Source organism: Artibeus jamaicensis, unplaced genomic scaffold, assembly GCF_021234435.1.
Source record: "Artibeus jamaicensis isolate MK-2021 breed Jamaican fruit bat unplaced genomic scaffold, CSHL_Jam_final contig_373, whole genome shotgun sequence".
NCBI lineage: Eukaryota > Metazoa > Chordata > Mammalia > Chiroptera > Phyllostomidae > Artibeus > Artibeus jamaicensis.
In genome coordinates this window covers 10,392,897-10,464,985 of record NW_026521807.1, presented here as the reverse complement: position 1 = coordinate 10,464,985, position 72,089 = coordinate 10,392,897, and the positions used below count along the sequence as shown (strand labels likewise).

At 37.1% G+C, this 72,089-nt stretch overlaps 1 long non-coding RNA gene across 2 annotated transcripts; it reads right to left on the bottom strand.

The window, feature by feature from the left end:
• Positions 1-29,998: 29,998 nt before the first annotated feature.
• On the bottom strand, positions 29,999-67,147 carry LOC119059819 (uncharacterized). Of its 2 annotated transcripts, XR_005084462.2 has the most exons (5): positions 67,081-67,147; positions 38,976-39,097; positions 35,373-35,583; positions 33,619-33,822; positions 29,999-30,284 (listed from the first exon to the last, which is right to left on the bottom strand). It is a non-coding gene; the product is annotated as an uncharacterized LOC119059819 (long non-coding RNA). The 2 variants fall into 2 exon arrangements; XR_005084463.2 differs by lacking the exon at positions 33,619-33,822.
• Between the last annotated feature and the right edge of the window lie 4,942 nt (positions 67,148-72,089).

The window sequence follows — 72,089 nt, the reverse complement described above, 5'->3', positions numbered from 1 at the left end:
ATACACTTGTCAGGACCTCTACAACTACCACCTCAATTCAAACCACCATCATCTCTCATCTGAGTGATGATCAGAATCTCCTAACTGATCTACCTGCTTCCACCTTTGTCACTCTGTAGTCTATTCTCCACTCAGCAAATAACCTTTTAAAAATATAAATTGGAGTGTAGATTCACTAAATAAAACTCTCTGATAGCTTCTCACTGCTGTCTCCTTCCACAGCCTGCAATGTTGTGAGTGGCTTCAATCTTGCCTGTGTCCCAGACCACAGTTTGTTTTACTCTTCCCCTCACTCACTGTGTTCTAACTGGAGTCCAACAAACCAGAAGATCTAGTGGTGAACGTGCCAAGCTCATGCCTCCTTAAGCTAATTGGATCTGCTCTAATGCCCCAGATCTTCACATTTCACTGTGGGTTTTGGGGTGTGTGTGTGTGTGTGTGTGTGTGTGTGTGTGTGTGTGTGTGTGTTGGGGGAGGAGGATTGTCATTTGGTAGTAAAATCAAGTGTTACCTCCTCAGATGACCTTCATAAGCACCTAATCTAAATCTTAACCAGGAAAGTTTTTACCCATTACCTTATTGTTTTTCTTTCTTCTTAGCTGTTATCACAACTGATAATTTCTTTTCTAGTTTGCTGTCTAACTCTCCCAACTAGAAAATATCTTCCATGAAAATAGGCATTTGGTCTGCCACATTAACCACAGCATCCATATCAGCTAAAATTGTGTTGGTCCATTGTAAACACTTGCTAATGTGCACTGAATAAATAAATAAATAAATAAATAAATTCAACACCAGAAGTTTTCAATAAGAATAGTGAAAATTTAGCAATTAATAAGACTATAATAAAAGGCTGTGCTTTTGTGGAATAATTATTAATGTTTTAATTGCAAAGTGCCTGAGAAATCCAGAGGACAGTATTTCGGTGATCAAAATACATTGTACTAGCTCTGGGAAACAGGTTTTTGAAGTATCATGATACCCAAAATGAAACCTTATGAGGTTGTTGGTTGAGATAAATTCTTTGAATTAAAAAAAACCTGCAGTAAAAGAGGCTGACAAAGGAGCAAATGTACAGAGTGAGAGTTGTTTGAAATTTTGATGGGGAGTTATAACCAGGGAAGTAGAAACTCACCAGGTGAGAAGAGCAACCTTTAAGAGCATCTTTACCTAGCCTGGCCTGAACTGAGTTGAGATTACAATAAAGGTTTAGGGGGAGGTTAAAATTTATCCTTGTATGATAACATCTTGGAAAGATGGTAGTATTTTTAAAAATACTTTTTAAAAGGCTCTTTCACTTTTTGTCATGATAGGTAACTTTCACAGAAGAAGAGTAGATAATACTCATAGGAAGTATGAAAAACAAAGCTTCCAAAGGCAATACTCACAGTGTATCAAATTTACAAAAAGAGAGGTGAGATTCTGACAAGGTCCAGAAAAGGATATAAACAGTAGATGGTAACCTTGAGGCATAAGCATTAATACCAAATTTAGAGTTAAAGTCACACACAATCGATCCTAATTATCATAGCAATGTGACAAATGTTAACCCAGGGATGCTTCTTCTCATCACCCAGCAGACAAAATGTAATGTGTGAATTTGGAATAGAAACTCATTTCACGTTCACACAACATAATTATGAGGTAAATTTTCTGGAAAAACAACGCATGTAATAGATTCCAAAGTCAAGTGGAAGTGATTTTTAAATTATTTGCTATTTTAAGTTATTCAAAATAGCCAAATGTTGATTTTATAGCTATATCATCACATATTTGAAATGAATGAAAGAATAAATGAGTTTATATACAGTGAAACATTAGATTGGAGTGGTAATTGGCTGTAAATAGAAAGGTGGGGCAGTTCATTATATAAATTCTCATCACTAGTATAACTTTATGCTTGAAAATTTATAAATGTTATATGTAAACATAAACATGTATAAAAACCAAATGAATTTCAGGCTAGAATGCACCAGATATATTATCTCGTCCATTTTTTCATCATTATGGGCTTAAATATTCAGCTTTACCATTAAGCCAGTACTCATACATGTGATTAAAATTATTATGTGAAGTATAACTAAGGAAACTTAACCCACAGTTTCTGAGTTTTGTTCAAGGTCACAGTATTGGTTTAGGATGGAACTGGCGAAGCTCTTTCCTTCTAGGATAAGTCTCCTAAGAAAAACTCATCCCCATATCCATTATTCGATAATTCAAACCAATTTAGTTAAAACTATTGAATATATTATTTATCAGGCAATTATTTTCATTATATGAATTTCTTCTTCATTGTCCTTTTTTTAAATCCTCATCCAAGGATACGTTTTCATTGCTTTTAGAGGGAGAGAGAGAGATCCACGTGAAAGAGAAACACCGATAGGTTGCCTTCTCACACACTCCCGACCAGGAATCAAAGTAAAAACCCAGGTATGTGCCCTGCCTGGGAATAGAATTGGTGACAGTTTGGGCTACCGGTTATACTCTCACCAACTGAGCCACATCAAGCACAGTGTTATTCACTGGGTATGCGGGCCCTGGCACTTCCTGGGTGGTAAAGGCCAAGGTGAGACCCCACCTACGGTTTGCCTGGAGCCACTGAACTCTGAAGCAATCTGAAATGGCTGCTACTTGTGCTGGGCTTAGAGATTCCCAAGCAAAGTGAAGCTGTGAATCTAGACTGGCTATTGCTAGTGCCAGGCCTGGGGCTCACTGAGGCCAGCTGTTGCTTGTTTAAGGGGATTTAGAAAGTTGTGAAGCATGAGCCAAGACCAGCCATTCATTTGGAAAAGCAGTGTGAGTTGGCCTGTAAGTTGGGTGGGGCAGAGCCTCTGGGTATCTCCAAGGCAGGTCAAACAGTGTTAGCCAGGTTGATGGAGTCTCAGATATGGCACCAGCTTGCAGGCTCTTTGGGGGGAGGGTTTAGAGAAAGGACAATGGTGTCTGCTCACTTTGATTTTTGAATGAAAAATTTGTCTTTATTTCTTTTAGGAACTCTGGAACTCTGAGTGACAGTTGACAGCCGATTTCCCTATGGCAGATGACCAGATAGAATCAGCATTAACAATGTGCAGAAAATGCCACATGTGGGAGTAATGACAAGTGTGTCAGATGATTGAATACTAAGTAAAGCTGAAGGTTAATAGAAATGATTTCTCCTTCTTAGTTTGCAAAATAAGTTAAATGTGCTTTTTTGCCTATGCAAAAATACTATCTGAAGCATGGCTTTAAAATGAAGATAGTGGTTTTTATATATGCTCTGTAAAAGCACAATTTACACACCTGACAGTCACATAGCAGTTTTGATCAGTATATGTTTAATAAGTGGGGGGTATGTAAGCCCAACATTGGGGGGAAAACTAAATAATGACAATCAGATGATGAGTTTGTTCCATTAGAATGAACAATCATAATCAAGCATGAGAATGTTCAGGTACAGGCACATCCCCAGTCCTCTGTGCTTCGACTTGTCACCAACGGAGCTTGTCAACAGAAGAGCACAGATGAGCATGAACCCAGCATCATGCTGACGGAAAGAGCATACTGGCTCTTGCCTCTGCACACACCTTTCCTTCATTTCTTTAAAGAAGATCTTTTAATAGCTATCTCTTAATTTGAGAAGCAATAAACAGCCAATGCATATAATTCAAAAATACCAAAAAGCACAAAGAAGAAATGAAATTTAAAAAATAAAAATTATCTCCATGTTGATTACTCAAATATAATCCCTGTTAAGATTTTGGTATATCACTACCATTAAGTCATAAACTATAATTTGCTTGTACTTTTCTTATTTGTTACGTTAAACCAATTTCTCATTTCAAAAAATATCATTCTACCATATAGCTTAAATGCTTGCATACACTGTTCCATTACATGGATATACTCTAACTCACTGGACGAGTCCACAATAATTACAGATCTAGCCTTCCATTTTTATTATCAATAATTTCAGCTTCATATCAAACCATGTCTTTTAAAATATGATATGGAAATGTTTATTAAAAAAGAAGCATTTAGAAAGTTTTGACAGGAAAAGGAATGGAGACTGTTCAACTCTGACAGCCGTTAACAGTGCCTAAACGCAGGGATGCAGTAGTGCCCTCTTCCCATGTGGGTTTAGAGAAAAGTATAAAACCCATCTAAATACATATTCTGAACCATAGCGACACCAGTGAACTTATTTAAACCATGAAATAACTGAATTTGTTAGCAAACAAGATTCTTTCTAATGAGTTTATTATATGTAAAACTATGTCCTGTGCTTTTTTTTTTAATCCTAGAAAACAACTCACCTCTCCTTACTACCTGAGCTTTATGGACATTAAACTATATGAATGGAATGCACACACAAACACCTATGCACAGGATATCTGCAAATTTATAAAAACCTTTATTTACTACCTTGATGAGTTCAACTGTGGTCAATTATCTTTATAAATTAAAACATTATGAGTGGAGTTGCTCCCATATTAGAGTTTCAAAGCACTTTAATAATTTCATATCAGATGCTATTTCTTTTCTGGGCAGGTATATTTTATAACCAAAACACAAAATCAAGTAACACATCCAAACTAAGAATACATTTTGCTACTGTCTTTTAAGAAAGAAAATATTATTTTTTCTCTGGACTTAATTTCTTGACTCACAGCTATAGTGACTTCCATTTTTCTTTCCCCCAACCTAATACAAATTCCACACATATTATGGATCAGAACATAAGCTTTTTGAAAAATCCATATAAACCAGCTCTCTACAAGCTTCCTTTTTTGTTTTATTGGTTAGATGCAAATGTATTTTTACATAGACCCCCAGAATACAGAGAAAATTCTCTATAGCCACATCCAGCCACTGTGTGGTACAATATTGTAAGAATAGTACATATTGTCTTCAAGATCAGAATCTTTAAGCAGATGCACATTATGATAATCAGATAATAAATACCCAAATGAAGCTGTACATTATCACATCTTTGAACACTTTTTCCATTATACAGATCATAAAAATGAATTGTGGATTTTGAGATTAACATGACCAATAGATAGTGATGTCAGTGGCACTATAATATTGAAAATGCGAAAAGATATTCTTGTTGCATTTACTCTCAATTCGAAGCTACAATGCTAGCATTGATTTAAAAAATACTATGCTCTTTGTTACCAGAATGCATCTTCACAAGCCACCACTATTTAAGACACTAGAACACCAGATCAGCATATATATATATTCATATACATCATGATATAAGTTAAACTTATACTTACTGATTTTGCAAAGGAGTTTTAAATTATGATGAAAATCTCTTAGATTATATACATGGTGACTTTCACCCAGCCTGTTCCCAATCTTTGTGTTCTCTAATCATATAAATAGAATTACATGTGATACACAGTAAAATATTAGCCATAAAATCTGAAACAATTTTTACATCTTGATTAATACTGAAGTCTAACACAAAAGTAATGCGTTCTTCTTTCTCTATTTCCCCAAAACCACCAAAAACTATTAGCTGTCTCAGTATACCTACAGGAAGCAAAATTTGTAATTTTTAAGAAGTATTTCAAAATTATAACTGATGTAATTGGAAGAATTGTGTATAAAAAACAGTAAGAAACTTAATTTCTATTCTTGCATTCTCACTAAACCAAAGATTACATAATTTGAAAATGAGTAAATTAGTGAATCACTATAGCAGCCACGTAGTTTATAACTGCCAACATGGAGTCATGTAACCGAATGTGAGTTCTAGGTAGAGAACAGAGGAAAGGAGAGTTTGTGGATGTTGATTGTGCTCTGCTCTGTCCTCAGTGTTTGTGTATCTCATCTCAGTTCATCCTCACATCTGAATAAAGCAGATCGTATGTGTTTCACTGAACAAATGTGTGAACAGTGGCTTTGTGGTTTGCTCCGACTTGCCCTAAGTGACGGAGCTAGGTTGGGCACATGCATTTGCAGGTGATGCCCACCCTTGGCCCATTACTGCACACTCTGGCTCCTCACTTAAAATTGAGCTTTTTTGCACATTAGTTTTCTTATGTGTGAAGCAGGATAAAAATGCTGTGTTACCAATCTCTTAAGGTGTTTTAAGAATCAAATGCAATGTGAAACAACTTTTCAAACTATGTGGAGCTTTGCAAACATAAGAATTAACAGAATAAAAAGCTAGGTTTTATTAGCCATAAAAATCACTATGCATAATCTACCATGGTTCTGTCTCCCTTTCCTCTTTCCATTTGTTCTTCTAATCTCTCTCCTCTGATTCACTTCTTCCCTCACAGTGAAAATCCTTCTTTCTGTCAGTTTAAAGTTGTCCAACAGGAGTGCTGAGCTTGTACTCTAGGATGTATCCTCTCTCTGTCCTCCTGTTTAGTCTTCAGCTCACTCTAATATGGCTTTCCCACTCCACTCCACTCCACTGAAACCACCAGTTTCTTCACAAGCACATTTGGTGACTTTATCTCAGTTAGGAAAAAAATGCATCCCCTTCTCTCAGAAATTATTTCATGGGACAAATACAGGCTGATGTCCATGTTCAGTCAACTACTTGTACAACTATATTTGACCAATGAACAGTACTTTGGTGGCAAGGTCATTTATAAATGACTTCTGACAGGCAAAAGCCAATGGACATATTTAGACTGCATCTTCCTTGGAACATCTGACACTGCTGAGCATTCCCTCCTAGAATCAATCTCCCTTCCAAGGGAAGTTGATGCAGTGTCCCCTGATTCTCCTCCTAAAGCTCTGGCCATTGTTCATAGTCTCCTTCACAGGCTCTTCTTTTTCTAGCTGCTTCTTTTTCTAGGTTCCATATGTCTTAAGCCTCTCTTTTTCTCACTCTACCCAAATAATGAGCAACCCATAGGTGGCATATTATGTGCTTGGGCTAAGTTCTGTAGCAGGATGGAAGCCCTGCATGTAAGGAACCACCCAATCCAGCCTGGTGGAAGTGTTAAGAGTGCTCTGGGAGCAAAGCTCCCATTTGCAGTGAAATTATTGCTTTCATTTACGTGGTGCACCCTACCTCCCATGCAACACCCCACCCACTATTGCCCTAGAAAAGGTCCTATAGTTATATATATATGTATATAAAATGAGGGAAGCTGGTGATGACAAGAGGCACCTCATTCATTTCCACAACTAACACTTGTCACAACACCTGATACACAATAAGTACTGAGGGAATGTTTCATTGAATTGAATGAATGATTCTAGCCCTACAACCCTGAGGAGCTGAGTGACCTGAAAAATGTCACCTCAAACTCTCTGGACCTCAGATTTCTCGTGTATAAAGTGAAGAAAGTAATAACAATGCTTTTCTGGGGATGTGATTTTGAGAATGAACAAATATTTTTGAACTTTGAAGTATTATACAAATGTAAAGTTTAAAAGATTAGGAAATCGCCTCTGTGTTGTTCCTTAACAAATGTGCCTAGAGTGTAATAATTTAATGGTAAACAAAACTTTCAATTCTGAATTTTTTATTCAATAAAATAGAAAAACAAAATGGTAAGGATTCATATTATTTTTATGGACTTCAATTAACCCTTCCATCTTAAATCAAAAAATTATAATCTTTTAACAATTCTAAATTTCCGGAATTCATCCTGAAGTTAAAAAATGTGCTCCCCTCTGTCCTGTCGTTTTCCTCCATGGTCCGTGGAGCGCATGTCCTTCGCTTTCACCTTTGTGCTGCCAAGTGAAACTCTTGCCATCTGGCTTTTGTTGCCACCATTCCTCTAAATTGTTCTCATCAAGATGATCAAAACTTCTTTTCTGTTAAGTCCAGTAGGCACTTTTAGCCCTTATGTTACTTGACCAACTTAGCAGTGTTTGACACAGTTGACCACCCATCCTCATTGAAATGTTTGCTGAGCTTGGCATCCATGACATCACATTCTCCTAACTTATCCGTGTGCTTAAATTTCTCTCTAAGTCCTTTTCTGCATTACCTGTTCCTTGGGTTTATGTCCTGGGCTTTTTTATGCTACAAAGACAATCTCATGCACTCTTTAGTTCTCACTTTATGATCCATGTTGGTTGTTCTCAAATCTCCTTGCAGTCCAGACCATGCTTCAGTGTTTTACACCCAAGTAGTTATAACTGTCTACTTGACAAAATCAGTGGGATGTCCACAGAAAGTTTAAACTCAACATTATCAAAATTGAATTCGTTCTTTTCCCTTCCTCTTCATGTTGTATTCCTGCTTGATTGAATGGGCCCAACTAAAAGCTAGAGTCTGATGCAGGGAAAAGACACCAGCAGTGTAAGCATCTTAAGCAGAAGGAACATAATTTAGGGTCTCTACACATGATGTTCCTTCCACCTGGAATCGTTCCTGCACGCTCTAACCCCTGACACCCTGCCAATTTTTGTTTGGTTAAACCCCACTAATTCTAAAGTTTCTCATTTTAATGTAACCTAATGTGGAAAACTTTCTTGAACCCCAAAGTCTGAGTAAAGTACTTTTCCTATGTGTTTTGTCAAGAAGTGGCCATAGACATACAGAGAGCCCATAGACATATGAAAGGATAATCAGTATCACTAGCCATCAGAGAGATGCAAATTAAAGCCACAATGAGAAACCACTTCACACTGGTCAGAATGACCATCATTAACAAATCAACAAACAACAAGTGCTGGTGAGAATGTGAAGAAAACAGAACCCTGGTGTGCTGTTGGTGGGAATGCAGACTGGTGCCACCACTTTGGACAACACTGGAATTTCTTCAAAAAACTAAAAATGGAACTGTCTTTTGATCCAGTGATTCCCCTGCTGGGAATATACCTTAAGAATCCCAAAACATCAATTCAAAAGAAGTTATGCACTCCAATATTCATAGTAGCACAATTTACAATAGCCAAGTTCCAGAAACTACCCATCAGTAAATGAGTGGATCAAAAAACTGTGGTACATTTACACCATGGAATACTACACAGCAGAAACAAAGAAGGAACTTTTACCTTTCATGACAGCACGGATGGAAGTGGAGAATATTATGCTAAGTGAAATAAGCCGGTCAGTGAAAGACAAATACAATATATCTCACCTATAAGAGGAACATAATGGACAAAAAAACTAACAAACAAAATAAAAGCAGAGACATGGAAACATGGAACAGAAAGTGACCAGAGGGGAGGACAGGGGAGGGATAATGGTGGAAAGAAGGGGAAAGGACTAGTCAAAGAACGTGTACGAATGACCCATGGACATGGACAACAGTGCGGGAACTGACTGTGAGGTAGGGGCTGGGATCAGCAGAGGAGGACAAAGGGGGAAAATTGGAACAACTATAATAGAATAACAATAAAACATTTTGAAAAACAAAATGGTATAGATATTCTTCCTCCTACTTATTTTATTATTTTATTTCATCTGTATTGTATTTCTTCCATTACCATTTAGTTCCCTTATACTCCTTCCCCACTGTGGTCACCACACTGTTCTCCATGTCCATGAGTCCTTTTACCTTTTTACTCTGCCCCTCCACTCCCTAACCTCCCTGCTTACCTGGCTGCCCTCCTACTCTCCATCTGTGAGTCTGTACCTATTTTCCTTGTTAGTTCAGTTTGTTTACATTCCACATATGAAAGTGGTCATAGATATTTTTCTGTCATAGATACTTGTCACTCACACAATTGTAAGCATGTCTGTCTCCATCATGAGGCTTTAAGCTCCATGAAGCCTGGTACCATATCTGCTGTGTTTGTCTTTGTGTGCATAACTCCTAACACGATGGCTGGCCATTTCATGCATCTGTCCTTGTTCCTGCTACTTGAACTATACCCCTCATGTTCCCAATGGCACATACTTTTTCAACCCTCCTGACTCAGCTCAGGTGTTACATGCACTATAAACTTATCTTTAACTCCCAGATAGTATGCATTCCTTTCTTCTTTAAGATACCTCCCTTTCTTGGGGATTATTTGTTTATAAGCAATAAAAACTCATTTCAACTATTACCAGTGAAAAGTGAAGTTTTATTATAGATATTGAAGCAGCTATGCTCAAATATAGACATAGCATTGGCTAAAATTTTGAAATATTTCTATTGGAAATATTGCCAGAACAGTTGCCTGAGTCTTTATAGTGGCCACCCTGGCCACCCTGGCCACTCCTCCAGGACCAATTCATATGAATGGTAACTAAAGAATTCATGCCTGGCATACCAGCGAGTTTCTGGTATCCTGCTTCAACACCATGGATAGTGGTTACCAAGAACTAGAGCAGGAGAAACAGCACCCAGGGCCACATGGCCTCTTCCTCTCTCTGTGAATCTGCTTATAATTTTTGTTTTATTTCACACTGACTTTTCAGTATCTCTAAGCACAGGAGGGCAAACGTGCTAAGTTAGTTGAGGCTGCTATAATGAAATACCATAGAATGAGTAGCTTACAAAGAACAGAAATCTATTTCTCACGGTTCTGGAGAATGGGAAATCCCACATCAAGGCACTACCGTGGTCATGTTGTAGTGAGGGCTCTGTTCCTGGTTCATAGCCTGCCCTCCTCATGGTTTCCTCACATTCTATAAGGAGCAAGGGAGCTCTGTGGAGTCTCTTTTAGAAGGACATTAATCCCAGTCGTGAGGGCTCTTCCATTGTGACCTAATCACCCTCCCAAGGCCCTACCTTCTAATACTATCATCCTTGGCACTTAGAATTTCAACATACAAACTTAGGGTGGAGGGGACACACAAACATTCAGACTATAACATGTTTCTTTTCCAATTTTTTATTGCTTCCAGAAGACTGACTAACATCTGTAATGACTAATTTAATTCCTGGGATCAGGGGAAATGTCTGGCTAAGAATGGATGGTCAATCTTGGCCCAATAACCAGTGGTCACATGGCAGGGTCCAATAATACAGAAATTACTTTGTCCAACTCTGCCTAAAGTGGGAAGTTCTCAGGAAAGAGGCATAGACAAAGTGCTCACTCCAAAATGTGTCTTCTGTATGCCACTGAACCATATCAAGGCAGCTATTATACAGCCTCAAACACGATTTTGCACTTATTTTTTAAAGTATAGCTTCCTAAGGACTGTAAGTGGTGTGAGGGCAGAGGTTATGACTGATTCATATTTTTGTATCCCAGTGGCTAGGAGAGCACCTAACACAAATGGGTGCTCAGTAAATGTTCTTTTAATGCATGAATAAGATGATTGAGGGAGAAAGAAACTAAACTAACCATCAGCATTAATTATTTCCTTACATGTGTTCCAGGAAACATTAATCCTATAAGACATTCTACATTAGGGTTTGGAAAAATCTTTTTTGTAAAAGCCAGATAAATAGACATTTGAGGCACATGCAAGGCCCTACTGTGACATATTTCCCTTTGTGTTTTTTTACATAACTCCTTTAAAACATCAAAAATATTCTTAGTTCAGGAACTGTATAAAAACAGGCAATAGGTTAAATCTGGTCCATAGGTCACAGTTTTGGGACTTCTTATTTTACATGATCAAATAAGTTTGTAGTGGTAGACAGAACAATGACCCTTAAAGATATCCATGTCCTAATGCTGAGAACTTGTGTAAGTGCTACCTTACATGGCAAAAGGAACTTTGCAGATGTGATTAAGTGTATGAGGCTTGGATGGAGAGGTTATCTAGATGCAGTTAATGTAATAACAAAGGTGCTTATGAGAGTGAGACAGAAGGTTAGAGTCACAGAGAGTAAAAGAGATTTGAAAATACTAAATTTATAGCTTTGAAGATGGAGGAAGAGTCTACTAGCCAAAGAATGCAGGCAACTTCTAGAAGCTCAAAAAAGCAAGAATTTTGCCCAGAGCCTCCAGAAAAATTATGGTTACGCCAACCCATTTTGGACATTTGACTTCCACAACAATAACATAATAAATTGGTATTGTTTTAAGCCACTAAATACATAGTAACTTTTTATTACAATAATGTGAAATTAACACATTTGGAAAACATAGAAGAGTATATTCTTCTTACTGGAATACATACTCATTATGTATATTACAGTTTCTAAGAAATCTTGGTGGGTAAAACTTTTTACATTTGCTTAACAGAAAGCTTTTTGAACCAGTGAACACTTGTTTTGAGGCTGTCGAGCATCAATTCTGCTATCGGTACCCTAGTTACTTTTACGGAAATCACCCCTTCCCTATCTTACTGCATACAGTTGGAAAGGTGCTGATCTGACCCTAACACTAATCTATTTCACAAATAGACATATGATTTAAGTCAGTTAGTGAATTTACTCTCAGCCACAGTGACTGCTCAAAGATAGGCATGTGAGCCACTTCTAGTAAATGGAAGTCAGGCCAAGAACTTTTCTAATATCTATTTGGTAAGAGGGCCTTTCTTTTCATATTTGTTGTTAACATAAGGGGAAGAAGGCTGAAAGTGCTGGAACCACTTGGCTCAGGAAAGAAGCCAATAAAGCAGAAAGAGAGGTATATTAATTTTCTGTTGCTATTATAACAAAAATTACCAGAAATTTAGAGGTTTAAAACAACTCAAATTTGTCTTAGAGTTCTCCGTTCTGGAAGTCAGAAGTATGCTGGGGTCAACAGGGCTGTGCCTCTTTCTGAAAGCTCTGAGAATCCATTTTCTGATCAATTGTGTTGTTGGCAGAATTTGGTTCCTTTGGTTGTAAGACCAAGGTCCTCACTTTATTTTTGGCTGTTGAGTAAAGTGCATTCGAAACTTCTGGGGGCCACTACAATCCTTGGCTTGTGGCTCCCTTGTCCATTTTCAAAGCTAACAACAGCAGGTAACACTTTTTGTGTTACCATTCTCCTCTTACATTACTTTTTACTCTGAAAATACTGACTTTTAATTTTTTTAGCATAACCATGGTTTTATTGTATATCTCTAAAAAATTACCAATTTTTTAATAGCAAGTATCTAGTATATATTCAAATGTCCTTGATTTAAGCCACAATCATTAACATGGCATGACCTTTTTTAAAATATATTTTATTGATTATGCTATTACAATTGTCCCATCTCCCCCCTTCATTCCCCTCTACCCTGCACACCCCCTCCCACCACATTCTCCTGCTTTGGTTCCTGTCCACGTGTCACAAGTTTTTTAGCTTCTACATTTCCCATACTATTCTTGCCATCCCCCTGTCTATTTTCTACCTACCATCCATGATACTTATTCTCTGTACCTTTTCCCCCTCTCTCCTCCTCCCACTCCCCTGTTGCTAACCCTCCATGTGATCTCCATTTCTGTGGTTCTGTTCCTGTTGTTGTTTTTGCTTAGCTTTTGTTTTTGTTTTAGGTGTGGTTGTTAATAATTGTCAGTTTGTTGTCAATTTACTGTACATGTTTTTATCTTCTTTTTCTTAGATAAGTCTCTTTAACATTTCCTGTAATAAGAGCTTGGTGATGAGGAACTCCTTGGACTTGACCTTATCTGAGAGGCACTTTATCTGCCCTTCCATTCTAAATGAAAGCTTTGCTGAATAGAGCAATCTTGGATGTAGGTCTTTGCCTTTCATGACTGGGAATACTTCTTTCCAGCCCCTTCTTGCCTGTAAGGTCTCTTTTGAGAAATCACTTGAGAGTCTGATGGGAACTCCTTTGTAGGTGACTGTCCCCTTATCTCTTGCTGCTCCTAGAATTCTCTCTTTCATTTTAATCCTGACTAATATAATTATGATGTGCCTTGGTGTGTTCCTCCTCGGGCCCAACTTCTATGGAACTCTCTGAGCTTCCTGGATTTCCTGGAAGTCTATTTCCTTCACCAGATGGGAGAAGTTCTCCTTTATTATTTGTTCAAATAAGTTATCTACCTGTTGCTCTTCCTCTTCCCCTTCTGGTACCCCTATAATTAGGGTGTTGGAACATTCAAAGATATCCTGGAGGTTCCTAAGTCTCTCCTCATTTTTTTGAATTCTTGTTTCTTCATATTTTTCTGTTTGGATGTTTTTTTCTTCCTTCTGGTCCACTCCATTGATTTGAGTTCCACTTTTCTTCCCATCACTATTGGTTCCCTGTACATTTTCCTTCGTTGCACTTAGCATAGCCTTCATTTTTTCATCTAATTAGTGACCAAATTCAACCAATTCTGTGATCATCCTGATCACCAGTGCTTTGAAATGTGCATCTGATAGGTTGGCTACCTCTTCATCACTTAGTTGTATTTGCTGTGGAGCTTTGATCTGTTCTTCCATTTGAGCCATTTTTTTGTGTTGTCGCACCTGTTATGTATAAGGAGTGGAGCCTTAGGTGTTCAACAGGACAGGGCAAGCCATTTGCTGGGTTGTGATGCTTTATTTGAGTGTGAGGTCTAAGAAGGAACAATGGCACTTGCTCTGCTCTCTGCTAGATTTCAGTCACTTCCCCCACTTCCCATCAGCAGACTGGGCCCTTCTGGTGCTAATTCCCGTGTGGGTGGGCTTGTGTAAGTTCTAGGACCCTGTGGGTCTTTTCAAAAACTCTCTTGTGAGACTGAGAGTCTCTCCTGGCACCTCAACCTCCACAAGTGTTTTCAATCGGTGTTTCAAGACTTTATTTCCTTGTGCTGGGATCCTAGGTTTCATGGTCTGTCTCCCTCCCCAGTTTCACCTGGTTTGTCTACGTGAGAATGTGGGACCACTCAGTCAGCCAGGCGCCTTGTGCGCTGTGTCCTGCTTCACAACTGCAGGCTCGCAGGTTCTGCTGGCCGCCGCTGCCTGCGTGCCTGGGGTTTGTCAGCTGCTGCCTTGCACTCTGGGTGCCACCATTTTTTTTGCCATGACCTCTCTCTGCCTGGCTGCCCGACTCCGCCCTTTCTACTGGTCTGGATGAATGTGTCTCTTTTAACTCCTTGGTTGTCTGACTTCCATACAGTTCAATTTTTTGTCAGTTCTGGTTGTTATTTTGGTTCTAAATTGTTGCTGTTCTTATTTTGGTCATGTGAGGCAGTACAGTGTGTCTACCTACGCCTCCATCTTGGCCAGAAGTCCTCTCTGTTTTTTTTTTCTCATATGTTTTTAAGGACTGTGTACTCAGATTTGGCCCAAGATACTCCCCTTCTTCTCAAACATTAGTCACATCTGCAGAGTCTCTTTTGTCATGCAGCATATTCACAGTTTCCTGTGATTATGGGAAGGACATTTTGGGGGACCATTATTCTGCCTAATGATATTATTCAAACCAGGAAATCAGTCATGGCAAATACCAGTTCTACCCCTCAACTTTTAAGCTATTGAGAAGATAAGTCATTTTTTTCTATTAAGACAGCTTGAATCAGATATTTTGTCACTTGCAACTTAAAAAGCTCTAACAGAGTTACGGCCAAGATGGAGGCATAGGTGGAAATGCTTCACTTCCTCACACAACTGAAAGATGGATAGCAACCAACTTAAAAGCAATAAACAACCAAAACTGCAAGAAAGTCAATAAACAACCAAAACTGCATGAAACTCTGACAACCAAGGAGTTAAACAAATAGTCATCCAGAACAGTAGGAGGGGTGGAGATGCGGCAAGGCAGTAGACCATGCAGGTGAGGCAGGGGCTGGTTGACCGTGAAATTAAAGACTCAAAACCTCTGGATGTAGAATGCTATGGGCATTTTGAAAGAGGTAGAAATTCCCAGTCTCATAGGACAATTCCTTGGAGAGTGGGGCTAGAGCTGAGTGAGGGAGCAGCACTGTCCTCTCTGACCCCTCCCCCACAGACAGCACCAAAACCCCACTAAAAGGGTTGCACTGCTATGGTGTTTACTTAAGGCTCTGCCCTTACAACATAGCAGCTGCATTGAGACAAAGAAATGTGGCCCATATGAAACAATAGATAAAAACTCCAGAAAAAGAGCTAAAAGACAAGGAGATAGACAACCTATGTGATGCAGAGCTCAAAACACTGGTAATCAGGATGCTCACACAGTTGATATGAGCTTGGTCACAAAATGAAGGAAGAAATGAAGGCTACCCAAAGTAAAATAAAGCAAAATATACAGGGAACCAAGAGTGACGAGAAAGAAACCAGGACTCAAGTCAATGATTTGGAACAAAAGGAAGAAATAAGCACCCAAATGGAACAGAATAAAGAAACAAGAATGTCAATCAATAATAAAGAAATAAAAAAAATGAGAAGAGGCTTAGAAACTTCTGGGACAACTTTAAACATTCCAACATCCAAATCATGGGAGTGCCAGAGGGAAAAGAGGAAGAGTAAGATACCGAAAACTTATTTGAACAAATAATGAAGGAAAATTCCCCAATCTGGTAAAAGAAATAGACTTCCAGAAAGTCAAGAGAGCTCGGAGAGTCCCAAAGAAATTGGGCCCAAGGAGGAACGCACCAAGGTACATCATAATTAAGTTACCTAAGATTAAAGAGAAGAGAATCTTAAAAGCATCAAGAGAAAAGGAGACAGTTACCAATGAAGGAGTTCTCTTAAGACTCTCAGGTGATTTCTCAAAAGAGACCTTGCAGGCATGAAGTGGATGGAAAGAAGTATTCCCAGTCATGAAAGGCAAGGACCTACATCCAAGATTGCTCTATCCAGCAAAGCTTTCATTTAGAATGGAAGGGCAGATAAAGTGCTTCCCAGATAAGATCAAGTTAAAGGAGGACTTTGTCATCACTAAGCCCTTGTTGTATGAAATGTTAAACAGGCTTATCTAAGAAATAGAAGAAGATCAAAAACTATGAAAAGTAAAGTGATGAGAAACTCACAACTATCAACAACTGAACCAAAAAATGAAAACAAAAACTAAGCAAACAACTAGAACAGGAACAGAATTTCAGAAATAGAGCTCATGTGGAGGGTTATCAGTGGGGAGAGGGAGGGGAGAATAGGGGGAAGGTACATAAAATAAAAAACATAATTGGTAGACATAAAATAGACAGGGGGAGGTTAAGAATAGTAAAGGAAATAGAGAAGCCAAACGACTTATATATATAATCCATGGACATGAACTAAGGGAGGGCATGCTAAAGGGTAGGGGGATTCAGGGCAGAGGGAGGATAAAGGGAAGAAAAACCTGGGACAACTGTAATAGCACAATCAATAAAATATACTCAAAATAAATAAAATGAAAGGAGAAGGAATAAAAAGCTCTAAAAATAATTGGACTTGAAACTTCTGCTTTTTTATTGTGTATTGATATCCCCCAAAGCAGCTGTTCCAAAGCATACTCTTTGAGAAATGTTGATTTTTTAAAGTCTCTAATTTCCTAAGGGAAACCAAGACCCAAAGAAGAAAAATAATTTTCCAAAATCACAAAACTGTTCATGTCAAAATCAGCAGTGAGTTTCCAAATTCCAAACTCTCATTACAATTGTCTGTATAAAAACTCACCTGCATTGTAAAAGTTTAAATTCCCTTGCAATGAACAACTTTCATACCTCCTTCTATGAAGCTATGTCAATCCCTCCTTATGCCCCCATGGGCTAATTTTTTTCTAATTCCAACTACTGCTTTCCTGTCTAGCTAGAGGACATCAATTGACTACTTACCTGTTGGACTGATTATCTACTCATTCATTCATTCTTTCTTTCCTTAACAAAAATACTTAATGGCACTGATGAACCAAATTATTGTCTCATATTTTTTAAATATTCATTAAATCTTTACATATTACTGTGTTGTTTCTTTTTAAAGAAATGTTAGAAATCTTTAATAGTATATTGTATAATTTGTATATTGTCATCTTTCCATGGACAAGTATCTGTTACTGTTTTAGTTACTGACGACCTGGGCCAGGGTGACCTTGTTACGTTCCCAGTATGGAAAGGTACCTATTTTCCTGTTAAAGATGTAAGAATGTACAATGGAAAAGAATTTCTAATTTCTGGGACTGAGAACAGCTTATTCTCATAGATACTCACAACTTACTCAAGAGGTATCTGTGATGTTTGATTCTGTTCCCAGCTATCAGCAATGGATTAAAGAAATGAAGTAACATATTAGCATTAAATAACTTTAGGAATTCTCACAGATCTTCTCATGGAAGATCTTCTCTTTAAAGATATGTGACATAGAGTCAAACTGCTTAAGTTTGAACTCTTATCCTATCATATACTAACTACATGATTCTAAGCAGGTTATTCAGCTTCTACATTCTTCAGGCATATTATCTGTTAATAAAGGTAATGATAATGCTTTACATCTAGGGTTGTTGTGAGGTTTAAATAAAATAATACAACTCTAGCTATGTTGCTCAGTTGGTTGGAGCATTGTCCCATACACCAAAGGTAGCTGGTTCACCCCCCAGTCTGGTTGCATCTGTCAGGCAACTGATGGATGTTTCTCTCTCACATTGATGTCTCTCTCTCTCTCTCTCTCTCTCTCTCTCATATCAGTGAACATATTCTCAGCTGAGAAAAAAACACAGAATACTTGAACTAGCATCTAATCTGTAGCAGCATTCCAAAAGTGTTAGATATTTATTGTTATTACTTTATTACTATTTAAAAAGTAAGTTTTGTGTCTATTGTGAGCCAAGGAAGGAGATAAACTGTAAGCAAAAGCAAAGGGAACAGTAGTAGGAAGAAAAGTAGTTATATCTATGTCACCAGATAGAGAACAAAATGAGAAGCTTAAGAATACAATTTTGTTCTCCAATCAAAACACAAGAGGCTGTAGCGTAGTGTTCTGATAAGCCTCTTGGATTTTTCCACACAAAACACAAGATTCTGTGGCTGGAGAATAGTAAATTGAGGAATTCTCTGGTTATTTCTATGCACAAATACTTTCCAGATTGCAAACAAACCAAACTAGAAAAGAACTTTTTAAAATGAGACTCATCAATAAATTAGCACAGCCAAGAGAGTACATTCTGGTTGAGAAGAAGCAAGGTTGATTGAAGGTTGATTGAAGGCTGAGAATGATATTCATCAAATGTACTGGCTGACTGGCTATGAGTAAAAAATGTATATTTATATATTTATATTGTAATTGTATCTGTCCAGATAGGCTGGATTTTGCTATAATATAAACAATCCTCAAATTTCAGTCTATAAAACATAGATTATCTCGTGCTCCATGAGTAGACTTGGAATTTTGCTCCAAGTCACTCTCACTTCAGTCTAAAAGAAAAGTAGTTGGAACATTTCCAGTCACCATGGCAGAGAGAAGAAGTTACAGCAATTTACACTCACTTTTGCTTAAATTCCATTGGCCAAGAAGTCACATGGCCATGCTTCATTTCAAAGAGGAAGAGAAATACTTTTCCTGTGTGCACAAGGAGAATATTTGGTCAACAGCACATGCATTATAGCATGTATACAAATTAATATCAAACATTTCTGAAATGAATATACACTAATAAACCATCACTATATAGGAAGTGCCATATGACACAGGCTTATAATATGACTTTTTTAGACTAAGATGAGAGGGGGCAGGATGGAGATAAAGTGCAGTGGGGAGCACCCAGTCCCTCTAAAATCTCTGTGATTAACTGGTTATCCTCCATGGAATTCTCAGTTCTAGAAGTGACCTGGGTCAGTCTGTTATCCTTGAACTTGTAGAAAGTTGTTTTTATTTAAAACTGGACCATATTGAGTTTGTCATATAGTGAACTGGACCAATTTCCAACTCTTTGAAGGATCTTTCCTATAAGTTGTGGCATTTTTTCCAATGCAAAATTTGTGAGAGAGTAAGAACACAGGCCACAAATACATGAAATATATGCCATTAATTTGTAAACATGATTACAAGCAGAGGGTGTTTTCTTTGTGTATTCATTATACTGAGATATAATTCTTAGTTCATATTTTTCTCTTTTCATTTCTAATTTTGACTTGTTCAGCTTTCTAGATTATTTTTTCAACTTTATCCTTTCACCTTTCTGCTGAATTTTTTATTCTTTTTTTGTTTTTGTTTGGTATTTTTTTTGAAATTTTTTTTATTGATTATGCTGTTACAGTTGTTCTATTCCCCTCTTCATTCCCCTCCACCCTACCCCCCCATCCCCACCATTACCCTCCCTTTAGTTTATGACCATGTGTCTCAAGTCCTTTAGATTCTATATTTCCCATACTATTCTTGCCCCCCATCTATTTTCTATCTACTGTCTATGCTACTTATTTTCTGTACCTTCTCCCCCCCTCTCCTCCTCCCACTCCCCTGTTGCTAACCCTCCTTGAGATCTTCATTTCTATGTTTCCACTCCTGATCTAGCTGTCCTTTTAGTTTGCTTTCGTTTTAGGTGTGGTTGTTAGTAACTGTGAGTTTGCTGTCCTTTCCTGTTCATGTTTCTTTAACTTCTTTTTCTTAGATAAGTCCCTTTAACATTTCATATAATAAGGGCTTGGTGATGATGAACTCCTTGAATTTGATCTTATCTGAGAAGCACTTTATCTGTCCTTCCATTCTAAATGAAAGTTTTGCTGGATATAGCAATCTGCGTTGTAGGTCTTTGGATTTCATGACTTGGAATACCTCTTTCCAGCCCCTTCTTGCCTGTAAGGTCTCTTTTGAGAAATCCGCTGACAGTCTGATGGGGACTCCTTTGTAGGTGACTGTCCCCTTAGCTCTTGCTGCTTCTAGGATTCTCTCCTTCATTTTAATCTTGGCTAATGTAATTATGATGTGCCTTGGTGTGTTTCTTCTTCGGTCCAACTTCTTTGGGACTCTCTGAGCTTCCTGGATTTCCTGGAAGTCTATTTCCTTTGCCAGCTTGGGGAAATTCTCCTTTATTATTTGTTCAAATAAGTTTTCCACTGGTGGCTGTGCCTTTCCCCCTTCTGGTACCCCTATAATTCGGATGTTGGAGTGTTTAAAGATGTCCTGGAGGTTCCTAACTAAGACTCTCCTCATTTCTTTGAATTCTTGCTTCTTGACTCTTTTCTGTTTGGCCATTATTTGCTTTCTTCTGGTCTACTCCATTGATCTGAGTCCCAGTTTCCTTTTCATTGCTATTGGTGTCCTGTGCAATTCCATTCATTTCAATTAGTTTCACCTTCATATATTTGTCTAATTTGTGGTTATAATCAACCAGTTCTGTGAGGATCCTGACGACCAGTGTTTTAAACTGTGCGTCTGAGGGTTTTGCTATTTCTTCATCGCTTAGATCTATGGGCTCTGGGCTTTGAGATCTTGTGACATTTTTGGTCTGTTCTGGCCCTTTAAGTGTGAGAAGCGGTGCCTTGGACTCCCAGGTCGCTGGGTTGTGACGCTGTATGTGGGGGCGTGGTCAGAGCGGGGAAATGGCGGCGCCCTCTACTGCTGCTTGCCGTGGGGACCCGCCGGGCCCCGGTCCAACCACCCACTCCCTCGCCTGTCCGCTCGCGCACAAATGGGCGACCACAGTCAACACGCAGCACCGCTTCCCCACTGTCTCCTCCGAGGTCGCTCTCCTGGTGGCTCGCTTGGTCGCTCACTAGGTCCAACCCTGCGCCTGGATTCCGCGCGTCTGGATTCTGCGCCTGAGTCCGTCTGACCGAGTTTTCCTGTGCAACCCCTCACCAGCCACTGGTTTCGCCCCTTAGTGGTCAGGCTGAAGAATTTGTTGTTAACGGACTTCCGAAAAGTTCAATTTTCCGTGTTCTGGCTGTGTTTTCTGTTGCTAATATTTAATTGTCTCTAAACTTGGTTGTGTGAGAAGGCATCACACATCCACCTATGCCTCCATCTTGGCGGAAGTCCCTGTTTGGTATTTTTTAAATGTATTTTGATTATGCTATTACAGTTGTCCTATTCCCCCCCTTCATTCCCCTCCACCCTGCACACCCCCTCCCACTACATTCCCTGCTTTAGTTCATGTCCATGTGTCATAACTTCTTTAGATTCTATATTTCCCATACTATTCTTGCCATCCCCCTGTCTATTTTCTACCTACCATCTATGCTACTTATTCTCTGTACCTTTTCCCCTCTCCTCCCACTCCCCTGTTGCTAACCCTCCATGTGATCTCTATTTCTAATCATGTGATCTAATCAGATCTAATCAGATCTCCATGTGGTTCTGTTTCTGTTCTAGTTGTTTGCTTAGTTTGTTTTTGTTTTTGTTTTAGGTGTGGTTAATAATTGTCAGTTTGTTGTCAATTTACTGTACATGTTTTTATCTTCTTTTTCTTAGATAAGTTCCTTTAACGTTTCCTGTAATAAGAGCTTGGTGATGATGCACTCCTTGGACTTATCTGAGAGGCACTTTATCTGCCCTTCCATTCTAAATGAAAGCTTTGCTGGATAGAGCAATCTTGGATGTGGGTCTTTGCCTTTTATGACTGGGAATACTTCTTTCCAGCCCCTTCTTGCCTGTAAGGTCTCTTTTGAGAAATCACCTGAGAGTCTGATGGGAACTCCTTTGTAGGTGACTGTCCCCTTATCTCTCGCTGCTCCTAGAATTCTCTCTTTCATTTTAATCTTGGTTAATATAATTATGATGTGCTTTGGTGTATTCCTCCTCGGGCCCAACTTCTATGGAACTCTCTGAGCTTCCTGGACTTCCTGGAAGTCTATTTCCTTCACCAGATGGGAGAAGTTCTCCTTTATTATTTGTTCAAATAAGTTATCTACCTGTTGCTCTTCCTCTTCCCCCTTCTGGTACCCCTATAATTAGGGTGTTGGAACATTCAAAGATATCCTGGAGGTTCCTAAGTCTCTCCTCATTTTTTTGAATTCTTGTTTCTTCATATTTTTCTGTTTGGATGTTTTTTTCTTCCTTCTGGTCCACTCCATTGATTTGAGTTCCAGTTTTCTTCCCATCACTATTGGTTCCCTGTGCATTTTCCTTCATTGCACTTAGCATAACCTTCATTTTTTTCATCTAATTAGTGACCAAATTCAACCAATTCTGTGATCATCCTGATCACCAGTGCTTTGAAATGTGCATCTGATAGGTTGGCTACCTCTTCATCACTTAGTTGTATTTGCTGTGGAGCTTTGATCTGTTCTTCCATTTGGGCCATTTTTTTGTGTTGTCGCACCTGTTATGTATAAGGAGTGGAGCCTTAGGTGTTCACCAGGACAGGGCAAGCCATTTGCTGGCTTGTGATGCTTTATTTGAGTGTGAGGTCTAAGAAGGAACAATGGCACTTGCTCTGCTCTCTGCTGGATTTCAGTCACTTCCCTGCTTCCTACAAGCAAAGTGGGCCCTTCTGATGCAGATTTCCGTGTGTACGTTCCAGGACCCTGTGGGTGTCTCCAACAAACTCTCTCCCACTGCTACCTCAACCCCCCCAGGTGATTTCCATCAGTGTTTAGAGGCTTTATTTCTCTGTGCTGGGACCGTGGGTCTGTGTGCTCTGTCTCTCTCCCCAGTTTTGCCTGGTTTATCTGTACACAAATGTGGGACCACCCTGCCAGCCGCCTTGTGTGCTGCACCCCTCCACAATCCATAGCCTAGCTGGGTCCACCAGCCACTGCGTTGTGCACCTGGGGTCCACCAGTTGCTGCCTTGCTGCGAGCTCTCTCCACCCTGGCTGCCTGACTCTGCCCCTCCTACCTGTCTGGATGAATGTGTCTTCTTTAAATCCTTGGCTATCAGGCTTCCATACAGTTCAATTTTCTGTCTGTACTGATTGTTTTTTGTTTTTACATTGTTGTCCTTATTTTGGTTGTGCGAGGCAGCACAGTGTGTTTACCTAGGCTACCATCTTGGCCAGAAGTCAGCTGTTGAATTTTTAGGTAAGACTATAACAACATTTTTCACTTTCAAAAGTTATTTCTTTTATTGTTGCTTTTTTTTGTATAGCATTCTGTTCTAGAATTTTGGATACAATATTTTCTATTATATATCTAAAGATATTGATATTAATATTCAGATAACTTTGCATTTTTCACTGTTTTTTTTGGCCAGTAACTTTCCTTCTGTCTTTAGATTGTTTGTCTCTGTGGTTCGCGTTGAGGACTTTTCTTATGTGTCTGGTGACCCTTAGTTGTCTAATCATATTTAAGAATAGAACATTATAAAGCTGAGTGAAAACTCTGCATATATGGTCAGGGACTGATGGTTAGACTTCACTATAGCAGAGTGACTGGTAAACTAGTATTTTCTTAGGGAAAGCCCAAATTTCAGTTTGTATAGGTCTGGGGTGAGGTATCTTGAAGTCTCCAGTCTAGGAAGGTGTGTTCCTGGCTGCCAACATTTAGAAAGCAGAGTCAGAGAAGGGGATGGAAGTTTTACAATTTAGTATTTTTCAGTTATTTACTTCCTTCCTTAGTCTCAGCTTCTGCTCTACTTGGAATCCCTTATAATTAATTTTGTTTGGAAAATAACCTCCTCTCTCCAGCTGGGAAGAGGGTGTGAGAGTATTGCATGTATGAGTAAGGAGAGAAGAGATCTGGAAGTTCACTTAGTCTGTATTCATACTTTCCACCACTCCTAGTTTTCTAGGCGCAACCCTGTATAGTTCACCCTCCCTTCTACATTCAGTCTCTGGGAGCTTTGGACACATCTACTGGCTGTGTCACTCTGATTAGCCAAAAGCTCTCCAACTGCCTATTTTCCAAATAGTTGTTGAAATCCCAGGTCCACTATTTTTTCCCTTTTTCTTTTCTTAGAGGAACATACTTTTGTTATTCTTCTGCTATCATTTTGGCAGAGGTTGTGGGAGGAGAAAAGTACATGTAATTAATTCACCATTTTAACCATAAGCCCCTTAAATTTTTCCTCTACAAACATCAAAGCAAACAAAGATTTTATAGGAGCCCTTAAACCTTAAATTTGTTTTCTCCCAACATTTTGCAAAGCAGAAAAACGTTTTCTTTTTGACCTGGTAACATGGATAAAAAATCTAAATAATTGTCCACTATAAAGTGTTTTTCTCTTCAGCTAATAGTATACCCTATGCACACCCTCTACAATATTATTGCATGATTGCATATTTTGAGATTTTTTAAAAATAAATTTATAATATTTTTAAATAGATTTAAAATGCTACTAGCTTCTGAAAATATGTTATATAGTCTTAAAAATTTTTCTAAGTGAGCCATCAAAAGGTAAAAATAGGAAAAAATTTAAGTAACTTGATTTTTTTCTCCTAATCTTCTTTTTCAGTCTTTCTGGGACCACTTAAATAATTAGTATTACAAGATTTCAATTTTAAACATTAGTTTCACATATATATATATATATATATATAAAATTTTCATTAGATAATCGCTCCAAGTCATTCTCTTTGCTTGTCATCTTTCTCTGTACCTGAGGGAAGTATGGCATGTATGTAAACACTGAGTGTTCTATTTGTTTTGTTACTAAAAAGTATTTCAACAAATATTTAGAAATACTACTAATGTGTACATAAATGTAGACTATTTTCTTTTTTTAAGATTTTATTTATGTATTTTCAGAGAGAGGAGAATGGAGAGAAAGAGGGAGAGAAACATTGATGTATGAGGGAAACATCAATTGGTTGCCTCTCACATGCTCCAAACTGGAGGTCTGGCTGGCAACCCGGGCATGTGCCCTGACTGGGAATCAAACCAATGCTCTCAGTCCATTTGTAGGCCAACGCTCAATTCACCAAGGCACACAAGCCAGGGAAAATTTAGATTATTCTCTGATCACAGTTGCCAGACTGAGACACTTTCAAAGTCGGTTATTTATCTATAATTTAAAATTTCCCAATTGAAGCAGTCTCACAGTTTACAGCAACTTATGAATATTGATATCATGGCAAAATATTTTTAGAACATATTCTAGAACATAAGCAAGTTTTTATCTTAGACAAAATGTAATCTAGAGTATTATGAGTCAAATTAAATATAAAATAATATAAGATTGCTAAGAAGAAGAAGGTATGTTCTCCGAAGGAGAAAAGAATTGATAGGCTCCATAATCAACTGTGAGGATGGGAAAAGGGACTTCCCAAGTCGGTTGCCATTCCTCTGACAGAGAAGGTTTTTACTTGGGAAAACACCGAGGGTGAGAAGCTGAATGTCCCCATTTTAATAATTGATCATTTCCCTCCCACTCTTTGTCTGAAACAGAAAAATCAAATTGAAGTACACAGAAAATGGAACGAGGTGGGCTCTAATGGTGGCCCTGCTTTCTTTGGGCAGGGCAGGTGGGTAAACTATGGCTCACTTTTTTCTGGAGTAAGGCCAAGTGAATGATGTAGTAACACTTTTAGCACATACCATACCATAGCCATTCATGTTAAACGAGTCAAGGAAAATAAAAGCTAAAATGAAATGAAGCCATTTCAAAATAAAAAATGCCTTCTCGTTTTGGGTAGACATGAAGCACTACAACAGGACCTGATGACGTTACCAGCACACAACTAGATCACCTGTAATTTTAGAAAGTCCCCAGACAGTTTAGAGTGCTTCAGATTTAACAAGAGTTTCAAATTTCAAGATGCTAAAGAAAGTTTGTGTGTAACATAATAAACTGCTGACTATTAGACAGATAAAAGAAAAGTTGTGCTCTGATTAGTAAATATTTCCACCCTTTGCATTAATTTTCATCATAAAAAGCTGGTAATTTATAACATTTTACCTAAAGTTTTGCTTCCAAAGTTGTGATCAAGACCAAAAACATAGAATCAGATGAGTATGTAAAAGGCAGCAAACCACAGGTTGAAAAATAACATTAAAATATAGTCAGTCAGTGTGAAAGGCAGTGTCTCGTCTATATATATTAGTAAAGCTATGAGTTCAGGACTTGAGGAGCAAGATAATGAAATTTTGAGATTTCACTCCAGTACGTAAAGACACAGTTACAATGAAGTACAGAATTGGGAGTCCCATAAAAAGTGTTCTCAGTTTTTTTCTCATTGCAGTGCTAGTTAACTGCCTGACCAAGGGTCCTCTGCCCTTCCCCATTCACACAGACGCAGGCCAAGGGAACACTTGGAAACAGAGTATGGCTATCAGCAGCCCATAAATGCAACAGAGATTTCCCAAGAATCGCACTTAGGGTTAGAGGAAATCAAGGATGGAGAGTGTCTTAAAAAGAATATCCACGAAGAGGTGTCCGACCCTAACCTCATCTGTGGGAGCTGGAGAGAAGAGAAACAAAGACCTAGTTATGCAGACAACATTAAAACAAACACATGTACAACATTGATAAGCGTTTTGCTTAAAGGGAGAAAATAACAGGAAGGGCTGAAAGTCTCCACACAGACTAATCTGATTGATGAAAATATATTTCCTTTCTTCTTCTGGTCTCCTTTATAAGACAGTGTACAAAGTGTTCATTTGTATTTTCTTTGTTTTTATCCCAAAGCTAAAAGATCAAAGAGTTAATAAAACCTCCTTGCTATAGAGGGTCATTACAAAACTAAATGCAGCAATTCAAACTGGCAAATAGGATGAATGCCAACGAGATGCTTAACGAAGTAACATTCTAGATGTATTCTTTGAAGAACATTTGTGGTCTCGTTTGATTGCTTTAGAGCGTGCAGGGCAAAATGTGTCCCACGCAAAGCTGACGCTGACTGATGGTTGTGCGCTCCCAACCAAGGCCAAGCTGCTTGGAATCACAAGTATATTTGATAGAGAATTACCTAATATGGTGCAAATATTCGTGAGTATTTTGCATAGAAAACTGATATTAAAAACTTCTCCTTTCTTTCCCCCCTTAGGCCTAATTAAATGTCCAAACAAGACATGAGTCTATTCATTTGAAAAATAATTTGAAGTGCGATTTTTCCAAGAACTGACAATGTTGGATGGCAAGGTAAGAGATTAGCTTGATATTTCTTATTAGCTACTGAGATCCTTATTTTTTTTCTTCTTTGTCCTTCTGTACTGCTGACATCCTGAGAATGGGAGCAAATGTAGAATATAGAGAGGTAGCCTGGGAAATTGTTGACGTTGCCATATTGATTTATTCAAAAGAGACAGGCTAGTATGCTGATCTTGCATTTTCATGTGACCTGTCAAAATGGGCCGTTCACCACAGCCCCGAATCTCAGCATTAGGACCCATGAGGTTTCTTTCTGAAAAAGAAGCAGTGGGAGAGTCTAGGACTTCGGAAGTGACTGTCCTGCTAGTAGAGCTGTGGCTCTGTGGCAGCACAGAGGCCAAGGGCAGAGGGTATTCAGTCTCTGACTGAGGTTTTAAGCAATTTCGTTTTGAGGTAGAGGGAGTTCTTTCTTAGGGTAATGTAGAGAATGAATTAGAAAACTGGCAAAGCGTGGTATTCAGATAATGATTCCACTAAAAGGAGGAGAATTATTAAATTACAGCATAGGAATGTAAAGATATCTGAGATTAAATTTAAGCAATTAAACTTTTTAATTATTTGGGACAAATATTTGCCCTATTTCACCATAAAATGAAACTGTTTTGAAGTACCATTGAATGTTGTGTTGATGCCAATAATCTCTTTTTTTTTCTTTTTGCATCAGTGGTGCATGTCACCTTCCTGCAAAGCAACCAGTCTGCAGATCTGGCCAGAGGAAAGATTACTAGGCAACAAAACGAAAAGGAGGCATAAGTCAGCTCAGCTCTCTGAACCCTAGGAAAGGCAACTTCCCTTCCACTCATGAAAGAGGACGATTGTGTTCAGTACCACTTATCTGGTGCCAACAATCTGGTAAGCCCTCTATTCACTGCTACACGAGAGCTACAACAAGGTGACCCAGAGTTAGGGGCCAAGGTCAGGGAAAGGTCACTGCCTGAAAAATGAAACCAGTCAAAAGGAAAGAATCTTAGGAATGGGTGAGGTTAGTCATCCACAAAAGTAGCCCAACCCAAAAATGGCACAGAAAAGCATTTTTTAATGGAACCCAAGATTTTAGCTCTTTTAAAAAGTTCTGCTGGCCCTTGCAAACTGGTGCCAGGATGCTCTGAATTATAATCCTAGGAATCAGCATTTTTGTCACTTAAAGTCCTGTAAACTCCTTCCACTCCTTTATCTCTGCTTTCCAGAGTCTTCAATTCCCTCCTCCCTTCTCTGTTCCTTCTTTCAACCATCATCCCAACTTCAAAACTAAAGAACAGACAATAGGTATGAAGACACCCTCACTCTGTTGTTTGAAACCCTCTCTGAAGGATGGTCAGCTTCCTCAACATCTTCCTGGTGCCCTCCTGTAAATGTACAGTGTCAGATACAGGCCCCCATGATGATGTTAGCTGGCCATGGAATCTCATGAGTACTCATTTGAAATAAGCCTCTGAAAAGTTCAAGGAACCTTGATGGTTATAATATTTATTTGCCCTTTCATAGTTTTTCTTATCTCATTTGATGCATTTGAGTGCTTACAGGGTACCTGTTATGAGCAAAGGCTACAGGATGAAGGAACATGGGCTCAAGGTTACTTATTTTCAGCTTTCAAATGAGCAAACAGGAAAAAATGATATTCTCCCCCTGGGTCGCAAAATAAAAATATTTCACAAATAAATCCCCTCTAAAACTGTATCACTTTAAAGATGTGAAAAGAATAAGTGTACTGGAGAAAAGGTTTTTATTTTAAATAGAAAGCTAGGTGATGATATGCACAACTAAAATGGTTACTATTCATCTGGCTTCTTTTTCTAAGAAACCCCAAAATCATAAAGTTAGAAAGTATTTGATTACTTTTCTTCAGTGTGTACAGGAATGGAGAGAGAGATTTCAAATTCTTTTTGTTTTATATTTGTTGTCAAGAATTCATATAAGAAAGTCAATTTTATACAAAATAACTTCACAAAATTACTTTTAAGAGAGTCAATTTCCATATATCAACTTCAGTAGGTCATATACTATGTTTTAATATAAGCTCCTTAGTTTTATTAGTGCATTATAAATTATTTATCTTGGAAAAATACATTAAAAACAGAATTAGAATGTCTTTGGTTTATATAGCTCACAGAATTAAGTTAAAATAGTATAATATATGTTATACAGAGAGAAATGTAAATGTTGCCTAAAAGAACATTTTTGAGTCAGTTTCACATTAAACATCGAGTAGAGAAGTTGACTTATCTTAAAATACAGCAAGTCACTACATCACTCTGCTACAAGCAACCGTTTTGTTTGTAAATAAGGATGAACTGACAGTGCTTGAAAGTGTAGTTCATCAAAATCACAACAAGAAACCAAATATTATGAACATGTAAAATTCCATGTTTATTTAATATCCATTACATAGACAGTTCATTGAAACCAGACTTTGTGAAGACAAATAACATTTCTGATGAACATAAACAATATCCTATAGTTGGAATTTATCCTGTATTTTCACATGAATAAAGATGTCATTATGCAAGAGTTTCAGCAATAAAGACCTCGCATAAATTGGCATGGCATCTCTCAATGCTTCAGAGTGGCACCAGCCTCCGTCAGCTGGAGATGAGAGATATTAGCAGCTTTGCATCAAGGAGCTCGATGATCAGCATGTCTAAACTCAGCTGTCACAGAACGTTTCCCCAATGCCTGAGTTGGTGTCCAGTGTGGTCTGTATCAGGGATACACATCCAGAGTGCACATTCCTAGCACAAAAACAAACAAAAAAAGTAAAGGCAATACGTAAAAATGCTTGTTCTGGTCAAGGAGAAGTATGAGTGTTAATAATACAAATGATTATTCTTTTAAGAATTAATTATATTTATTAAAGTTTACTATGTTAAGGACTTAATACTTATGACTGTATAAAGTGGCCACAAGATTACTTTAAAATAAGCACTGTAGTTATATTGTATTATAAATAAGGAGGCTAAGCTTGACAGAAGTGAACAATTTTTAATGTAGTTTCACAGTAAGCAGTAGAACCAGAAAGCCTTTGTGGCATCAAATACAGCCCAGGGAAGGATAGCAGCCCCTGTGCCTGATGCTGTGAACAAGCTGATGGCTTCCGCAGAGCCATTCACAGCCCTTTTCAGCCTTGTTTTTCTTTATCATGGAGACTGGAAAACTAAAATTTTTGACATTCTAAAGAGACTGCTTTCTGTCTTGTAATCTCTTTTGTTTCAATTTTTACATCTCAAACCACAATAGAGTTCTTGCTCCTAGGAGTGACCATGTGATAGATTCTGACCAATGAGATGTAAGGTGAAGTTGCTCGCTGGGGCTTCACAGAACATTTTTGACAGTGGCAGGCTCAGTTGTATAGCATATTTCTGGTTAAGAGAATAGATCTTGTGTTAAGTGTTGTAGCCACACACAGATAAAGAAAAAGAGATAGATTCTTGATCTTTTCACTCCTTCACCTTTCTCCTTTTTTTAATGTACAGTCATTTTATCTTTTTTTATTGATGTTCAAGTACAGTTGTCTCCATTTTCACCCCAACCTGTCTCCCAGCCCCAGTTAGCCCCACCTCCCACCGTCAAACCTACACCATTTGGCTTTGTCTATGTGTCCTTTATATATCTTCCTTGATGGCCATTCCCCTATTATTCCCCATTATCCCTCTCCCCATCCCCTCTGGTTACTGTCAGTTTGTATTTTATTTCAATGTTTCTGGTTATATTTTGCTTGCTTATTTGTTTTGTTGATTAGGTTCCACTTATAGGTGAGATCATATGGTATTTGTCTTTCACTGCCTGGCTTATTTTACTCAGCATAATGCTCTCCAGTTCTATCCATACTGTTGTGAAGGGTAGGAGCTCCTTCTTTCTTTCTGTTGCATAGTACTCCATTGTGTAAATATGCCATCATTTTTTTATCCACTCATTTACTGATGGGCACTTTGGCTGTCTCCAGCACTTGGCTATTGTAAATTGTGCAGCTATGAACATTTGGTACATAGGTTCTTTTAAACTGGTGTTTCAGGGTTCTTAGGGTATAATCCCAGCAGTGGAATTGCTGGATCATTTTTAGTTTTCTGAGGAAATTCCATACTGTTTTGCACAGTGGCTGCATTAGTCTGCATTTCCAACAACAGTGCACTAGGGTTCCCTTTTCTCTACAACCTCTCCAGCACTTGTTGTTTGTTGATTTGTTAATGATGGCCATTCTGACCTGTGTGAAGTGGTATCTCATTGTAGTTTTAATTTGCATCTCTCTGATGGCTAGTGATGCTGAGCATCCTTTTCTATGTCTCAGGGCCCTTTGTATGTCCTCCTTGGAGAAGTGTCCAGGTCCTTTGTTCTTTAATGACTATTAAAATACCAATAACATATTTCACAGATATAGAACAAATGTTTAAAAAATATATATGGAATGATAAACAACCCCAAATAGCCACAACAATTTTGAGAAAGAAGAACAAAGTAAGAGGGATCCACCCTTCTTCTTTATCTATCCTAGATTATTCATCTTCAGATTTGTTGATACATAAGAGAAAAAAATTCTTTCTGTTAAGCCTTGTGATTTGGTGCTCATGGCTAACTACACTGATTACCTAAGACTGCTTTCCAGACCTACTACATTTTATTGCTCTTTGTTTTATTGTGCTTCATAGATATTGCAGTTTTTACACATTGAAAGTTTGTGGCAACCCTGTGTTGAGTTTATTGGCATCATTTTTCCAACAGACTCAGATGATGGTTAGCATGTTTAGCAATAAAGTGTTTTTTATTAAGATATGTACTTTGTTATTTAGACAAGTTATTGGACATGTAATAGACTATAGTCTAGTGTAAACATAATGTTCATATGCATAAAAAACAAAAATATTCCTGTGACTTGCTTTATTGTGGTATTTGCTTTATTATGGTTGCCTAGAACCAAACCCACAATGTCTCTGAGGTATGCTTGTATAAAGTTTTGTGATTTACTGGGAGGGGGAGGAATAATTACTAATATTTATAAAAATAAAAGGATAAATGACTGAGTCATATATCAATTGCAGTATATTCTGTACCCTATTTCTACAAATAAGTTAATGTTGGATGAGTTTCTTTTCATTCAATATGAAACACTAGCACATCTGAAATAGCTCTCCATTCTTCTCGCTGTAAGTGTGCAGGTTAAAGTACAAGACAAGGCCTTGGGCTGTGTGCACACAAAGAATGGCTATAGCCCTCATCAGAGGGTTTCCAAATCCAGAACTGAACCCGTTGTTAGGCCCAACAGATAAGAAGAAAATCCAAGAGATAAAAATAAGAAATTTTTAGAGAAGGTGGATGCTTGGACTTTTAAACTGTTTGTCTGTTAAATTGAACAAAACTCGCTTCCTAACCCTACTCCTCCTGTTAATGATTGAAATCCCATGTTCAGCCCTCACTGAGTGTGGGATCTTAGACATGGTTGTTTCTCTTTTTGAGATTAGCAATTGTTTTCAACCATAAAATCAACATTTTGCAACCCATTCCATAGGATAGTTTTTAGGGTTAACAAAAACAATGAATGGGAATTGCCTGGTACAGTGCCTGAAAACAGTTAACAGATTTTAATTCTTCTTCATGCACTTAGTTCCCCATCACGCATCCCCTTTGACAGAATGATGACTTCAACAGCCTCTGGCTAACCTCAGAAAGCCTTTTTTGGCTTTTCTTGCTTCATAGCCCAGTAGCCATACAAAGACATATATTAGTAAAAGAGATACCGTAAGGATGTAAGCTTCCTAAAGCTAGTAACCATGTTTTAACAATGTTCACATTCCCCAGTAACTTGAGTTTCTAAAGAATTTCTACTTAGGATATCTGAACAAAAAAAAATTTTAGCCCACTAATATTACCATTTAATGATTTATCAATTGAAATGAGTCATCTTTTTCAAAGCTCAATTTTGTCAGCCTTTACTATCCATCAAGGACAGTACTTGAAGACCCATAAAGCAATTGTGAACAAAGGCAAACCCATATTTTGGATGATAGTGTGAAAGCATAAAAAAATCCTACAAAATAATGGTTGTTTAGTGTGAACTATTCAGTAAGTAGGTACCTTTATACATTGTCCCTAATCTTCTCCACTCTGCAAAATGGATGTCAGCCACACACTACAGAAAGGATTACCAAGGGTCAGAGCCTTGCCTGTCACTAATTCAGAGAACTTAACAGAGTCTGACTTCAGATCTCTCATATTCCAACGTTTAAGCTCGTTGCCCTCTATATAGTGCATTCCAGAAGAGGTGAAGATTATGAATTTCTGGAAAAAAAGAGAAAAAGCCAAAAAAATCATGCATGTAGTTTGGTATAAAATAAGGTTTAGGGACTTTAATTATTTAGATCTATAATATAACATCATTTACTGCAAATAAAAAACAATAATAATGTCCAATATTACTAATCATGCATACAGAGGTATCTTCACAACATTTCTGTGAGACTGTTACTACTTCCTCATATGAACAGATGTTGAAGTTCACAGGGAGAAATAGCGTTCCTAAGCAACAGACCTTGGACTCACACTCGGAACCTGTTGCTTGGTCCAGAGTTTTTCCATTGTGCTGCCACATTCTGCTCTCCATGAAACTTGACTTGAATGTTAGTGAAAAAAGACAAAGAAGGGGATGAGGATATGGAATAATCACCATCTTTGTCTCTTCTTCCTTCCATTATCTAACATGTTTTCTGCTGAGCAAGGTTTTCTTTTCTTTTTTTTTTTTAACAGAGTGTCTTCTGAGAAGTCATTCTGATAAAGTATGTATTCAATAAAGCAAGTCTTCCCACTGAGCATGATTTAGGCAAGTATTGGAGTGATTTTCTAAAAGTCTTTTCGTTCATGCTTGGTTTTCAGTGTGTCCTTTTTCTTCTCCTTAATGTATGTTTTCAAAAGAGCAGTGAGAAATCAGTTTAAGAGCTAGAATAGCTCTGGGATGTTTAACAGGTGCTGGAACTCATGTTTAGGTCACCAGTTCAGATCCAAAGATATATGGTTCTCTTTTCTTCTAACCTGTGACTTCAAGTAAGACCAGACTGATATCTTTAAACTGGTATATTGTACCATAAAGCCATTCCTTCCCTACTTTGATTTAGATGCGTTGGTGAGGAATTAACTAGGATTGTTACCACTGAGAACTAGCAGGGCAGTAACCATCATTCATTCCAGTGATACATGGTGTCTCTTATGCTGTTAGAAGGAGAGCAGTTCAGTATAAGCAACCAGGTGAGGTAAGGTAGCATATATTCTTTTAAAAAAATTATTTTTGAGTACAGGAAAGGGGGGATTAGGGCAAGCAACAGAAAAGGCATCAAGGAGTAGTTGACAAGGAAGAAAGATAATGACGATCCATGTTTAGACTAATTAGAAATATTAGAAGGAAGGACCAAATGAATCAATAGCTAAACATGGGAATAAAAAAAGAGTCAAATGCCAGTTGTATCAAGTTTGAAAACTAGAGAACCCTGGAAAAATATAAGTAAAGGTTGAAGACGAAAGCAGTTAGTTTAGTACTCTATTATTCACAATTATCTTTCTGATGATCATAAATGTTAAAAACAGTGTGTTCAGGTACTTTAAGGAAATAAGCCTAAATAAGGAAGACTCAATAATATTTCTAGATAATATCCTTGTTCCTGGAGTGGACCAAAGATGTAAAAGTTTCCTTCAGAACCAAGCACTTGCAAGGTCTTCTTTCCATTCAGCCAGGCCATACTTGACATATTTCTCATTTTATTCCTTCTTGAACTTCTGTTTATTACTGTGCAATGCTGCATTAGCAAGAGTAAACACTTTTCTCTCTAACAAATACTTACTAATTTAATCTTCATAACAAAGCTCTGAGATAGGATCTATTATTATCTCCTCTTTACAGATGAGGAAAGTGGTACAGAAGGGTCAGGCAACTTGCTGAGTTCATACGGACAGTCAGTGCAGTTAATATATTGATAGTCTTCTGAGAACATGACTCCACTACAAACAAAGCTATAGGTGTGTTTCCAAGTATTTAGTGGGTCCATGACTGACCTGCAAGAGAAATTGTTTTTTATTAAGAAACTAAAGTATGGAACAGGGAATATAGTCAATTATAGTATAATAACTATGTGTGGTATCAGGTAGGTACTAGACTGATTGGGATGATCACTTTTGTAAGTCATCTAAATGTCTAACCCCTATGCTGTACACCTGAAACTAATATAATATTGTATGTTAACTGGAACTAATGTTTTTTAAAGTTTCTAAAAAAATAAAAATAAAAAGTGTCAATGTTAATTAATTAATTCATTTTAAAAGAAACTATTATTTAATTCCTAATCTATTTAGGCATGCAAATTATAAATTTCAGAAATGAAATGATATCTTATCTACATAACAATTATTATTATATGTACATAGAAATTTAATGAGGAATCTAAAAACTATAGTATTTTAAATGGATTTGTTCTGAATGCTCAGCTAGAGTTGACTGGACATCTCTTTGAGGTCTAGTTTACAAATAACAAAAGACTGCTATATTTCCACCATCATTTCTGGCACTGTAACATTGTTTGTATTAATGGAAATGCTAGTTCAGTTGGTGGCATTTTAAACAAGAAAGCGGAGTCTGTACTTTGGAGCTGAACATATAATTAGAAAGGTGATGATGAACTAAACTATATTTATACAAGCATTTGAAATAATAACTTATACATCCTGTAGACTCTTTTTTCCCTTTTAAAACAAGCATACGTGATACCCTATTGGTTTATTTCTTGGCGTCTTATTCATGCTGTATATCTTCCTGCTGAATATAATATCTAGTCATCATTTTTTAAATTAGGTTTATCTTTCTTGCTGGGTACTTAGATAAGGTAAAATCTAAGGATTCCTCAATTTGTTTCATTATTTTTTGAAATCAGAATTTCAACTAGTGGTAATTAGAATGACAGACTCCTCAACTGTATGTCACAGTAGGTGAGGGTTTGAATAGGTGTGCATGCGTGTGTGTGGTCCATTCATGTTCAAACCAGACTATTTCACTGGTGGCAAAAATTGGGAATAGAGATTAGTAAATATGCTCTCTCTGTGGGGGAAAAAATGAAAACTTAAAATGAGGTGGACGTTCCCTGTATTGCATATTTATTTACTAGTCAAAGTCATAGAAAACCCAAACTCATTCCAGGCTTTTTGAAAAGTAAACTAAAAAATGATTAAGCATCTCTGATAAAAGTGTGCGTATATGGCTGAAATGCAGAATGCCACAGATGAAAAGAAAAGCAACTTCCTATACTTCCTGAAAAAAAAAAAACTATACTCATCAAAAATTACTTCTAAACAATCTACTGAATAAAGTGTGAACATATTAGCCTGAGGCTTTTCTGAAGTTTTCCTAAAAATCGCAAACCTAAGTTTCGATCTCTGGCCTTTTTAGAAGAACGAACTCTCCATCCGTATATCCCAGACATATGCTATCCAAGAAGACACCAGCATAAAGTACAGTGGAGTAGTAGTTCTCAAAATGTGAGCCAAGGACTCCTGGAAACCCATGAAAATCTTCCATGTAGCCCATGGATGGTCTTTGTATTACATTGGATATTAAATATCAGTGTCAATGACCATTTTGTTCTGGCATGAGCTAATAATTTACTTACAATATATAGTAAAATTGGGTGTCAGCTCACTATTGCCTCATGGAGAAGATCACTAATTCTGATGCATTATGTGGTTGGCTATGGCTGGAGTATGAGGGGTAGGTAGCACAATAGACGCTTTGGGTCTATCCAAGTAGCCTGAGGCTTGAAATATTTTTCTAGTCATGTTCTTGGACAGCCACTTCTTTGGTATCCTGATATTTCCAGACTGCTGAAGGTATGATAGTTTACTGATCTTATATTCTATGAGAAAAAGTTTACACATTCTAAAGGAGTTAGGTTTCAAATGACTATATGGAGTGCAATTTTCCACTGGAATAATTTCTCTTAATTTTGAACTTTAACTATCCCCATTGCTATACTCTCTCCCCAGAGTACTATCTTCTGACTGCCTTTCAGCACATTAACCTATTCCTCCCAATCTCACATGGTAGCAGCGTAACCACAGGGATTATGGCCTGCTTGCTTTTTCCCTCCCTCCCTCCCTCCCTCCCTCCCTCCCTCCCTCCCTCCCTCCCTCCCTCCCTCCCTCCCTCCCTCCCTCTCTTCCTCTCTTCCTCCCTCCCTCCCTCCCTCCCTCCCTCTCTTCCTCCCTCCCTCCCTCCCTCCCTCCCTCCCTCCCTCCCTCCCTCCCTCCCTCCTTCCTTCCTTCCTTCCTTCCTTCCTTCCTTCCTTCCTTCCTTCCTTCCTTCCTTCCTTCCTTCCTTCCTTCCTTCCTTCCTTCCTTCCTTTTAGCACCTAAGAGTATACTCCATAGAACCAGTTTCAGTGAATGTATGAAAATACCTAAAGTGGGTGACGTGCTGTACAATGATACTTGATTACCTAAATGTAAAATTACTCTCATAAGAAAAATAAAAAATATAATACCAGTGCTTCTAAAAATGTACAACCACCTCACATCATGAGAACATGTCTGCTGATATAAAGGGCCCTTCTGTGACAACCTCAGTACCCTGAATAATCATTTGCAAAACAACAAAAAACACTGGCCTCCATTTTCGTATCATTGCCTCCCTGCCTCACACATAAAATTCGATATGAATTTTAAAACCTAATCTCAACCCCAAGGTTTAGACCTACAAACCTTAGGTTTCACTAACTGATTCCATCCAGTTTTGTAATTGCACCTATACTGTATTCTTCAAACATCTTATAACATGCTCTTTTGTGAGCAGTCAAGTTTCAAAGAAACTGACCAATCTGTCACTACGCAGGGCTCCTACTATAAGATTACTTCTCTACCGGCACCTTTCTGGCCCACCAGAGGGTGTGTGGAAGAGGAATACTATGAAAAGACTATTTAAGTCTGGTCATTGAAGCAGTTAAACAATGCATCAGACAAAAATGATATCACTCTCTTAATAAATTAAACTTCTTAAAAGACTGAAGGGGAAAGTTATGAACTATTACTTCACATTTGAGTTTTTGAGATATTTAGCTCCTGAGCCCAAAGTCTCCAGCTTTCATACTTCTGCACTTCTGTGTAATTGTTCCCTCCATGTGGAGGGTTCTTCTTGCCGCCTCCAAGACAGTATCTCCCACAGCAGCTTCGTGATTTTTACCATATCAGTGATTACAGCTTTTCTGCAATATTTGCTCTGCTCTATTCGTTGCACTAATTTTTTACTTAATTTGTGGCTTTACATAAACTATTATTATTTTTAACTTAAATAAATGTGTTTTAAAAGGAAGTTTTGTGTCCATGCCATAAATAGATGGTAACCCAGGAAAATTAGTTTAATGAAAACCATACAGTATTATTAAATTCTAGCTCCCCATAGTTACCTGCTGAAAACTCTGAGCCCGAGGCTTGCCTTCTATTTCTTAAAAAGGAAAAGTGTTAGCAAGTTCTTTGTCAGCTCCAGCCTGAAACTTTCTTCTTGATATAATTAGAAGTGTCAAAAAACCTGAAAGGAAGTGAATTTTCTCATTATGTCATTCAGTATCGATATGCCTCCTAAAATTATCTTATACACACTAATGGTACATAGCCCTCAACTTGGGAAGCACTGGGTTGAATGTTGTCTAAGGCCTCTGCCAGCTATAATAGTTTATTATATTATAAATCACTAATTTCAGTTCACAGATACAAAAAAGGCACAGAGGTACATTCTTTTCTGAAAAGCGGAGGCACAAACATCTTGTAGGAAGAGCAGACTCTTCTCTCTATTCCGTGACTCTGAGTAACTTGTTCAGACATGAAAAGGTAATGAGGAAGTGTGAATAAGAGCAGGATACAACTGGTCAACTTGATTTGGTTGTTGCAAAAGATCTTTATCTAACAATCAAATTGAAATATATCGTGGAAGGAGTTGAAACTATTTTGGGCAGAGCTGACAGGTGAATGCTGCGATCAGTTTAACAAAGTAGCTGTAAGTTCGGTAAAAATGCTAAACTTACTCAAACTTGTTCTAACCACCCAGTGACCATTTAAATGCTGAAAAAAATGTTTTAAAAACTGATATGAATAGATTTTTTCATTCACAATTTTTGTGGGTTTTTTGCTATGAACTTATACAATTAGACAAAGTAAAACCTGAGTTCAAAAACTTTGCTTCCTCCATCTGTAAAGTGCTTCTAGAGTTACACAAATGACCAAAGTGTATCATCTTTTTGTTATCCAGCATGAAATAAAATGAATAATTAAAGCTGACCCACGTAGAAAGTAGCAATAGAAAACTAGTGGAAAGATTCATAGTTATTTTGGTCTTCTGCAAATATAAACACCATAATGGCAACTACGATATCAATATTTTTCAATAATACATTTTATTTAGACAAAACTAGAGGAGTTCCATCTATCTGCCCGGAACTTAGAAGGAGTACTTTTCATAGGATTAAAGTTGGTGTTAGTCATTTCAGTTACTCACTTCCAAATATGAGATAGGTAGCCCACCCTCACTAAAAGCAGCCTCAAAAAAGTTGCCACAGCCACCTGCCACCGTGAGATAGAATTTTCAGTTCACACAAGCTTCTGATGTCCCCTTTTGCCTTCAACTACTTAATTCCTACTTCACTGTGCTTAGAAAACAAGGAACCTGAGCCAGGCCCACAAGTTGCACAGCAAATTACCCACAGTATCTGCAAAACCGGATGTTGAGTTGGAATCTTGAAATTCAATGGCTTAGTATTTTGGAGCGCAAGGGCCTTGGAACAAGATTTGGATTTCACGTTCAGGTTCATCTCCACCACTAACGGCCACACTGAGCACCTCCATTATCGTCACTGATTTTCAGTGTCTCCTCTAAAAAAAGGGCGAGGAGGGATCTTTATAAGCCATTTCTTGCTTCAACATTTAATGATTCTAATTCCTATAGTGTTACAGGGATATTGAACATTAAAAATAATGCTTGATAATCTCAGACTTTAAAGTAGCAACCCAGTCTTAGAGGTTTTAAAAAGAATAGGCAGCATAAACTCTCATTAGCAAGTCATGCACTTTATTAAGGAATTAATAATAGACCCACAATTAGACAGATAATTGTGTTTTCAATTGGCTGGTTAACTCACTGACTCTGCTATATATTGACCTTCAGAAAGTTAAAGAATGGTAGTTGTGGACCTAACCATTAAGTAGTTGATCTTTAAACATACCTGTATTAGTATTTTATTGATCGCACTTCATTTTAATTGTAGTGTGATTAAGATTCTAAAGACATAACTATTTCCTTTATGCGAGAACCCCAGAGAACAGTAGCTTTGAAACACTTAACACAAAAATAAACACTGACTATTACCCAACAGTTACGCATAAACTGTCTGAGTAACTAGACTAATATAGACCTTCATGTAAAACCAGTGATTTACACTGAGCTTCATGGGAAGAGCATGTTTCCACAGATGTGCAGAATACTCCCAGCCTAGAAGCCTAGCTGGGAAAATGCATACAAACCTTTACTTTTCCACAACGGTTCCATCCTACAACCTCAAACTGAAAGCCAAAAATCTACATTTTCAAAACATTTTGTCAAAACCACAGGATTACTTTACTTATTGTAAACTTTTACTAAAATTTGATAATTTGTAAACACACAAATTTTAACTCTAATATTCTTCTCTTTTCCAAGAGCAGTTATTCTGACTTTAAGAAAAGAGCCCCGACCATTATGGCTCAGTGTCTTGGTCCACGTCTTGCAAAGTGAAAAGTCGCAGGAATCAAAGGTTCGATTCCTAGTTAGGGCACACGCCTGGGTTGAGGGTTTTCTCATCCCTGGTTGGGGCACATAGGAGAGGCAAGCGATCTATGTTTCTCTCTCACCTCAATGTTTCTTGCCCTCTCTTTCCCCCTCCTTTCTTCTTTCACTAAAAAGAAATAAACAAAATCTTTTTTGTAAAAAGTAGCAGGTAATAATAACTTCAGTCAGCCAACATCTGTTGAGATTTAGCTACTCTTAATAGATAAGTGATAAACTTCAGTAGGAACCTGGCTCAGCTTATTATTCAAGTTATTCCAGCGGAGTGATCTTCAGTTTAGTGGAGTTCCCATCTCCTGATCATTTATTCAGCAAATTATTAGGGCTGACCATGTATATCAAGCACATCATAATCTTCTCATGTACATTTTTATCAAGCTGTATTTTTCCAATGACTCAAATATAAAACATCTAGTGACCCAAGCTTGGAATCATATTTTAGAGGCCTAATATCAGCCCTACAGAGAGAAAAGAAAAGGAAGCCTGAAGCTAGAAACCGTGAGAGAGTGTTCTCTGCCCGAGATGGCCAGATTTCCTTCAACGCTGCTCAGACTCTCTTTTCCTGAATTACACGCTTTTGCACACCTGATTTTCTTCAGCATGAGGAGGTAGCTCTGCAGAGTAAGATCAGTGTCTCCACGACCACATTTGCTTTTGAATCCTGTCGTCCCCACTTACTAGATGTGGAACTTAGTAAGTTTTTAAAACCTCTTTAAACCTAAGTTTCTTCTCTAAGTTGAAAATAATAATATCCTACTCAAGGTTGCTGCAGGGATAAAATAAAATAATGTGAGTACTGTGCCAGCAAATGATAAGCACTCAGGAAAGTGTAGCTTCAATTTAATCTTGTCATTAGGAGAGCAGAGAGATGACAGATGAACTAAGATTTATTAAGTTCCAAGTACTCCTTGGGCAAAAGAGGTTCTAGAAATTACCCTCTTCCCGATCTCTCTCCCCACCCCCACCCACTGTTTCTTCTTTATGAATCTGAGAACTGATTCTCAGCCTGTGGACCATCTTTCCCTGCATCTCTTCTTTCTAAATCCTCACGATCCATTTTAGAAATATCACTGTACATCCACAAAACCATTAGCAGGGAAAAAGTGCAAAAAAATAGTAAAGATTCAAGCCATTACCTTAAACTTATTTATTAGTAGATGTTTCTAAGTGGTGAAATTAATAATGATTTTTGTCCTCTTGACTTATGCTTTTTGCATTTTCCAAATTTCTACATTGTCATGTGTTACTTTTATATTTGAAATATATTTTTAAAAGGATGTGTGTGTGTGAGTACATAGCTGGAGGAAGTTACTTGTTAAATTCAGTAAAGATGTGGTTGTAGGAGATTGTCTGAAATAACTGGAGCGTGCGTGAGTACTTAGAGAAAATTATTTTAGAAAAAAACAGGACTCAGACTTAGAAGACATTGGTTTAAATCCTAGTACAATGGTTTAGTAGCTGTATGACCTTAGTCACTAAACCTTTCTAAGCCTCATATTTTCATCCATAAAATGGGTGGTAAGACCTTTCTACACTTAATGCCTTGAAGACTGAGGTTGCATGTTAAAAAATGTATAATATATGGCATAGAATCAGAGCTCAGGTGGCTTATAACCTGACAAATATCTAAATACTTTTTAAAAGTAGAATTAACCAGAAAATTTAGGTTAAAAATTTCTCCACTAATTAGCATTATCTTATGCATTTGAATGTTCCATCTGTATCTGAAGTGTACCATGGTGAAAACTAAACTTAATTTTTTTCTCAAATTCTCCTCCCAAACTAGCTCCTTTTCTTATATTTATTAGTCAAATTGATGAAAAGACTCGCTATATAGATCCCTAAACTAATAACATCATTTCATTCTAACTTCTGATTTTATAATGTTCAATCTGTTCCTTATTCCGATTGAGGTTTCTTCTGAAATACTGGTTTGATTCCACTCTTTTTTTGCTCCTTCAGAGTTTCTTAGTCTCAGCACTATTGACATTTTGGGCTGGGTTATTCTTTGTTGGGGGGAAGAGAGGCTTCCTGTGCATTGTAGGATGTTTAACAGCATCCCTGACCTCTATTTTGTGAGAACTAGAAGTGTCCTTAGACATTGCTAAACGTCTCCTGGGAGACAAAAGTGTCCCAGTCAGAGCACCACTGCTCTACTTTGCTCGTGTCCCATAACAACAGCTCTCTGGGATTGCATAAGAGACGACACTGTACTGCTAATAGTAATAGCGACTTTTTTAACGTTTATCCTCAATTTAGTGATTGAGTTCTAAAATCTTATAGTGAGCTTCCAGGGAGTTGTACTAGGGGATTCAGAATACACAGCATTCATATCTCAGATACTCTCCAAATAGGACAGTGGTTCACGTTTGCCTTATTTAAAGGTGTTATTTATTATTAAATGAAAAGGTCTCCCTCACCACTAAACCTCACTCTGGAAAGAAGCATTTGTTTAAATGGCCTCATTTTAAAATTTCGTGCTGTTAATTGCATTCATTATGCATTTTTCTTTTTTTAAATTTTATTTATTTATCTTTAGAAGGGAAGAGAAGGAGAGAAATATCTGTGTATGGTTGCTTCTGGTGCATCCCCTGCTGGGAACTGGCCCCTGCTGGGAACTGGCCTGCAACCCAGGCATGTGCCCTGACTGGGAATCAAACCCAGATCTTTTGGTTCTCAGGCCTGTTCTCAATCCACTGAGCTACACCAGCTAGAGCTCATTATGCATTTTTCATATTTTCTTTTTGTTTGTGTACATTAGACAGACATTCATTGTAGTGTAGAAGATGCACTTTGTATTTAAAACTATCTAAACCACACCAAAATATTCACTGATGTGTTCATGAAATGTTAAATAATCAAGTATTATGTTTTTTATAGTGCATAAAATTTTAGTAGGTCACTATAGAGTTGTATAAGAGTGTTTTAATGATGTTTAGGTGAACTAGTTGGGTTTTTACATGGTCTAAGAATACATTATTATTTTCCCATTTAAAATAATAAAATATTTTCTCTTGCTGTATGAAAAGTTACCTTTCTGTGTGTTTCAGAAGTAGGTTAGATTGAAATAATTAGGAATGGCTGTAGTTACATTACTTGACATTCATGTGTTAGACTTTGTGCTAAACAGTTTATACACTTTATCTCTTTAAAATGAACTACCTCAGCAGGCATACCTAGAAGAAAGAATAGAGAATAGATGTGGAAGAGAGGTAGAAGATTTCATTGAAAGCTTTTTTAAAGAACTTTTGACAGTCATGGCAACTTATTTTTTTTAATTTTTTATTTACTGATTTTAGAGAGACATGAGGAGAGAGAGAGAGAGAGAGAAACATTGATTTGTTGTTCCACTTATTTATACATTCACTGATTGATTTTTGTATGTGCCCTGACCAGGCTTAGTATATTAGGACAATGCTCTAACCAAATGAACTACCTGGCCAGGGTTTGTTTCAAGTTGTTTTTAGAAAATATGTTCATAATTGTGGGTTTTAATTCTGAGGAGACAAAAATCTATTCTATTCTCATTATAAGGACAAGGTATTCTATTCTCCCACTTTTATATACTCTTCCATTCTCTGAATTCTAGATTATGTTTCAAATATTTACCATTCCATTAAAATTCTACTAGCTATATTCATTCATAGCCTCTTTTGATGAACCCCATTGGTTTCAGTTTATATCCTCTATGAGTTCTTGATGTTTTAAAAACAATTTGACCATTTAATCTTTTCAAAATACTCTATTTTTAAATATATATCTCAAATCTAGATTTCTTCTTGCCTGATTTGCAGATCCTATATTTAACTATACATTGAACATCACAACTAATTTGAGTTACAGTCACAACTATAATTCAATTATGCCAAACTGAATTCATCATGTCTCCCTCACCCAAAATCTGTTTTTTCCTTGTGTTTCCCACTTTGATAAATAGCATCATGATTATCTCCATTTATTGAGTCATAATTAAGGCTTGATCTATGGCTTTTCTCTCTCCCTTATCTCTAATCCCCAGTCAATCATCAAATCATGTTAATTCTATCTCTTCAGTAGCCAGTTCTTTTTTTTAAGATTTATTTATTTATTTATTTATTTATTTATTTATTTATTTATTTATTTATTTATATTTAGATAGGAAGGAGAGAGGGAGAGAAACATCAATGTATGGTTGCCTCTAGTGCATCCCCTGCTGGGAACTGTCCTGCAAGGAACTGGCCTGCAACCCAGGCATGTGCCCTGACTGGGAATCAAACTGCAATCCTCTGGTTCGCAGGCCTGTGCTCAATCCACTGAGCTATACCAGCCAGGGCTGCCAGTTCTTAAACCTGTCATGTTTCTACCCTACTCCTACCATGTTAGTTCTGACTCTCATAGTCTTTTGACTATCTTATGCAGCAATTTACCTGTTGATGTCCTAGATGGTCAACTAAATTTTAAAATAAATCGTTTATTTTTCTGAATTAATAAAAATGCTATGTGTACACTAATATAGACAAAAGAAGATGCCAGGGATAGCCACCAGACCATGCAGCCCTGGGTCTGGTACCGCACGGTGGCAGGAACAAGGCAGTGAGAACTGGGAAAGAACAGGTAGGCATCAGGCTCAGGTGGGTCATGGAGGGCAGCTAAGTCTAATTACCGGGGTCGGGACAGGAAATGCCAAAGACTGAAGTAAGACCGAGAACCATATGTATAATTTCTTAACTAAAATTTATCAGTACCTGGCTTCTTTTATGAGGCGCAAGTCTTCCATCAGGAGAAAGGTTGAAAATTGAAATATGAAATAGAGTCAATTTTGTTATAAAGTGAGAAAGAATAAAAGAAGTGAGAGACTGGAATATGGAATATTTATTAGAAACATAAATGAGGTATAATTGACATATCATAAAATGTACATATTTAAAGCGCACAGTTTGTTTAGTTTTCACAAGCATATGTATCTGTAAAACCATCACCATGATCAAAATTGTGAATATATCCATCATTTCCAAAAGATTCTTTTCACCCCATCACAATGCCTTATTGTTAATAATCTCCAGGCAACCACTGGTTTGCTTTCTTTTCATATACATTAGTTTGCAATTACTTGATCTTTTTTAATAAACATATATATATATTCAAAATAGCATATTTTAAAATATTTACTCATATTGTACATATCAATACTTTCCTTACATTTTATTCCTGAATAATATTCCATTATATCTACATAATAAATTTATTTATTCATTCATTAGATTTTTACTACTACAAATAAAGCTGCCATGAACATCCCTATAAAAATCTTTGTATAAACATATACTTTCTTTCCCCTGTGTGAGGTATAAATACTTAGGAATAAATAGAATGTTTGTGTAACATTATAGGTGCATGCTTAGCTTTTTAAAATACTGCCTAACTGTTTTCAAAATGATTGTTCCAGTCTTCTGTATCCTAACCAACACTTGGTATTATGGGTCTTTTTAATTCTATACATTTTAATGAGTATGCAGTGGTATCCCATTATAATTTTAACTTAGATATCTCTAATGGCTAATGATGGTTAGCACATTTTCACATTTATTTGCCATTTTAATATCTACTTTCATGAATTATTTGTTCAAATAATTTTCCAATTTTTAAAAATTATTTTGTTCTCTTATATATGAGCTTTGAAAGTTCTTTATATGTTTAAGACACAGTTTCATTATTAGATGTAGGTTTTGCAAATATTTTTCCCAGTGGTGACTTATTTTTTCATTCTCTAAACAGATATTTTGATAAAAAGAAGGTTTTAATGTTAATAAAGTACTTTTAGAAAATGGGTTATGCTTTTAACTATCTAATAATTCTTCACCAAACCCAAGCCTACAAAGATTTTCTCCTGTTTATCAAGTTTCTTAAGGATAAGTCTATTATCCACTTTGAGTTAATTTTAATATGTGCGTTAAAGATTGGCTTTGGCCCTAGCTGGCATAGCTCAGTGGATTGAGCACAGGCCTGTGAACCAAAGCAACGCTAGTTTGATTCCCAGTCAGGGCACTCATGCCTGAGTTGCAGGCCAGTTCCCAGTATGGGGTGTGCTAGAAGCAACCATATATTGATGTTTCACTCCCTTTCTTTCTCCCTCCCTTACCCATCTCTCTAAAATAAATAAATAAAATCTAAAAAAAAAGATGTGGGTTTTGTTTTTCTTTGTTTTTGCTTTCTTTGTACTTGTCTATCTATGTGTTTGTGTGTGGAAATAAAACTATTCCAGCATCATTTGCTGAAAAACTTTAAAAAATAAAATAGAACAAGAACCAAAATAGTAGTAACTCTTGAAACCAACCAAGGTAACTGACACAGAAACCAGGAAGTAGTAGTGCAGGGATTTGTAGAATTCTGCAAAGTATCTCATTTCTCATTTAGTCCATTTTTTAATGCTCCAGGTGCATACTTCCTGGTTCTCATACAATGGCATCCTAAATGATGTTGTGGCATCTTTCTTGGGATACATGATCTCAAGTAAGGTAAACTATTTCAACTGTGTACTAAAGTGGGAGATTATTGGATTGAACCAAAAGTGGTCAGTACAAGGGAATATCTCAATTAGTTGTTTGGGGAAAATGTACAATTTATGTCTAATTATATATCTTCTGTATCCCCATAACTCAATTTAATTTTAGGATCTCTTAGGCAGAAATCTTAGGCAGATCTCCTTACCCTGTATCTATCGGTTGCTCCTTGTAATGTCTGCTGAGGATTCTCTGTAGAATACTTTTGCTTACTTTGGAAGAAGATTTTGTATAATTTGTCCTTGCCAATTTTTATTGTATTAGAGAAAGAATTGATATGATATGTTGGTCTTTGGATAGAACAATAAACTACACATAAAAATAATTAGTTACAGATAAATAATATGTATAGGTAATAATATGTCATTTTAGGTGAGGTAAATACATGGAGATGTGAATATTCTAAAATAGTCCAAAAACTTCCCTTGGACATAAACTAAAATAACATTTTGTTTTTTAATCAATATCAATTTCTTGCAAATAATTCTCAGACTCTGGGTTAAAAAACTACTTTTGCTTAATTTTATATTTTGCAAAACTTGTAGTGAAAATAGATAAAATTATTTATTGTCTGTCTAAGCATTTAAAAAATTTGAGATCATCATAAAGTAGAATTTGGAAAGAGTGTTGTTTTTTTCTAATTTTTACAAATTTAACCTGTTACAGGCAATAAAAAAATGGAGATTTGTGAGGTCTGTTTAGCTCTTCATTTTGAAATGTTAAGTACTTTTATTTCTTTGTTCTAACTATAGTCCCTAACTGATTTCATGGGTTTGATTGTCTTCAGGGGTAACTCTGATTTCTCTCTCTAAAGATGAAGAATTATGGAATGGATTAAATGGAATTCTGTGTAGTTAAGAGTAATTAATAATGATTATAATAGCCATTAATTAATAAATCCATTCTAATTGTAATTACTTACAATAGTGAATTAGAAAATGACTTTATGTTAATGGATCAATGAGAGAAAAAAGAGGGTCTTTAAGTTTGTAGGAGTGGGTAGGAAAGTTATTAGAAGATAGAGGATAGGGCTCATTAACGATATCATCTAAATGGCTCATCCATAAACATTTTTCACATATCTTCTGAGATGACAAGATTTTTTTTCTGATAAGACTCTCCATGTCCAGATGTTCAAGGCTGACAAGCTCTGCCGGTATTTCCACCAGATTCCATGGTAAAACATCACAAAGAGCAGCTCTTGATGCTGCATAATGATCTGATTTCCTGTGAGCTAAAAAGGTGCATATCTGACAAACCAGCTGGTTATGTCAGGACCTAAAAAAATGAAGGGTCTGAATTGACCAATATGTACCTGGTTGACATTGCTGTACCATACCAGTTTCTAGTGTTCTGTTGTTTCCAGTAAAGCCATCTCTCATTTTTACCATACTTTATTGTTTGCAAAGTGATTTCACGTATATTACCATAGTGGGCCCTAAAAACAATGCAGTGAAATGAGGACAGATAAAAAACACAGATATCCAGAATGTGGTCATATAGTATCATAAGTAGGGTGCCAATTTTTATCTCTTTTCAGGTGAGGAGTGCAGGAAGGATGAGTTGAATGATCATCTTGACAACAGGAAGTCACAGCTGAACCAAAAGATAATTCCACAGAGAGAATAAGTCAGCTTTTTCAGGGATCTTTATCTCCATACCAGAAAGCCCTTTGGATTTTTCTGACAATAGTTTCTGGTTCCAGGACTTTAAGCACAGGGTTTTCCCTCTGTGTAGTGACTTACAAACAGCTTATATGGATCCCTTCCCCAATAGTTTGAAGGGGAAGGAGGTGTTCTCATCTCACTAGGTTATCTGGAACATCAGAACTCAGGTGGAAGGGAGGGTCAGTGGTGGGACCTCTTAAGAACCTTTTAAATTCCTTTCTCACTGAATTGGTCCTGGTTAAAGCAACAATCCTGTGCTAAGAGATAGCCAAAGGAAAACAATCTCACAGACACTATAGAAAGAGGTAGTTAGTATATCTAGATAGCTCTTTTAACCTTAAACACAGTCAAGAAATAGTGAAGGATCTTGCCTAAAGATCTTCAAGGTTAACACAATATCTTGGTCACTGACATTAACAGAAGCAGAAAAAATACTCGTTGGCTAAATAGTGAAGTGAGAGGAGAGAAGGAAAGAGGGAGGAAAGAAGTAGAAAACAAATGGAGACATGGTCAAAATATAAAGTTCAACTTCTCTTGTTTTTTTTTCCATTTTAAAAAAATATCTGGAAAATTATAATCACAGCTATTATATATAGTTGGAAAACTCAGGAGTTAGCTATATACCAAACAAAAGACATGCTATAACTGTATATCTAAGATCAGTGGCACATTTTTTCCTCTACTAATCCTACTTTAGAAATCTAACTATGGGACATGAAGAGTGATCTGAGCAAAAAGGACATTTTATTTATTTTTAATTTATTGAGTTATTTTTCAAGTACAGTTTTCTTTTGTCAATTTCTCCCATCCCAACCCCCCCCTCCGCCCCGTCTCCCCACCTCCCTCCCATCCCCCCCCTCCCCACAGACCTCATCCCTGTGTCTTTCATACTTGTTCTTCAAAATCCCTCCTCGTTTTTCCCCTTAAATTCCCTTCCCTCTCCCCTCTGGTCGCTGCCCACTTGTTCTCTATTTTAGTGTCTTTGTTTTTATTCTATTTGCTTGTTTATTTTGTTATTTAGCTTCCTGTTAAAGGTGAGATCATATGGTATTTGTCCTTCAATGCCTGGCCTATTTCACTCAGCATAATGCTTTCCAGTTCCATCCATGTTGTTGCAAAGGGTAGTAGCTCCTTCTTTCTCTCTGCTGCATAGAATTCCATTGTGTATATGTACCACAATTTTTTGATCCATTCATTTACTGACGGGCACCTAGGTTGCTTCCAACTCTTGGCTATTGTAAATTGTGCTGCTATGAACATTGTGGTGCATAGGTTCTTTGATGAGCAAAAAGGACATTTTAAAGAACTAAGAAGTACCTGTCTCTAAATAAAAATGCTCTCATTGACATATCTTAAATGTTATACCTCTAAAATCAAAATTAAAAAATATAAGAAAATTTAAAAGTTTGCATTTCAGATCATGTTAAACACATGTATTTCTTCATCTAGAAATACGTTCTACTTAATAGATTTTGGTTTCAATTTAATTGACACATTTTTGATAAACCCAAAGTTTTAAGTGCATTCTTTTAGTAAAATATCAACACATACATTTAATTTGCTTCCAGTCTTTTCCCCATATGTTTGTTAACTTTCAGCTTGTCCCTTAAAGTTCTTAAAAAATCAGTAGAGGTAGATTTTTTTCTGCATCCCTGAGATGAGCAGTGATCTAACTCAAATTATACAGCTGAAATTTTGTTTGTCAGTAAATAAACACACATTTGCTATAATAAAAATAGAACAATAAAAATAACAACGTGGAATTACGTCAATCCTTTACTCTGTACTACATAAGGCACTTTAATAGGTGAATCAATTAGTCATCCTCCTTTTCAGAATAGAGTTGCAATATGGTGATTTTGTACTTTATTGTGGATTTTAATAAATTTTTACTAAAGTGGATTGCAGCTGATCAGCTTACATAGTGATATCTACCTAAAACAAATAATTTCAGGTAATTTCTGTTCTTTTGCTCAAAATGTCCCCCAATTCACCTCCCTACTCCATTTTTATCACACACGAAAGTAAAGATAGGGAAGGGAAATCTTCAAAGATGTTATGACAAAACACACAATTGCAAAATTGAAATGCTTGTTGGATGAATCCTATTATCTCCAGAAGAAAGTACTTTCAGCTTACCTCTCCCTCAGAAAATCGTCTGGTAGTTTTCTGACATTGGTTTAGTCACCTGCCCTAAACCACACAGTTTGCAGCATTGCTGAAGGTAGAATCTAAAGCTTCTGATGCTCATCTCATTCAGAACCATATCAATTTTTAACAGGAAAGAATAAAAAATGATTTTGAGTTAAACCAGGGATCAGCCAGGGGATAAAAGGGCAATCTCAATTTCCAAATTCTTAATGGTCAGCTGTACATGATCTCAGTTACCTAGATAATTTTGAAACTTACTGGCTAATTTTTTTTTGTTATAGTCTAGCACCCTTTCTAATTGGTAGCAGTATCCATTTGAATTGGTCCATTTGTTTTTAATAGCTCTATTGAGGTAAAAATTAATATTTCTTATTTAACTATAATTTTTTAAGTTATATATATATATGTGTGTGTGTGTGTGTGTGTGTGTGTGTGTGTGTGTGTATATCTGTGAAACCATCACCATGATCAAGATAATGAATGTATCCAGCACCTTCAGAAGTTTTCTCATGCTTCTTTGTAATTCCTGCCTCTTGACCCTTCCCCCAGACCACTACTGGTCTGCTTTCTGTCGCTAGAGATTAGTTTGAACTTCCTAGACTATTATATAAATGATTTGTACTCTTTTTTTGGCCTAGCTTCTTTCACTCTGCATGATTATGTTGAGATTAGTCCAAATTGTAAAGCGTATCAATGTTTCATTTGCGTGTGATGCTGAATAGCATTCCATCATTTGAACATACCACAGTTTACTTACCTACTCACCTGTTGATGAACTATTGTCTAAACTGGTAGGGTTATTGGAGCTGTGCAGGGTTGGGCTTTAGACAGATGTGCAATTATGATTGCATTTTGCCAGTTTTGTAAAGCCTGCTTAGCAGTTCATCATAATGTAACTCTTAAAAGAAGTTATTTAGGTTTCAAAAATGACAAACATCAGCATTTAAGGATGAATAGGCTATACTATACTTCTCAAAACAATTTAGCCTGTGCCTATTTATTAAAGCTATTGGTCACGTCAGTCAGTCAACAAGGTGTTTGAATGACCAGAATAATCAAGTTAGAAAAAATGGCTTTCATTTTTATTTTATAATTTTGAGAGGTGTTTTAAAATTTAAGAATATTTTTATTAGAAAAATTTATTAATGTTATTCTTTTAATTGGTTGAAGGGTATAGGACCAAAATGGGGCAGATTTCTGATTTCATTGATGAGCCCTGTAGAGAAATGCTCATATTTCACAGGTATACCATTACTAATACCCCATCCTCTAGTCCCTTTTCATGCAGAACTCCCACTGGGAGTACCATATGAAAAAGAAATGTAGGATGAGACCCGATTATTATAATTCACAAGACTAATTATGACTTTGAGTTTGCCTGGATAAGCTAATTCTTTCTGCACCCTGGGATCAGTAAGCACGAAAGTAGTCTCACAAGGATTTCACTGCATTTAACATTACATATATTTATAAATAAATCCAGAGACATTAAACAGCAGTTCAGTTCTCCAGTATTTTCTTTGTGTTTTGTTTTTAAAATTATAAAAATTTGAACTAAGACAATGCCACAGGTGTAGCTTCACTAAAAAATAAGGTACACACTCAATTCCGTATTTTTTGGCCCTGACTCATTTGCTCTAAATAGACTATTTACTTTTATTGGCATTGCTGGTTAAATAAGACTACAGAGGGACATGGGAAAGCAGGATTAAAGGAAACTTGAAAGAAAAGAAAACGACAGACAAACAGGAGTTGGAAGGAAAAGAGAGAACTGGAAGATGAAAGGCTGGCAGGAGGGGCTCTGTGTAACTTTCATTTTTATTTGTGGAGAACTTTGTGAGCATCATAAAATGATTAGATATTCTTGAATGATTTGAAATCTGTGTTTGATTTTTTTTTTTGGCGTGGTGAATCTCACAAACACTGATTCCAGAGTTTTCTATGATGCCACTATCAACAAATCCCTCCCACGACCTTTTTTATCCAGCCACCCATTCTACAACTATCTGAGAAGGAGTTTCTTTGTATACTGAGTAATTTCCATGTTGTGAGGTTTCTTGTCTTCAGATACCTCCAGTTTTATGCTTTAGTCAGAACAGTCACACAGCAATCAAAAAAGAAAACTCAAAGCAATATTGACTTTTGCACCTTTTACAAAGAATTAGGGCTGTGCACCCCTACCAGTATAGCAATATATTATATAAGGTCAATACCCCTTTTCACATGCCTCTAATTCAGATGCATTTGATGAAGTACAACAGCAAACACTGAATCACTCTAGTAGACATATACAAAACAAGTAATTATTGCTAGTTGCATTAAAATATTTATGCAGTTGTGTGATGAAATCCAGTTTTTAACTGGTTTAAAGAAGGAGAAATTCTACCCCCAACAAGTAGAAAAACTAAATGTCGTGCTATAAGCCATGCTATAAAACTTCTTAATGCAGCTATCTCATCTAGAACAGGCACCATACTTTTTTTAAATAACAGTGCATTGCAACTGGATGTAATACAGTATGCTCGTGTACAAGGCACATATAATTACTGCTATTTTCTGTTGACTTTTCTGCCAAAGTGATCATTTTCTCTATTATCAATTTATCTAATATTTTAGCAAGAATACCCCTTATTGTCACTTAAATGCTTGCCAGGTAGTCCTTGATTATGATTCAATAGACACCTAGGATCACTTGAGCAGTCCTTATTTGGAGTCAGCTATTACAATCATAAATGTTACTGCATATTCTCTGTGTCCAAGATATATAAAGTAGCATTTAGAATAGGCAAAAAAGCTAACAGAGCTTTATTTGTAATGCAGCATATTTTTTCTTTACATTATATAGGACACCAATGCTACAGAAGGTACTTATCTTAAATATCCACAGTGAGTTCCTTCTGCTCTGACATACACCTAGACCCCACTGAAACCAAGAGGATTTTGTTTCCTTACTGCTAAGGTGGGTGTTCTGGGCCCTTTAACTAAATCCACCACTATGAATGAACTTAGAGCAGAAACAGCAAGTACAGCTACATTTAGGCTTATATCAGCATTTCCGCTGAACACATTTTAAAATTACATTTAAGTAATGTGGAGGTTATGACATGAAGTGACAAAACCCAAGCATGTGAGCTGGATGAAACTATCTTTAGTCAGGCTTCCTGGACCAATGCAGTGAAGTATATGAGCTAAAGAAAAGGCTCCGCTTTGCCTCTGAATTTTCAGGAAGAGTGAAGGCTCTTTGTAAAGTCTCAATATTAAGCATATCTTATCTTCACACCATAATGGCATCTGTGGCCAGCATACAAGCCCATGAAGCTTGAGGAAGTTTCCATCTTAATCCTTTCAATGCATCTTCTGCTTCCTCCCGCTGCCCACAGTTGCTTACTAGACTCCATAACCACCGCAGAATGAAAAGAACAAGACATCCTTTGAGGCAATTTTTATGTAACTTCTCTGAGCAAAGCTCTGAAATTAGTTTAGTAATTAGGGGCTGCAAAAGAAATGGTCAAGACAGAACCCTTAAATATTTATTTTATAATATGATGACTGATGCAAGCAAATGACAAATATATCTATGTTTAGTATATCTATATGCATACACTGTAGTAAAATATAGAAACCTTGGTGCACATACCCAGGGCTCTATATTCATTTTTGCTTAATTATTACTGCTAATATCTTTGAGACACATCAGTTGTAAATCTATTTTTGTCTCTTCATTTCCTAATCAGTTCTAGAGCTTGATAGTAAGTACACATATTAATGTCATACCTTGCATGTCATTAATAATAAATTATTATATACCATATTCTAAATGTTTTACTGGGCTATTTTTCTCGAGAATTTAATGGTGTAGTGTAACCAAATATGAATTTTCAAATTTTATATATTGGGGGTTTTAATATACATTAAATGTTACTAAATATTTTTCTATTTTGCAAGTTATTTTAAGAAGTAAAATTTTCTTTTAAAATCTGGAAAATATTTGTTGTTAATCTGATTAATTATTTTGTCTTAGAGAATTTAAGTGAGTATTCTGGTTATAAATATTAATAATGGCTCTTTTTTAAAAGTAGATCTACTCATTTGGGAGAAGAGGTTTTAAATATAATGTTAAGATTAGTGTGATTAAGTACTTTAAATTCTTAAATTCATTTTAACCACTGCTAACAAGTCTAAGTTGAATGCTTTAAAAGTTCTAAAACCATTGTCAGTTTTATTTTGTAAAATCTGCTTCAAAAATTAGTCTACCATTGTGAATGAATTGTGTTTAATAGAGAGATAAAAAGTGGGGGGAGGAGAAATTCAGGAGCAGAAAAATGTCAAGTGAATCAATATGATTAATTAAATTAAATGTGGATTTATAAAACTCATATTCATAATTTACACAGTATATTCATGGTGAATTAAAACATATTTTGAAAATCCCTAAATAAAGCCCCATGAACATGAAGACATTTTTGATCTTTAAGAAATTTTTTAAAAACTTTACATAATAGAATTATGTAGCTTTACTGTTAGCCACTATATGTCAACAGTTTTTTGACAGAAAAATAGAAACAATTTTATTTGTAAAGTTTTAAAGAAAATTATATGTATTTTTGCTACTTTCTGAGATGTTTATCCTTAAGCCAATAGACAATCTTGACTCGCAATGTAACATAGTTTTTCTTATTTTAAATATGTATCAATTTTTTATATTAACCCCATTAAGTTTACAACTCTATGCTGTTCTTTCACTGGATAATTAAATTATTAAACTTAACAGGTCAAATATTTATCAAAACAAAAGTTAATTTTTACAAATGGTGAAACATGATGTAGAAGAAAGGAATTGGTTCTGAGGTTTCTGAAATACATTGGTTTCTTTAAATTCAAATAATACAGAAAAAAAGTGATAACTTAAACCCACTGTAAAATAACATTTATGAATGATAACAATAACAACAGGATCTTCATGTGGCACACACCTAAAATAAGACATTTGGAAGAGTATTCACACACTACCTAATGGTGTGATTTCTGTGTGAGTCAATTTAACTTAAGAAAAGTAATAGTTTTAGGTATTAATTCTGTGTGGTTTATGATTGCTTCCTCACAGAAGTCTATTAATGTTAGTGGGTTTCTCCTCAATTCTGTGTATTTCATGTTGGTATAAAGCCCTTTATTTCTGCTTGCATGAGAAGTATATTATATTGCTTTCATGAAAATTTAGTCATAGCTCAAGCTATTTTAACAAATGACAACTTTTTCCCCTGTAAAGTGTTTCTAAGATATTTTTTATATCACAGCAAAAAAATGGAGAAAAATTGAAAGAATACTTTATTTCCTTCAGTAGCCTGCTATTGGTGATCAAACACAAGGAAACAAGTGTAATTGGTAAAACAAACCCCAAAGGAAGTTTCCAGTATCTCAAATAGGGGGATATTCTTAGTTGTAAATAGCTCAATTTTATTTCCAGAATTTAAAATACGTATCTCTCCCAATCTTGCTTCCAGTTTTAATACTGAGCTTTATCAAAGTAAACAATCAGTTGTTAAAATAGAAAATCCAGCTAGGTTTGAAGGCTGCTGCCACTTTCCTTTTCCTTAGCACTAGTCGATGCCAATAGCTTTTGGAAAAGGGAAGAAAGAAAGGTCTGCTCCTGTGCTGTGTGGAAAGTGAAGGGGCAGAGGGGCATCACTTCAATCTCCTGGCTCTGGTCATTTCTGCCTCTCAAATATCTAGAGAAAAGAGATGCTCTTCATTCACAAAACAAAACAAGAAAATCTCTATAATTATTTTTGGCTCAGATCCATTGAAATTCATTCTCCTGGAAGCGTCTCTGTTTTAGATTAAAACAATGCGTAGAATATTCATTCTCGGCTCTGTCTTTCATTCTTTCTCACTCACTAACCCTGCATGCCACCCACTCCCCACCCAGGCTCCCCAACCTCCTCCCCCTCCCCTCAACCCCTGCCCCATTTTTTCCTTGCTTTCTCTTATTTCTCAGTCTTGGTTTCTTTGGCTCTCTGTTTCAGCCTTTGATTGTATTTTTTTTTTCTCAATCATACCAAAGTTGGGCCTCAAAGGTTGTTAACACTGACCTAGAAGTGCCTACTCAAGGTCTCCATGTTCAAGATCGGTTGTTCAAGTTCCATACCCTCCACCAACCAGGAAATTTCCCCAGTTCTGTGTCACTGATCATATCTAATCAATGTTGATTTGTGATCTGATGTTTCCAACTGAAAAATATATCATAATCTTACCCTGTTCAGTAAAATTGAGGACAGAATTTACTTTTTCTTTCCTCTAGACCTCTCTTCAATACTCAATCCTCAAAAAATACATAAAATTTTCATTTTACGCAATAGGTGGTGGATGTTGCATTCCAGGTATAAAGCATGGAAAATTATTATTTTTAATATAAAAATTCTTCATTTAGTCGCTAAAAAAATTTAGTGCACAAAACCAAAATCTATTAAATTTTTTTCATCACTAACTTTAATTTTGATTTTCTTCTCCTAAAGGGCAAAACTTTTCATAATTTTTTCTTTTTTTAAGTCAAAAAATAAATCAGCAAATGGAGAGTAGAATTCCTGCTCCAAATAGTTTGTGTATGTATTAACAAAAGTTACTGTGCTTTGGAACATGGGATTCTCTTTCTTGAAACAATGGGTTCATTTGGTCTCCTACTACAAGGCAAGAATTTTATTTATAATGACTTACATTTTATGGGATTACAATTTTTTATATTATTTAATTCTTAGTAACATAGACAAAATTGCTGATAAACCATTTATAGAAAGAGGAAGATCTGATACCTACTTTCATTAGCATTAATGTTTTTCTATTTCTCGCTTTCTAATTGGAATAATTGATTTGTGCCCATTTTAGACTTTTGGTTGTTAGGAGAGGCATCCAGCCTTAGTAGTTATCACCCGTGGAGTGTGCATCCTGTCTAGGGGTGCATCCCTACTCCTTTGAACAATGAATGTTTTGTGTGGACACAGTAATCACACATATAAGTCAGTCCTAGCCTTCCTGCCACTATCTTAATCAACAAAACAAAATCCTGACTGTTGCCCAGATAGGAAATGTATCTGAGATTTCCTATCTGTCCACTAACACTACAGTAATCTCATAAGCATGTATTTAAAAGAGTTTGAGTATCTATTTCTAAGACCTCACAAGAACCTTGATTACTGAACTCCATTTGGTTTACCAAAATAAAGGAAAGGGGGGGAGGAAACCCACACACACTGCTATTAATTACACTGTAAACATTTAATAAATATTCTTTCTTTCCATCCGTTGCCCTTTTCAAAAGGAAAGGTGGTAATTTACATGTATTATGCTGTTTCCTCTCATTGTTTTTTTCTTTTCTTTCTGGATTTCTTTCACTTGTGTAAAAAAGAGGTGGACATGTATGAGAAGATAGAAATGTTTAGCTAGTACATTTTTTTATATAGAAAAACAACCTAGGTGCCTTCTACTTTGTCTTTATGACCTTTGTTAAACCACTTCTGGAACCTGCATTTTAATTACTAAATATCATAAAGGGAATACAGTAGGAATACACAACCTGTGATTCTGAGCCAATGAAAGGAAGTTTAATAGCAATGTATGGTTGCTGGAATGGTTATGTTTGATATCCATATGCATGTTCAACTCACACATTCAGGCAGTGCAATAAAGCAGGAAAAAAACAGCTGATACACAAAAGGGACCGTCTAGACAGTACCCCATCAGTCTGGCTAAATTTGGTGCTGGCATTCCCAATGGGATTGTAATATAATTGTTCTGGTGTCTGCGTTCATTCCCCCTGTCAAACACCATCCCAAATATACATCCTTCTGCCCAGACCCTTTTACTTCCATAAATACAAAGCCCAAACTGTGCCATGCTGGAGGAGGTTGTTAGGTGGTCCAACCCCAAGGAAGCACCATAATGTAGCAAAACCACGTTGTTTAATTCCTTAAAAAGAAAGGTTCCCCTGTTACTTCCTAACTTCAGATAGAATTAATTTCATTTAGCTTTTAATAATTTAAAATAAAACATGCAAAAATGTAAAACACAAAGATAAATAACCTTGAAATATTAAGCACTTTACATGAAAGTAAATAAGCCTTTTTATCCCTTTATATTTACTAACCTCTGTTAGAAAATTAAAAGAAATCAGAGATGTGAGAGTGTAATGATGGACATGGGTCATAAATTCTAATGAAGAGAAAAGGCTAATGAAAAAATATTAAGCAAAAGCACTGAAAAAATGCAAATTGTGTATTTTTTCTTTCTTGGGTTTAAAAATGATATTTCTCCTCTTTAAACATCTTTGTAAATAAAATTTCTGTTAATGTATATAGAGATGATTTCATATATATGGCTTTTTAAAAGAGAAACCAGAAATATTTATCCATTGATTTGCAGTAACTGTCAATTAATATTTTTAAAATATTCTGGCTTAAGACATCAAGAAAATGAAAAGCACTACTTACAGAACAAAATACACTAAAAAGTCTATCATTAAAATAAATAATGCACAGATTGATGACAAAAATGCTTATAATCTAAAAACTTGTACAACACTGAATTTAAAGCTGTCAGATTCCTTTTAAAAAAAAGAAAGAAAATCAGATTTGAGGATCCCCATATAATATAATAACCAGATACACTTATTTTATTTTCTGTTCCAAACTGTCATTCTGGGCATTGTTTGGTTATTAAAATTGATCAGGAAACCTATTTTTAAATGTTTTTCTTAACTCCAAGAAAAATTATCTTGGGAAAGTGATTGGATTATTTGTTTTGTCTTATTAATCATGGGTCTATGTTGGTACGTTCTACATTGGAGGCAAATAACCCTTTCCTTGATCCTGTGCACAGAAATTTGTCTCCCATCTCTTAGCAGTTTTTAGATACTAGATCAGGATTCCAACTGAGCGAAGAATCTGGCCCCACCCCCATCATGGACCACTCTGACTAGAGCAAATCCAAAGAAAATACTTCAGGCACTAGATCCTGGCTTTATCCAACTTCAGGAGACTGAGACACAAGCACACCAACCAAACCCGGGCACATGAGAAATGGCTGTTCCAGGAAGAAGCTAGGCACAGGGCCTCACTCACATAAAGACAGAGCGAGGGTTACACAGAAAATCACCACCAGAGCCATCAGGAAGTGTTCGGATGCGTTGTCCAGATGTCTTAAAATCTTCATGTGGAAATGAAGGATAAAAGATCATAGCTGTCTACAATTCTCAAGTGGCAAAATGAGATTGAGAGATTGTAGCCTTCCATTTTTATTTTTAAAAAATAGTAATGTCATTTTTCCCCTCCTTTGTGTGAGATTTTCTTCAGACTTTGCACATGGATATGAGAAACACAGTCATTAATAAAAGACAACATAATGATATTTGAGCGGTGTCTGCCTGCAGCTGGGTGGTTTGCTCATGATTGTTTTTTATTCACTTTATTTTTTTTTTACAATATGTACTGGTAGAAAGTGAAAGAAAGGCACGCTGTAGGCCTATTTGAGATAAAACGGTGTAGCAAAATCTGAGTTTTATTCTTGGTTTTCAAACTATTGAATAATATCCTATGAGACCTCTTAGGTCTTAACTGGATTAAAATGAATATATTTGTGCTCTGGCTCTTTTCAACTAACTCATGTGCATGTGAATTGATGGTGTGCGAGGGAGCGGGCAAGAGCAAGTGTGTGTGACATTGGGAGAGGATGCAGGCTCCAGGCAGAGGGTGGCTGTGTGGAGGAGCTTGCACAACAGTGTAGGCTGCCTCCAAAGAGTGAGCAAAATGAAAATTAGCAGGCCCTGGGGTCTGGTGCATTTTGTTGGGAGCAAAAGAGAAGCTTAGTTGGGAAATGAGGAGGGAGGACAAGGGTGTTGGGGAAGGGAGGGAGGAGAATGGGGTGTGGCGTGTGTGTGTGTGTGTGTGTGTGTGTGTGTGTGTGTGTGTGTGTTGGCTCTAAGGTTTCAGTTCTGGCTGAGCCTCCGGTTTTTGTTTTGTCGGTTCCTGGTGTAAATAGGCTGGAATTTCAGGTTCAGGTTGGAGTGCATGCAAAGGGATCGTGATTGGAGTTTCTTTTTCTGGCCCTTCACTATGGCTGCTGCTCAGAACATTGCTGCTGCTACAGAGGGGGTTTGGGGGGAGCAGCAAGGGATGGGGGTCTGTCTGCAGCTGCCCCTCTCACACTTGAATAAAAGAACTTTTTTTCAGGGGTAGGGAAGCTGTGAATACCTTTCCCAATAAAAGATGAGGCATATTGAAAACTATATTAAATTACCCTGATTAACAATTTAGCCACGAACAGGGGAGCTTTGGGAGATCTCTATAGGCAGGACTGGGGGCTATTCATGCCAGCAGCTAAGAGGTCGAAAGGTTTCTGAAGTTCACAGGCTCAGAGCCTTTGTTATGCTAACAGACAATCTCAAATCAGCTGCCTAGTGGAGTGTGAAATATAAATGATTCCTTGAGAACTTCCAATAAGTTGTCACTCTTGCTCTCCAAATACCAGGACAGGCTGCTAATTTCTAGCAGGCCCTTTTGCAACATTGCTAGCCCTGAATGAATGCCTTTGTAGTTCAAAATAATCTTTTCAAGGGAGCTGTCCTATCATCATAGCCCAAATGCATCTTGGTTTTGACTATTAAATGAAAATCAGGGCTCAGCAGTGCTTGACTTTTCCAAGCGGGCCGATGTTTGGGAAAGGTGGTGGCAGCTCTCGTGCACAACAAGTTAGCACCCACTGCAGGAGGGCTAGGGCATTAATAACAGGCCTCCGCCCCAGGAGCTACCCTAACAGTCACCCCCACTCCCTACCCAGGAACAATGCTCTGGGAGAGATTTACGTGGCTTCCCTCAGGCTGGACTACCTTCTTCTTTCAACCACATCAACATTTCTCTGATTTATGGGCCCTCTGTCCAAGAGGAGAGCCAGCTGACCTACTAGCATCTGACTGGTCACTTCGAAGCATCAACTTTGAAGATGGACGTATTCATTCTTCAGGGCAAGTGAGGCCAAGGGGAAGAGGGCAAGGTGTATGTCCAGGCCATGACCTTAGTATCAGATGCCTGTGGATATTATTTTATGGTTTTCCCATAAGAGGGATACAAACATGGCTTATGATCTTGGGTGTGACCTTTGAGCATGTACAGATGAATGTTCATGAAAAGGGGTCATAAAATCATGTCCAGTATCAGCATGTCCAGGAAAAAGGTCCTGGCTTTCTGAGTCTGAATTGCAACGTTTTCAAATAAGGAAAACCACTTCCTGTTCCAAAAGCCAAGCAAGTTGGGAGAGCAAGAATGAGAATCTGGCTGGAAGAGTGTGCCCAAATTAAACATTCTAGTAGGAAAGAACAAAGCTAATTTAAACAAATAAAAGGAAAACAGGCAAAAGAGAGGCTGGAGACCAAAGGAAATTAGAAATCCATCTGTATCAGTCTTCACAAAGGAAAGAATAATAACTCAATAGTGGTAATTTGGGTCCTAAAAATTTTGATATTTCTAACTCTAATATCCTCAGCCTCTTTGCTGAAATACGAAAAGGTCCGTGATATGACAAAAGTCTCTGCTTTTTTCAAATAGAGAAGATTCGATTTTTGGTAAGGAATAGGAAAGAGTCAAATGGATTATGTTTCTTAATATATTTTAGGGTAAGTTTATAAACATATAAAAGGTATAGATTTTAATATATCCTGAGGTAATTTTATCAAGATTGAAGATAGAGCTATGCAGAAAAACAAGGACCTTGATTTTTCTTCATCTTCCTCATCCTCTAACTACAATTTAAAAGTATTACTAACCACAATGATTTTTAAAATATTATCTCAAAAATGTTTGAAGGGGTTCATTTTGATTGATGTAAAACTGGTTTAAGTAAACACCTTTTCTGTTAAATTATACTGAGATTGCAACTATATTTTCAAAGATTAATTAAGTATAAATGAGAATGGTGGTACACCTTGTACCAGTTTGAAATCAACTAGTTTACATGTTTAAATTTTGTTTTTAAAGCCATGATGCAACTATAACTGTTACAGACTCTGGAATTTGACTCAGAGAATTTAGCCATCAGAATAAGAGAGTATTTAGAAATTAAGTAATTATTTGTCTTTCAGATTCTTACTTGTTTCATTCAGTAAAGCAATCTGCCAATATTGGCTAGAAACATAGTTCCGATTACGGACGTCGAAGGAGTAAAAGTTTGTGGTTTCTTCTGGCCAAATACCAGAATTCGACAATAATTTGTTATTGATCCACTCACACCCTTTTCAGAGGGACTCAGGATTCTGCTTATCCCTTTTTCAGAGATAACAGAATGATTGGTCTCGAATGCACTTCTAATTACACCATCAGAAAAAAAATAATCACACACACAGATGAAGGCAACATGGATAGCTAGAAGTTCAACAGATGTGACACAATGTGCTTAAAATTAACTTTTCATCCCCTTTCCATTTTTAAAAATTTAATTAATATTAAACCGTAAGTAACTAGATGTTATTGACACTCGCTGGACATTCAAAGGGGAAACACCTTCCCTGTGCTTCCAAATACTTATTTTACCACTTCCAAGTGTCCTCTCTCTTTCCAGTCTTTAACACATCAAAACAGGGAAGAAAGAGCTTTTGTGTTATAACTACAGAGAAAACATTTGAGAATGTGTCAGTGCTGTGAATACCAGCACCAGTTTGGGGGTTGGTTTGTTTTTCCCCCTGCCGTGGTATTTCTTTTCCCTTTGCTTTTGCCGTCTTTAAACTCTAGCCACTTTGAGAAAAGCAATGGTTGAAATGAAAAGTTAGGACAAGCTGCATTAAACCCCTGTGCTGCCAGAGTATGAGCATGATGAAAGCAGTGCGGGAGAGTGAGGAGCCAGAGCAGCCTCACACAGAAAATTAAAATAAAATACAAAATAAAAGCTGGTCTTTTGTCCTTCCTCGTCAATACTTAAGATCCTAGAGGAAGGGAATTCCTGTTTACAAAAAAACGAGTTTCCAGGATTGCCAGGTCTCCATAGTGGGTGTCTGGGTGTGTGTGTTTGTGTGTGCATGTGAGTGTGTGTTTGGGGAGAAAAGAAAGAATGGGGGAGGAGGAAGGGCAGATAACTTTACTGACATATTAATTCTTTAGATAGCAGTAAATGAATGGTCCAAATAGACATTTGTTTCCCTTAATAGGTTTTGTACAGGTCTCTTACAAGCTGTGGCATATGCTTCATTTATATGTATATTTATTTAGAAGGATAGAGAATAATAGGTGTAGTTTGTCTATAGTCGCAGTTATTATTTAAAATCCAAAGAGGTTACAACTTTTCTCTACTCCAAACACGAATACAAAGATCTCTTGTATATGCCTTCTGCATTATGTTGAAGGCCAATTAAAAATAAAGATAATATTCTAAGCATCGAGCCCGAGGAGGAGAAAGAAGGAGGCTAAAAGGCAAAATGACTCCAAGATGGCTGCCTCTTCCTTCCTTGCCCTCCTTCTGCCTGTTTTCCACATAGAAATTAATGTAATATTTTGTTTAGAAATCACATTGTAGGTCATTTGTAAATGAGGCAGCCCCGGAGGCACCCATCTCTGCCTAGAATACTCTCAGAATGCCATTGAGGTATGGAGAGAGATTAAAATGCAAACATTTAAATTTATTTAGATTTGTACGTAGTGCCTGGGCTCACACACATAAACTCTTTAATACGGGGACAACACACACAGCTGCAAGTGGGATGAAAGATCGAAATTTCTCTTAATTCTTAGGACAGAAGGGCAAAGGAGGGCGCCAGGCCACCACCTTCCTCCCCAAAGGTTCAAAAAGATCCTGTTCATGGTCTGGATTCGATTTTTTTAAAAAAGATATATGTTACTGATGACTCTCTCATTAGGCGGACTTCTGAAGTCTGGGGAGACAAGATTTCCATAAATTATCTCTCTAACTCATCCCATGCTGGTACAAAATAAAAAGCTAAAATTGCTTTTATTTTTTGCATTTTTTCAAAACAGAGAATAGCAAGCTAAACAGCTTTCTGACTCACCTGTTAAAGATTAGGATCACTAGCAATTACTGCTATTAATTATAATAAATATATATTCTCAATCACAAAATCCTGCTCTAAAGCTAAACTAGAATAATGTGAAGAATAAATAAAAGTATATCTGGGGCTTTATAACAGATTTATAGCAGGTGACTGTGTAGACTGGAGTGCATTAGGCATAGAACAAAGCAAATGGTTTAGTTCCTATAGGAAATATATTAAAAAGAAAAAACCCACAACCCTTTATCTAAAAGCCATCAGGGACAAGCACTCAATACAAGTTAACAAGCAGGAACTGATAAGATAACATTTATATGAGGTCAGAAGTCAAATGCCAGTCAAAGGCTTTTAACCTCTTGGGTCATAAACAGGAATAGTTAAAAGTGAGAGGTAGTTATTTATCGGATTTTAAGGGTACCTGATCATTGCCAGAGAATCCCCGATAATGAAACTAATTAGGATTTATAGAAAAAGAACTTCGTAGCTGTTCAAAGAAAATTAACCTACAAACCCATAATTCTTCAATTGTAGGGAGAAAAAACAAACAAACAAAAAATCCTCTTTTGAGTGGAGGGGAAAAAATATAGCAATTTACACAGATTTAGTAACATAAATCTCTCCCAGAAATAATAATTTATAGCTAATGTACCTATGGATTAATATATGGTGAAAGATATATCTTGAAAATTCTGCATTCACAATCTAACAATAAAAATAACCATTACATAATTTATTTCCAATTTTTGTTCTTTTTCTTTTACTCCCCTTCAAACCTCCTAAATTAGACAGAATACAACTCCGATATCACGATACTTTTTGCTCTGAAAATGCCATCATTTGTAAATTAAAATATACATATACGTATTCTAGTAGCAATTATTTTAAAGCATCAAACTATTGCAACCGCTTAATTAAATTTTTATCCTAATCTACCCAGAGAAACAGCTGTCTCTCCTTTTATTTGCTGTCAGAATATTTTTCTTTGTTTTGATTTTTGTCCTTTTTTGTCTTTTTTTAGTTATAAACTCCAAACTCCCAGACAGTTCCTGGTCCCAGAGTCCATGCTGACTTATATTTTCAAAGCATACCATCCCCCTTTTTTTTCTCTTTTGCAATAAAAGAAAGCAGATCTAGATCTCCCTTTCCAGAGAGATAGAGGGATTGCTGTTAGGCCTGCTAAGGCCCACTGTTTCTTTAAACAGAGTCCACAATACACTAGGCGAACATTGTGGATTTAAAATGCTTTTAAATATTTATCAGAAGTATTTTATCATCATATTCAAATGACACCTGGAGTGCACTCACCTTTATTGACAAGCTCTGTTCTGAAAGTCCATTTGCTTCCTTAAAGCCCCCCAAGCAGAACAAGGACTACCCGTTTTCATTCAGTTAATGTTTAGTAAAAAACCAAGCAACCTTAATCAGCATGCTGATTGCATCGTCAACTAACAAATAATTTACTACTCTGAGCATTGCATTCCATTAAAAGCTCATTAAATTTTCTGTTCTCCAATGGGAGGTTTAGCTTTTGAACTGCATGCTTTTGCTTCGAATGATCATTTATTCAATTTTTGCAAAATGTTGTGTTTTTTTTCCTGAAGTATAGGTGAGCATTTCAATACCTATACACTGCAGACATATGGAAATACAGCCCAGAGTTTGAGAATGTGCCATTTGATTTATAAACTCTGTTTAATAAAAATTCAACATAATCTCATATACTTTTAGGAAATCCTAAAATCACTGAGTATATCTGTAGTTATGCCTGACCAAAACAAAGCCTCAGAAATGTGAATACATAATATAAAACGTCAAATCCCTTTTTTAAAGCTTAAATTTTCCTTTTTCACATATTGTAGCTATTGTTATTTTTATTATTTTTATCCTTGTAAACAGCTATTTTCTCCTAATTAAAAAGGAGTGTGACACCACAAAGCCTTCACCATATTTGATGCCAAACTTAATATCTCAGTGTGGGGGAGGGTGAGGAGTGGGCACTGGGGGTTGGTGGCCAGTTACCCAAAGAAATCTACATCACTTCCTGGGGTTTACACATTTTACAAACTCACAAGCCCCTGAATTATTTCCATGCCCAGACTGGTCTAGGAAAGAGTATTATTTTTAATTTAGGAAAATGTAGGAAAATATTGGCCCCCAAATTAATATGCATCTTTGGATTGCTAATTATGCTCATTGCAAATTTGGGTCATTTTGCATGAGTGACTCTAATGCAGCGCTGAGATTGCCATGCAGCGCAGTGGATCCCTGATTCCCGTGCTAATCCTGAACTCGGTGATTGTGTCAGGTGCAGTTCTGTGTGCTCTAGCAGCTGGCTCATCCTCATCAATGCAAATAAGGCAACTCCTACAATCAGAGCCTCGCGAGTGTGAGGCCTGATTGCTGAGGGCAGGCTGGAGCACTACACAGACTCTCACTTTCACATCACGCTAAGTGACAAGACAACTGCAGTGTCCCTCCAGTTCAAAATCAACCTTTCAAAAACAAAACAAGAAGAAGAGGGTGGCTACAAAGAAGAGAAAGCCCCAGTGTTGGGGAAATGGACTTGTTTAGATAGGCTTTATTTAGACACAAAGATAATGTAAAATGAATTTCAACAAATAATTTTCTAGCTCCTGTTCTGTGCAAGGTACTTTGTTTCAAGGGCTGCAAGGGATACAAAGGTGAGGGAGGACAGTCCTCCTTTAGAGGAATCCTACCATTTGACTGCAGAAAATTATAAAGGTTAAGATAATAGAATTATTATTATTTGGCACAGTCACCAAAATCTTAAATGAAACCATGAAACACATTTTGAGGGGAATTATTTAGAGATGGCACAATGATACACTCATTCAGAGCAAGAGCTTCTGGTTCAGATCCCAGCTTTGACATTTACTTGCCCAAGGTATTTCACCTTCCTACAACCTTAGTGCTGTCCCCTGCATGGTGACGACACAAGGCCCTGTCTCACAGGGATCCTGGAAGAGGGCAACTGAGGTTACACACGTGACACACTTGCCACAGTGTCGGACACCTGTTAAGTGCTGAATAATGTCAGCTGGGGTTCATATCATTTTCTCCTTAACAGATAAACGTGGGGGGAAGGAGGTGCACAGAAATAACAATGTGACCCAGTTTGAGAGGCGTTTATTTGATCTGTCTCTAAATTCCCATTTTACCTGTAGCATTTTCCCCATAGAAGGGAAAATACTGTGGACGTGAAAAAGCCCTGTATCTCTCAGTGGTGCCTGGACAACCCTGGCAACTCAGAACAGGAAGGAGAAAACAAGAAATCCCTGTGCTTCCCTTTTCTTCTTTCCCAAACACGTGTGCAGACTTCCCCTGCTTTTCAGTCCCACCCTCTTTATTTTACTGCCTAATCTATAAAGGAGGATTAACAGCAGCACGCTGCTTTGGCATAGAGCAGATTCTGGGTGAGGACCTTTAGGTAGAGTTTAATGAATACGATTTGCTAGGGCTGTGAGTGCATATTTTTAGCTACATGCTGGGCTCTAGCGTTGGCTCTTGAGACAGATGAACAGACCCTTTGATCAGACTTGGGTGTTGTTCCAAGAAGCACCTTTTTTAGAGAGTAGTTGGGAGGAAATGCCTTCTCTTTCTCTTATTCTTAATTTGCACTCTATAGATTTAAATTCCAGATAACGGGTCCCAATAATTCACATCACAGCACTGAGATACACCATTGTGGGATGCAAAGGTACTCCTGGGTAGCATCGGATCAACTTTCTCACTTAAGACAACGGCTGGTGCTCAGGTGGGAGGTTGCCATCCTTGTCCCTTGGAGAACAAGCTAGAGGTAGTTAACCTTCCTGGGGGAGGCTTGGTCTAGGCAACATCATAGACACCATATCCCCCTGGAGTTACCAAACAATGAAACTGCTTCCTTTGCCAAACACAAAGAATGGTCTGGACTAGGATATTAGCAAACAGGAAACTACATAAAGAAGATAGGGAGGGATGGAGGGAGAAAGGGAATGGAAAGGAAGAAAAGAAGGAATGATGGAAGAAAGGAAGAAAAATTAGAGCAAAGAAAAAGCATAAAATAAGATCTCTTTTCTGCTGTAGTTTGCCAGGGAGAGGACAACCGCACATTCTTTTCTTGATTTTAGCAGGGTCATGGCAAGGACGGGGAGGTGAAGGAGAAGGGGCTTTTATATATTACAGCCAGGGTGCAGACGAGGTGCCAAGTCCTGTGGAAATAGGTGCAACTTTAAGGCCTTGGCATTGGGAGAGGGTTAGCAAGATGGTGAGTGATTTGATCTCTTCTATTCCTGTTCAGGACCCTCTCCTTCCCTTTCTAATAGGATTAACAGATATTTTCCTAAGCAGAAATCAAAATGTGTCAAATCATCTGAGACAGTCAATTTGTTCACAATGCCCACATTCTTGCATTATGGATGCAGCACTATTCAAAAACAGTTTCATTTCAAGAGATACAATGCAGTGGAGAGGTAAACATTTATCTTCATAATCTTACACTCCTTTCAGACTGCTTAATTTTTCCCGGTGATTTTCCCCTCCTCTTTCACTCCACCCCCAAGCTCAGCTTCAAAACATCTAGCACAAAAAAGACATGACTTCCCCAGAGGATTCGGGTCTCAGTGATCCTGATGATGCAATGTGTGCTCTCCATTATTCCTGGGAGCTCCCTGGATATGTTCTGCGTCCTGGCTCACAGCTTCCGCTGTTCTGTTGCATCACTTACAAATCCTCCTGCAACACCTGCAAAGGGTACCTCCACCCCTTCCTCCCACCTCATCTCTAGTTATCGGGACTCCTTCCCCATCCCACCCCACTCCACCCCCACTCTTTTCTTTTATTGTTATTATTGCTATTATCATTCTCTCCACCAGCACAGCCCTCTGCAGCTTCTCCTTAGGGAGGCATTAAGTTGCCTTCCTTTGTGCTACCTTAAAACTGCTTGTCCTCCTGCAGCTCCCTTTGAACACAAGGACCAGTGTCATCTTTGGAACAATGAATGCAAGTAGTTACAGTGGGAATCCAACTTTGCATTGTTGGCATTCCTATAAATCTCATGCATTTTCATCCCCCCTCCTCCTTTCTTCTCATTAAGACCCCATAAGATAGCAGCAATTAGAAGCTCTGAAATGAATAGAAACAATAGCTACTGGTATGACTTATTCTTAAGATTTGAATAGTAGACATTTAGGAAGCAGAATAAAGTCTCCATCTTTTTTCCCTTTTTCTTACCATCTGTGTATTCAGTATACAGGTAGATATAATTTCTTTTTTTTTAAAGTGGATTGCTGACAGTATTTTGTTATAATGTATTTTCTATTGATACATTTTAAGTGCCTATTTAACCATAATGTTCTCCGTGATCGTGGTGTCAAAAAATAATGAATTGGCCTATTCTACCCAGAGAGCCCTACCATTTCCCCTTCCCACCTGTTAAAATCTCACCCATTCTGCAGGATCCAGCTCACACTCTATCTCCACCAGGAAATTGTCCCAGGTCCTCCCTGAAGATTCTTCTCCCTTGTGGCTCCTATTGTAGGTGTTGGTGTCTCTGCTCTGATTGGAGCTGGATTTTTAAATCTAGTTATTGTCGATGTTGGTCTGCACAGCTAGACAATGAAGCTTGGGGGGCAAAAAACTTAATGTCTTCCTTTCTGAACCCTCTGCTACTCCCAGGAGAGTGCCTGGCACAGCAGTAATGCAAATAAAATAACATTTAAGGGGTGGACAAGCAACAGAGCTGTGCTTGGAAACAGATCAATGGGCAGAGAGGCTCTGTGACCGGAGGATGAAGCATGGATGGCCAGCTGGGCCTCTTTGGGGCCAGAGAAAAGCCTACCAGGTCCTCTTTGGGCCCCCCCTAAATTGGGGGGACATCAAGTCACTCCTGCCCACTTCTCCCACCCCATTTTCACTCCTATTTGACAATGATTTTGAGACTTCCCTACATTAGAATTTTTAATATTTTTTCATCTACATGCTCATCTTTAGTAAATACATAACTAGATGGATTGTGAAGTGAGGGAATTAAAAAGTGCTATCTTATATCGGAATGAATAAATCATTTATATTAGCTCTTCTGTTTCTAGGCTGGTCTGGAATTGGCAACAAATACCAAGCCATCAGTACTCTCTGACATGGAGTATTCATTTATTTGTTGTTTTTTTAAAGTGCTCTGACAAGTTGTTTACTGTGAGCCAAATGTCAATTAGCATTGGCCTGAAAAGGAGTTGCTGAGTTACACGTGTTTATGTTTAGCTTCCCAGTAATCCTGACTTTTTTGGCTTTTATTTGCACGAGGTATTTATCTTCAA